Source organism: Myzus persicae, unplaced genomic scaffold (assembly GCF_001856785.1).
Source record: "Myzus persicae strain clone G006 unplaced genomic scaffold, MPER_G0061.0, whole genome shotgun sequence".
Lineage (NCBI taxonomy): Eukaryota > Metazoa > Arthropoda > Insecta > Hemiptera > Aphididae > Myzus > Myzus persicae.
The window spans coordinates 232,002-304,090 of NW_019102330.1; the positions used below are offsets into that span (position 1 = coordinate 232,002).

At 30.7% G+C, this 72,089-nt stretch overlaps 4 protein-coding genes, 2 long non-coding RNA genes and 1 pseudogene across 8 annotated transcripts; 5 read left to right on the forward strand and 2 right to left on the reverse strand.

Moving 5' to 3' along the window:
- Positions 1 to 4,752: 4,752 nt before the first annotated feature.
- Positions 4,753 to 7,394, reverse strand: LOC111031888. The gene is made up of 3 exons (XR_002604258.1): positions 7,116 to 7,394; positions 6,959 to 7,017; positions 4,753 to 6,793 (listed from the first exon to the last, which is right to left on the reverse strand). It is a non-coding gene; the product is annotated as an uncharacterized LOC111031888 (long non-coding RNA).
- A 306-nt stretch (positions 7,395 to 7,700) lies between these two features.
- On the forward strand, positions 7,701 to 11,637 carry LOC111031889. Its single transcript, XR_002604259.1, has 3 exons — positions 7,701 to 8,554; positions 11,014 to 11,164; positions 11,267 to 11,637. It is a non-coding gene; the product is annotated as an uncharacterized LOC111031889 (long non-coding RNA).
- Positions 11,638 to 11,968: 331 nt separating this feature from the next.
- LOC111031891 lies at positions 11,969 to 15,784 on the forward strand. 2 transcript variants are annotated; one of them, XM_022312005.1, is made up of 2 exons: positions 11,969 to 12,806; positions 15,005 to 15,784. In XM_022312005.1, the coding sequence occupies exon 2, from the start codon at positions 15,041 to 15,043 to the stop codon at positions 15,521 to 15,523; it is 483 nt and encodes a 160-aa protein (XP_022167697.1). In that variant the 5' UTR covers positions 11,969 to 12,806; positions 15,005 to 15,040; the 3' UTR covers positions 15,524 to 15,784. Both variants share the same exon structure in this region, with proteins under 2 accessions (XP_022167697.1, XP_022167698.1).
- Positions 15,785 to 31,181: 15,397 nt separating this feature from the next.
- On the reverse strand, positions 31,182 to 36,376 carry LOC111031878 (xenotropic and polytropic retrovirus receptor 1-like). The gene is made up of 10 exons (XM_022311991.1): positions 36,059 to 36,376; positions 35,821 to 35,974; positions 35,501 to 35,748; positions 32,921 to 33,182; positions 32,481 to 32,845; positions 32,260 to 32,407; positions 31,964 to 32,158; positions 31,716 to 31,885; positions 31,517 to 31,650; positions 31,182 to 31,443 (listed from the first exon to the last, which is right to left on the reverse strand). The coding sequence occupies exons 1-10, from the start codon at positions 36,125 to 36,127 to the stop codon at positions 31,188 to 31,190; spliced, it is 2,001 nt and encodes a 666-aa protein (XP_022167683.1). The 5' UTR covers positions 36,128 to 36,376; the 3' UTR covers positions 31,182 to 31,187.
- A 365-nt stretch (positions 36,377 to 36,741) lies between these two features.
- LOC111031879 lies at positions 36,742 to 46,619 on the forward strand. Of its 2 annotated transcripts, none has more exons than XM_022311993.1 (6): positions 36,742 to 37,452; positions 42,490 to 42,579; positions 44,910 to 45,035; positions 45,147 to 45,265; positions 45,409 to 45,574; positions 45,660 to 46,619. In XM_022311993.1, exons 1-6 carry the CDS (start codon positions 37,249 to 37,251, stop codon positions 46,017 to 46,019), a joined length of 1,065 nt encoding a protein of 354 aa, XP_022167685.1. In that variant the 5' UTR covers positions 36,742 to 37,248; the 3' UTR covers positions 46,020 to 46,619. The 2 variants fall into 2 exon arrangements, with proteins under 2 accessions (XP_022167685.1, XP_022167684.1); XM_022311992.1 differs by having other exon boundaries at positions 36,748 to 37,452; positions 45,406 to 45,574.
- Positions 46,620 to 47,742: 1,123 nt separating this feature from the next.
- LOC111031876 lies at positions 47,743 to 54,991 on the forward strand (annotated as a pseudogene).
- A 2,337-nt stretch (positions 54,992 to 57,328) lies between these two features.
- Positions 57,329 to 60,267, forward strand: LOC111031896. The gene is made up of 2 exons (XM_022312011.1): positions 57,329 to 58,618; positions 58,709 to 60,267. The coding sequence occupies exon 2, from the start codon at positions 58,762 to 58,764 to the stop codon at positions 60,061 to 60,063; it is 1,302 nt and encodes a 433-aa protein (XP_022167703.1). The 5' UTR covers positions 57,329 to 58,618; positions 58,709 to 58,761; the 3' UTR covers positions 60,064 to 60,267.
- The last annotated feature ends 11,822 nt before the right edge of the window (positions 60,268 to 72,089 follow it).

Consider the following 72,089-nt stretch of genomic DNA (forward strand, 5'->3'; position numbering starts at 1 on the left):
AAAAAAAAATTATATTCATTTATTTAAACTTTTTACAGAGAAAAAATTGATATGAATTATATTTTAAAAAAAGATTTAAATTCAGATATTTATCACACATGTTTATTTGTTATTATTTTTTTATTCCTCTGCAACATAGGCCATTGGGTGTAGGGGCGGTACGGTCGAGATTTTTATGCATAGATTTAGTAGGTCTTATGTTGATAGGATGTAACACGTGTTCGTGTATGTGTAGCAAGGATGTGTTGCTAAAAACCCGGGTGGTCACCCATCCGTGAGCTAGCAGCGTTAACGTCGTTAAGGAGACTCTGAGGGTCTTGAGCAGCGCTTCACCAAGTCACCATATATTTTATTATATAATATATACCTACAAATAGTTGTTCATTATAAGCTATGCAATACCTATATACAAAACCGAATAGACTTTAACGCTAGGCCATGTGTATGATATTGATATGTGGACAAAAATAAATAACTAATTAGGTATCGAAATTATGAAGTGTGTACCCACTAATACAGTGAATTCACTTATCAATTAATTAAATCTCAAAATGTTGGACACTCTCTGTCGCTAATACTATGTCCGCTATTCGGACATACATCTGATATACATCTGCCGGTCCGATGTGTAGGAAGTCCAGTAGTTTGTTCCCAAAAAATCGTTTACCGTTCAGAAGTGTCCGTCAGGGGTCGTTTTACTGTACCATATATACTTAATATTTTATTTTCCAACAGTCTTCAAACACATTATTTATAATAATTGACAATAGTAATATTCTATTAGGTCGTCTAATTTACTTCACATATTTTTTTTTTAAAGTATGGTACAGATTGCCTTGGTATAAATAAACATGTTTATCTGCTATTAATATATCGACTTAATTGTTTTATATTATGCTATAAATTATAATTGAATACAATTTGACATCTAATATGCTCTTAAATTCAAATACCTAATTTGTGGTTTGTATTGTGTTGCTTTCGACTAGGTATACAAGGAAAACTAACAATAATTAATAAGCGCTAGGTACCGACAGCCGTACAGGTTGAGTCCAAAAAGTTTGAAGTATAGCAGATACGACCCCACTCCGTCCACTGACCCTCCAAGAAATCGAGGAAACACATTGTGGCGGTGCTTAGTAATAATAAAAAAACAAATCGATTATATCAAACGCGGAAAACAATAAATACTCTCTAAAAACTAGATAATTATAACATGTGAATCTTATAAAAATAATAAACACTACCTATATATTATTATTATTACGCAATGCCTACAGATAAGTATATAGGAACTGCAAGTAGGTACCTACCTGATGTTTTTGTCGTTTCAATATGTTAATTTAAAAGTTATCAGCTTTGAATCTGTGACTATGCGTAAATACATAACACGTGTAGGTATCTAGTACATATAATGCCAATGGTCAGTCAGTATGCTAAGTGGAAACTGTTTACGTGCGATTATAGCCTTTGAGATGTATTATATTATACGGAATATGAGCTTATCAAAATCGAAATTTGTTAGGTATAGGTATATTCTCGAAATTCGCACGTCGTATTTTCAGCTGTATAGTTCGGTCCTATATCTATATACTATGTATAATAGAGTTAACACATATTTTGCAAACATTTTGCAGTGTTTGCTTGATGTATATGCTTGTTGACTTTCTAAATGAAATTAAAAACCTATATGCAGCTTGAAGGCATTCTATTCATTATATTGTGATTATATACACTACGCTGATTATTATTATAATAATGTAACGAAATTAAATTATTAACTGCAAAAAAAAAACAAGTTTAAGAAAGTAACCTAAATTAATAATCAATTTTTCGAATTTATTTAGTGCAGAATTGACTATTCCCGATTCCGGCTTTATATAATATATATAAATATATATAAATGTGAATTAATTTTTTAAAAATTTTGCTTGGTATAATGGATTCGGCAACAATACGATGGCAAAAAAATAGGAAGAATCAGATTTGTTTGTAAAGATACAAATCTAAGACGAAAACATGTTTATTCAAAACAAAAAAATACGACTTGGAAAAGATGGATGCTGTTTTATGCCTCCGTGGAGTTTAGATATGAGATGTCTAAAGTTATTATTTTTTGCCAAATAAGTGTAAGAATACCTAAATAGGTGTTGAAACGTAGGAATTAAATACACAGATTATAATTACGTATATATACATATATGCGTACATACAAACATACATACATACATACATACATACATACATACATACATATATACATACATACATACATACATACATACATACATACATACATACATACATACATACATACATACATACATACATACATACATACATACAAACATACATACACACATACATACATATATATTTACACACGTAACGAAAAGCCGGAAGAGATAATTCTGATCAATGTTTCTCCCCTCTGCGACAGTGTTAAAAATTGTATAGAATTGCGTGCATTGGATTTTATTTAAATCATGTGATTTAATTAAACTGCGTGTAGATATATCATAAAAAAAACTGTTTAAGCAAGACCACAATCTTAACTTATAAGTTATAGCTTGATAAATATAATATGAACATGACTGTCGACTTTGAACTCACATGTGTCCGGCATATTTTATGTAAATATATGATACATGCATATAATATTATGAATATTATCCCTGAATTGTAATGGGTATATTTTATAAGCTACGTTTAACGTCAAAACTTTAGCCACATATAAATACTAAACAGGTAGGTATATGTAGGTATGATAAATCATAATATATAAATACAATGATATATCGTAATATATTATTACGATTTCCTTTTGACTTTTAAATTTTAATTACAATAAATTATAATAGATATCGGTGTCTGCAGTTGAATTATATTATTATCAAATGATCCACTGAAATTGTATTTCTAAACATGAGAATTTGAATTTCTGTATACTTCGTACAACAATAAAAAGACTTCATCTCAAATTCACATGTCTCTCGCTTCTTAATTTAATTTTTACGTACCTATAGGTAGATATAATTTCTGTTAATGTCCATTATTAAATTGACCACAATGCTTGAATTGAGGAGGAATGCGTTAGGGGGGGGGGGGAGTCTCTATTATCTTTAAATAATAATATAATATTTATGCATACTCCTTATATAATTATATCCTAATCAATATGACACGTACATATTCTGATAAGCACGTTCATTTTTTTCACTTTGCATCCCTTGTTTAATTTGTTCCCAATACACACACTGATTGACCCTCCTATAAAATTTGATCCATATTCATCTAGCGATTTCTATTTTTTATAGTACCACTTTAAAGTCTATACACATTCTTCCTTCAATATTGATCCAAACACATTTTCTTTTTTTTTAAAGAGTTTATTACGTGCAAATATATCATTGAGTGAACAATGTCCAGTTGTAGACTTTAGTCATCGATTTTTTCTATGGGTTCCGACGAAGTCCACCAAGTTTTCCAACTAATGTTTTATTAGACTCTGATTTTGGGGAACCAATTCTTTTTTTGTTCTCGTCCTATTTAAATGATCTCAAACTATGGAGAAGTGCATGGAGGCACTTTTTACATTATTACCTCTGAATTCGGTACTCCTCGGGGTGCCAATCTTGTACAAATCTTGCATCATCTACTATTTTTCCTTCTCCTTAAGACGTATTGCTCCTTCTATTTTGAATCATGCATTTTGGTTTAACAACTCTTTGAATTAAATTAATATTGCTTAAGTGTGTGTACTGTGTAGTGATAGAAAAACGACAGCACATTATAAATTACAATGGATTTGACTAGTTAAAAATTAAATTCACTAAGTACATGTTTAATCACACCCAATAAATTATATTATACATGTAGATTGTAGATAGGTACCTACATCACAATACACTTATGCATTGTTGAATTTAAACTTAATTAGATACGTTTCCAAAGCAAATAATGATAAATTAACTTCATACAGTTCGCAGTTTGTGTTTCAATTAAAGTTCTTTATTAAAATTATTTCAATTGTATTTTTTTCCTTTACAAATTAAATTTTTTTTTATTTCTATTCATATTGTTGTTTATTTTATTTTCAAATGAATAAAACTACAAAACAAAATATGTACTATTTATAACGTTATTCAAATTCTAAAAGTCATGCTCACTGGAACTAGCTAAGGCATAGTTACGCCTATCTCAACCTTAAAAAAAACTATCATTACATTTTAACAATCTTTAATTCATTTTTGGGTTTTTCCTAATTTCAGTGAAAATGTTGAGGTTCCTAAAAATACATAAATTGTATTATTATATTGTTTTTTTTTATCGATCTTATAATAGATTATTAACTAAACATTTTTTTTACAAAAATTACTACGAAATTGTCAAATGATAACTTGTATTATAAATCTTATAATATTAAAATGTATCATATCATATATTATACAGATTTATATTATGTACTACGTCACTAAGTCGATTGATTTGTTTATATATTTAGTTTGGTATTATGCCTAAGTGGCTACGTTTATATAATATTATAATGTATATGAAAATGAATCGTCTTGTTTTTCACAATTCATTCAATATTGGTGATAACTATCGTTTAAAATTGTCCCTTTAGGTCACAGGTTCTCAAACTTATTTCATTCACCACCCACTGTGAGGACGAATGAAGAGTAAGGAGTACTTAATTTTTCGATTTTTGAAATCAGCTCTATCGCCCCTCTAGTTCCGCTTCATCGGCCCCCAAATTTCTTCGGGCCTTATACCACTCCCCCCTCTCCGCCCGAAGGCTACCGACGCTCCCGGGGAAGGGTTAGGGGCGTTATCGCCAACTTTGAGAAGGACTGAAAGTTTACATTGTGATATGATATGGTTTGTGTGACGCGTGTACAATATGGTGCATGTTTGTTTACAATGATATCGATATCAGTTCATTAATCAATAACAAATAATAATAACATTATAATGTGTAACGTTCAGCGAATGCGAGCCCGAACGTAAACATCACCGATCGAGACTTGAGAACAACCTTATATCTAAGGTGTACGAGGACGCTTTTAAGGGCAATATCATACACTGGCGATGTAGGTATATGCGTCGGAAGTGTATAGGTAGGTATACCTTCATTTTTTTACTCCTAAGAAATAATACATAATATCATGTTTTTCTGCGTACTCACGAAACGGTTGACGACTCGAGGACGAATTTTTCACTCATCGGGATTTGTCAAGGTCACTCGCGGATCTGACTCCCGATCCCATTAGAACGACACACACACACACACACGCAGGGTCGAATTATTGAAAACGAGGCGTTAAATTTGCATGTAAAACGTCGTTTCCTCGAATGACGGTCAAGGTCGACGGATAGGTACGCAGCAAACTAATTTACTGGCATTTTGTCAAATATTGCGTATTAAGTAGTTCAATCGAAATCCTTGAACGTCTAATGAAATACCCCGCATTGGTATAGGCACACCGCTTATAACGGGCATATATGGTCGTAAATTAATTTTTCCCTTTGGGCGTCGTCGGACCTGCACTTGAAAACCACGCACGGGACGCTTTCGGCGTTTTTTTCTCGTACCTATGTAAACACAAATGATAATTAATCATCGCGAGACGATTGTCACTCGTGCTGTGTGTAATATTATTGTATCAATACAGTGATTAGACAAATAGAAGTACCTACTAGGTTTATTATAGTTACCTGTATATAATATTATGGGCGACGAAGAACGGAAATATAAATATATATTTCTCGTCGGTTGTAATCGCTCGCCCATGACGATATAATATAATATTTTTCTTTTTAGATCTTCTGGTATAGTGGTATAGTGCCTATAACAGTTCGACGATTTAAACGTTAAATTTATGCAGTTAATATGGAAACACAAAAAGTAAAAGTTACAGTAGATTAAAGATAATATAATATTATAATAATAATATATCAGCGCTAATTCGTCGAATAAAATCTGCATAATATGTCTTGTTATTGTTCTGTTGCACTCGACGAGCGATGACTATGGCAAATTATTTGATGGTTGAAAATATTATTGTAAACAAAACGGGTGCGACGATCATTAGCGGGTTTATTAACAGGTATGTAGACATTGTTTTGTGGGCTGATCCCTAGCCCGGGAACTCAGGTGCATTACAATTTTTTTTAACCATACTAAATGCAGAACAGTAAATTATTAGATCTAACAATTCCAGAAATGATGTGGCACAAAATGTGTGTTGACTTATGTTATAACTAGTAACCAGGAACACGCCAAACACGAACTCGCTTATTTACAGTACAGACAATATATATTTATTTGTATACATGTGTACGATTGAGAATATTACAAATTACAGATGATTTACAACAATAACAGAAAGGAAGGAAATAATGCTTCAGAACCAAGTACTTTTTACACATTTTTTCGTAGTATTTGTCTGTGCATATGGTTTCCTTAAATTGATATTTTGATGTGTAATTATAAGTATTTTTTAAAAAAACGGAAATTTTGCCCTACCCGGATAATAATTTTTTTACGAGACCCTTTCGCATTTTGTGGAATGTTTGCTGGCGGACTTTTTTCCATATCAAATCCGTTATTGGCGACGACGACGCAGCCACAGGGCCAGAACTCTGCTTTGTACCGGTCGATGCAAATAGCTACTTTTACTGACTCGTTTTTTTCTTCGAAATCTGATTCTCGTACAGATTGTTGGGTGATCATTTAAAAAAAAAACTGTGCAGTTACTTACACTCTGTATTTTATCTGCAAAACCGATCGCTATAACATTTTTTAGGGCTATTAAAAAAAAAAGTTAAACATATAATATTATAACAGTGGTTATAATAGGCGAACCGACCGTAGTGTTACTTAAAATAATATTATATTATATTATTATGTATAGACGGCGCGTTAATTATAATACATTAATTAATAGGTACGTACCGAGCGCGAACAGAAGCCGAAATCCAAACCAGTGATGTTTATAACTATCTCATCTGTACCTATATAATATAATGAATACGCATTATAGGTGCCCGCATAAATATAATAATATTGTTACTAGCGAGAAGAAAAAATACAAATGTGTGTATATTATTACCCGTGTGAAAACCGCTAGCGAAAAAAAAACGACAGTAACATTTATAATACGTGTATAAATATATATTTGCAGACATCGAAGGCGTATGTTTCATATAATATAATATATTAAATATGAATACACTCGCAGTTGTCGAAGGTACAGATATTAGGTAAATGTATACTAATTGCGTTTTAACGTGATTGCGCGAATTCGATTTTTTGCAGACCCGTCTTGCGTGCGAGCGCATGTTACACGACAGATAGCCGTTTTAGAGGTACCTATCTATAGACATATCTCATGTACGAAGGTACACCTGTACGATGTATGCGAATGATGATGATGTGTGTGTGTGTGTGTGTGTGTGTGTGTGTGTGTGCGCACATATATAACATCAGGGCACCGCCTCTCTGGTCAAGGTGAATGATCTCTCGGCATAACAATAATAATAATAATAATAATAATAATAATAATAATAACGATATACGATAATAATAATAATATAATAATAATAATAATAATAATAATAAATACGAGATCTAACAGTTTCGCAATGTCAATCAGAATCTCTTATTAAATATAAAATATATAATGATAATATTATGACTTATATATTATTATAGGTACGTGCGCACATGTGTGCGGAGTGCGTCTGCTCGGGCGCATGATGGAGATAATAAAATACGATGTCTTACGAACGCACCTCTACGTATGCGTATATGCACGACGTATCAAGCTTGTCGATGGCCCGCAAATTTATAGCAACATATAATATATATATGTTTATACTTGTATTGAAGTTAAGTGGGTCGAGCTCTAACGCGCGCCGTCTTGTCGTCTCCGCTGGCGACGTATATGAATTTCGCGCCACTCTTCTTTAAAAAGTTCGAGTCGGCCCGAAATCTAGGTCGACCGGTACCGTTTCGCACTTGTGCAGCGCCGAAACGACGACGACGCATTATTTGCTGAATGTCAATAATAATAATAATAATAATAGGTTATTATTGTTATTGAATGACGTGTGGCCGCCGAATATATATATATATATTGTTAATAATTATTGTACAACACATTCGGCGGCCTTTCGCAGTTCGCGAAATGCACCTAATACTTATATTAAGAAGGGTTCGATTATCAATTATGACTCGTAATATTCATAATATTATGTTTCTAGGGCTACTGCAGTAGACCACGTTCGGTCGAGATCTCGAAGATTTACCAGCGACCGCCGACCCGAACACGATCCCGAAGGCACACATTGATCATAACACTCATACATCCACGTCAAACATAAAAATATCGCAGGTCAATTTTCGTGATTTTTGAGAACACCTCCCTATGGTATTCGAACAGAGTTTCATAGAAAAGAACATTATTATTTAAAGTTTCGCTCAAAGTCTAAAACACGAGAAAACCGATTACACATACCTATCTGCAGTTGCTATAGACTGTTTCTAAAAGTAAGCAATTACTAATTATTTTAATTTAGACAGTATTTTATCATGTTTTTATTATTGTTCTAATAATATTGGCGTTTTTATGTTGTTTTTTTCAACGTTCAATAATAACTAACAAGTGTCTGCTTTTAAACATTATTTCAGTTTTTTTTTCAACTTCAAAATGTAAATTTATTGTTATGATAAAGGCTAAACGTTTCAGTAAAGAAATTTATTTTAAAAAAAACTCTAATAGCATCAACTATTGATATTCTTTATATAATACTATAACGATATCAAATAACAAAAAAAAAATATAGAATAACATATATAATGGCAATATATATTCAATAAATTGCAAACAATTTAAAAAGGATAAACTACTATACCTATCCTCCTATTATAGGTACCTAATATATAATACTATGGTGTTTTAGGCTTAAGGATATATATGTTAGGCAACACAACGTACGTCATTCGTTTCTTTTCACAAATATTAAAAACTTTTCACTTCGTAGGTCAGTATACCGACTTGTCGTCATTTCCGGTCACCATATAAACTGTATAGCTCTATAACAACAACTTCCTATCCAATAATATATTAATCTATCAATATAGATCACTTTCAAAACATATACATACATAGGTACAATGTACATACGTATTGGCGTACTATATATTATATATCATGTGAATATATTAGCAACATAAAACTAGATAACCAGTATCTTTTTGAACCGGTTGTTCCTGATTCAAGATCAATATAGGTACACATAATATGATTAGAAAACTGATAAATTATTATTTTATGCGGTTAAAATCGAGTCAATAAAAAATTGGTCTAAATATGAAGAAAGTGTTACCAATAAAGTACAAAAAATGTTAATAGATTTTCTGAATAAGTATTCGGTTATAAATTTTAAAAATAATTAATGGATATGTGACTGATTACGTAATTTAGTAATTATGAATTACACACAAAATAAAATAGAAAAATATTTTAAGAATGTTAACATTTCAGTATATTTTTTGAAATTATATTCAACCATAACAGTTTGAAATTAAACAAATTCTGGTAGTAATACACCGTATCATATTAAGTAGGTATACTAGCCATTAGGTAACTATTCATGTCAAATTAGCTTATCAAAGTAAAAGTTTGTTTTACACGATAATTTAAAGTTTGTGTTATCGTTTTTCACAACATGTATAATTAAAACTGATTGAACCCATAAAATGAAAGTTAAAGAACAAATAAGTTTGTCATATTACTTTAGGTAAAACAAAAAAATTGCAATGAAATAATAATAATTTAATAAATAATAATATTAATATATATTATAGAATAATATAATATGATTTTTAAACGCTGGTCCTCTGTAAGTTTTGATTCCGACTTTCTTTCTTTCGACATCTCTATAAACAAAAACTTACGATAGTTGTTGTTCACATTTAGCTTAGTCTAGACTTGAAGGTGGGTAGCCATGATCTTTTAAGGGAGGGTGATTTAATATTTTTAATTAAATATAAATCGTGGGGGGTTTACACACTTTCCATTGTATAGTAAGCAATTATATTTATTTTAACAGGTAATATCAAAATATAATTGTAGAACTATAGTCAACGCCCAAAACATCCCCCCCCCCTACCCGGAGTACACCTATGGACAAGTATTATGTTATTATGTGTGTATGTTATTAGTAACAGTGTTACTAATAGTAACCTGTTGTTATAACTTATAAGTAATACTGCGATGTTCGATCTATTTTAATTTTCATAGGTACCGGTTTGATTGCTATCGCTTCGATGTGGACTGTTATAAAGTATTGAGTATTAATAATATTATTTAATAATTAAAAATAAAAGTATTTAGTTAATATCCAATGTAATAATTTGTTTTTTAAAATATAATATGTGTAGGTTATACAGTGAGGTACTCCTAGTACTTTCGTCTATACTTAGGCACTCAGCTCAAGAAAACCTAGGTTACAAAATCGTATAATAGAAATAAACGATATATTAGTATTGAGTATTGCATAATATAGAGTATAGGGTGCCTCCAGATACTTAGAAAATAATTAAGGGTGCTGTGAGCAAAAAAAAAGTTGGGAATCTCTGCGGCCTAGGGATCTTAAAAGTATAAAAATTATAATATTAGTTTGAATAGTAATCGTAGAATAACGTCATATTTTCTCGATCAAAATATCAAACAAACGAAATAATAAATGGATTCCAAAACCATCTCTTGTTAAAAAAAAAATTGATAAGATAATAGGTAATATTCTTTCGATTGACTTCCTTATTATTGACTAACAAACTAAACTATATAAATATTGAAATGTATAGGTACATAATAATATGATGTGTTCAAGGATTTCGTATACCTAACTGCGCAGTATATCATCCGAGTCATAAATTTATTATGAAATTACACTATAGCAGCTGCTAACGGTTTTTATTTTAATTTAATTTTTTTTTTTTAGTCTATGCTTTTATCTCGTTTTGTGTACTCCGAAGAGGGGCAGAATTTTATGTACTTTAATCCATTATAGTTGACCCAAATAATATCGTTGCCATATACTACAGCAGACAAGAGCACTTCTGGCGTTTTGCGATTGACAGCAAATGTGATAGGTAGGTACAATCATAATAATAATAATATTGTAATACCCGTAGCCATATTTTTAAAAGAATTTGAAAGTCACAATCAATAATAACATGTAATATATGTTTCAGACTTCAGAGTGTATATATTATATATTATACAGGTAAATAAAAAGGAGTATTGTTTACGTTAAGACGTCAAGTTATTTAAACAATCAAACACGACGTGATTCCAAAACCGTCACAGTTCAAAAATATCAGAACCAGAAAATAACGTGCGTGAAGTTGACCCACCCACTTTGGCTTAGCGGTTCAAAATCTTCGCACGTCAGAAAATAAGTGGTCGACGGGGATTTACTAGCTGCACGGAGAGACCACTATAAATAATTATAATGATACACTATATGCAGAGCGCAGTAGCTGCAGAAAGACCTGACAAATTAAATAACTTTTGTTTTGATCTATATTTAAATTTTTATTTTTATTTTAAATAATGTATAATTGCTCGCACTACAAGTACAGTACACAATTTTTTTGGTGTCGGAAGTAAGCTACGTTTTTAAAACAATCATACTAATTGTAAATATATGTTTACAGCAGAAACCATTTCATACTTTATCGGTTAACTGCAAGTGATAACTATTTTTTTGGTTTGTTATGTATTAAAAAAAATAATAACTCGCAAGTGTTAATAAGTCAATATTGTAAGTTTCCATATAACTTTTAACTTTACTGAGTTTAAAAAAATTAGGATAACTTTACAATAATAGGGTATGATTAAAATGTTTTATACTTGGTCTTGTTATCTTGATATTTACATATGATTGTATCGTAGTTGATTTTATTAAAGATAACTTTTTTATTGTCTGTCATTCGTAATACGATTTCCAACAAGGCAACAACTGACGTTTGATGCGATTAGGCCGCCGGATTGGCGCGCGACGCGCAAAGATCGAACCAAAAAAATATGATACACGCCAATCCTACGCTCTTTCGTTTTATGAAGGATTGGCAAGAAAGAACGTCCGTTTAAAGGCTAAAAATGTCAACATTCCCACGCGATTGACGTGGCGTCTGGCATTTCGGAAATATCAACAGTTTTGTCCACGTTCCAGTTGTTTTCGAACTTTAGTAGAGTGTAGTCGTGGTGTTTCGCGCGCTTGCTTAAACTTTTTGTTTCCTTTTATATTTAATTTAAATTTGTTCAGTTTACAATTTACATTTTGTACAATGCACAAATTTAAACAAAAGAAAATTGCAATTGCAAGTGCCGCTATTTATGTCTTAACAAAAGATAATAAAAAAAAACGTTCAAAATGGGTTAAGGATTGGAAATTGAATCGCCAAAAATTGAGTGATATCACGCTTCTCCGTGGACTCGAAGAAAACAATCCAGATGACTATAAAAATTATCTTAGAATGGATTTAAAAGATTTTCAGTTTTTACTTGAGCTTATAGAATATAGGACCAAAGTTAAAAAAACAAGATACTGTAATGAGGGCTGCAATAAGTGCAGAAGAAAGACTTATTGCAACTCTCAGATTTCTCGCCACTGGAAGATCTTATGAAGACTTGAAGTTTAGTACGTGCATATCAGCTCCCAGCTTATCATTAATTATTCCCGAGACGTGTAAAGCGATATTTGAAGCCTTAAAAATGGATTACTTGAAGGTAATTATTAATATATTTATATTTATAACATTTATTAGTACGAGTTTAGTTTTAAAAAACGGGAAAGTGGTTGTCAACTTTGAACTAAAAATAACTATAAAAAAAACCTATGTTTATCAACATTTTTGATTTTTTGGTGACAGTAGAAATACTTACGCAGAACCTTGTTTTTAATTTTTAATTCTTATAAAAAAAAATCTTGCATAAGTATTTTAAATATTTTTTAACTGCTATAATAATTTTTGTAATATATCAGGAGCCTTATACATATTGTATCATATTGTATCAGTAAATTCATTGCTTCGCTCAGAATCTAAAAAATAAGTTGTTAAAAAATATTGTGATGTTGCTGGTAAAGTGCCTTTTGTTTTAAAGAATTACAAAAAAAAAAACCAAGTATAACAAAAAAAATTAAATATATATTTTATATTTTCCATAAATAACAAAATAAAATAGTTTACTAGGAACTTCCTTTAAAAAAAAAATGGTGTAAATTTAGTCAAAAAAATTATTTATATTATAAAATAAATAATAAAACAATGAATCCTTTTTTAGATTATTATAAATATAATATACCTGAGCTATAGTATATTTTTGGTCGAAACAAATAAAATAAAACCTTCTTGGTAAAATTACGAAATGAAAACATAAAAATTAAACTTCTACTTTAAATGAAATATAAAACAAATTGTTGTTACCTTTGCATAAAAAAATTATATATATTTATTTATTATAGTTACGCGCGTAATTAAAAACATTGTATTGGTAAATAGATTTTTAATTTTGCATATTTTGATCAATATTATTGTATGTACTTGGATATAATGTTGCCATTGGTGTATCATTAATGTCATCTGCTTGAATGGATGGTGATGGCCTTGATACATTTATGGAGTTTAATGTATAAGAGTTTGGTCGAAGATAGTTATACGAATAGTTTGGAAAATGTTCATCATTTTGTGGGACCGGGACCGTGGACTTAGCACAAATATCCAATTCTGGTGTTAAGTTTCCTAATAATCCTTGTGTTAGTACTTTATTGATAAGTGCATCTGCATATATGGATTGTGTCGGATCCATCCGTTTCAGTTTCGAAGAAACATTTATCCCAATAGAGTCATATACGTTAATATCTTCTTTAGATAACGCTTCTGAACATTTTTTTAAAAATTCATTTTGAAGATCATTGGCTTTTCGTTTCTTTTTTGTAGGGACATGAGGAACGGCAGTAAAAAATTTGGTCGCTGTTGGATCAACTTGAGTACCATCATCATTAAAATCATTGTTTATATTATGAGTTTGTATATTTGAACAGCCCTAAACAAATAATATAAATTCATTTTACGATAATTTAAAAAGTTTAAATTTAAATTCAATTTATACATTTTAGATTCTGAGCGGAGCGATGAATGTATTGATTTTACCATATGATGTGTTTTTTTTCTGTCTGTCAGCAACATTTAGAATTGTCAAATCTCAAAAATGCTCAGATTTTTGAGATTAGCACCTTTTCTGACAGAAAAGAAAATGTAGTAGGTACTTTTGGGGGGGTCAAAATCTAAAACTCCAAGTAGTTTTAGAAAGCGTCGAGAAAAACAAAAAAAAAGTGATAAAAATGTAGTTATTTTTACGGAAAACCCATTTTTGAAAAAATCTGTTTTTTTTTTTGTTGTATTTCCAAAACGAATAACCGTAGACTCATGAAATGTCATCATTTTCCATACATGGTAAAATGTTAGAACAATTTCGACTCTTTTGAGCTATTTATAATTTATATCCATGATAATTTTTTCAAATTTTGTAAATTATTTTTCAGTTATAGAAATTCATAAAAGTTTTTTTTTTATAGCTAAGATAAGAAATTTTAATAGAAGGTTCCCAACAAGTTTTTCTCTTTTTATTAAAAAGAAAATGTTCGCCGGAAAGTTAGCCATTAGATATTTACGATTTTTATAATTTTTTTTTGTTTTAGCTCAGAATCGTTTTTCTTGTACATTGTTAATATTTCATTGAATTTAAATTTAAAATAATCCAATACAGTGACCAACTTGTAACTTACTGTACATCAGAGCGACACCCACCTGCCCGCCTTTTTTATTTATTTAAATACAAATAAATAAATAATATATGTAATTGAACTATAATTGATTTTAATATACACCAGTATAAATACATTTTTACAAACAATTTTATTTTAGTTCCCTACAACGAAAGATGAATAGAAAACTGTAACAATGGGATTTTGTGATCGATGGCAATTTATAAACTGTGGTGGTTCAATCGATGGAAAGCACATACGAACTTTGCAACCCCCCGGGACTGGCGCTCAATTCTACTATTATAAAGGATTTTATAGTATTGTTTTGATGGCGATTGTAAATAGCAATTATGAATTCATACACGTCGATGTAGGAAAAAATGGAAGATTATCCGATGGAGGTGTAATAGAATTCACTAAGTTTTACGAGGACTTAAAAAAGGGAAAATTACAACTTCCAGATAATGATGAAACCGTAAATAATTTAAATTTTGTTTTCCTTGGTGATGAAGCTTTTGCTCTGCATAATAATATTTTAAAACCGTATGCGCAACGTGAATTGACAGAAGAAAAAAGAATATTTAATCATATAGACTGTCTAGGGCAAGGAATTGTGTTGAAAACACCTTTGGACTTATCGCATCAAGATTTAGGTTATTACAAGGAGCTATTCACTTAAGCCCAGAAAAGGCATCATATGCCGTGTTGGCGATATGCACACTTCATAACTTCTTAAGAAAACGAGGAAGTTCTTACGTCACCACAAAAATGTTTGATAGACTAGATGGCAACAACATATTAAATAATGGAGATTGGAGAGAAAATGGTAATAATGAACTTCCTGGACTACAAAATACACGTACCAAAAATATTTCCGATGATGCCAAAATAAACAGAGATAAATATATGCACTTTTATAATAATGAAGGATCAGTTGAATTTCAAGGAAATATGATAAAAGCTGGAAGAGCTTAATACAATTTACACAACCTACTTATATTTATTATTTATACCATAAAACTGTATTATAATAAAATAATGTATATAGGTATGTTTTAAGTATAGATACCTATATTATCCTTCTTTTTTTTATATGAAAAGTGTACCTAATAATATTAATAATAATCATGTAATACCTATATATTTTAATTATTTGTACTTATACTGTTAAACAAATGACATACTTAATATACATATATAATATACAAAATATCAGAAACATAATTCAAATTATAGATTTATATATACAATTTTTTAGGAATTTCTAACTGTAAATAATTTGCACATTTTCGTGATTTTTACGTATTTTTAACAATTTGAACTTTGAATGCATATAAAACAAATTGTGACTATATATTTTAAATATTTTTCAACTGCCATTGTGCTGAGAAAAAAAAAAAAAAACATTGGAAACTGAAAAGTTTCAACTCATAGTAAACAGCTCAAAACAAGTCAATATTTTTTGTGTATAGCAAATTCTAATATATGATATATAAATATTCAGTGAAAATTGCGCGTATCTATGATCATTTGTTTTAGAGTTACACCAAAAAGTTACACCAAAAACCGATTTTGCGTAAAAATTTCCGTTTCTACTTAATTTTTTTTTTATCTCCCCAATGCACCAACTACATTTAATTTCCCATCGAACGGAAGTTGAAAATTGAAGCATTATTTCGACTATATTTATTGTGTACATACATATAGATATATATCGTGTTCATAGAAACAAATAAAAATTTGTAAAAATTAAAAATAAAACTAAACAAAAACACATAGATGTCATTATAAAATCAAACATTCATCGTTGCGCTATGAATCTAACACTTATAAAAAAAATTCCAGTGTTTATATGATTACATAAACTAAAATGTTCAGAATTTTCACCCAGGAAAAATATTTGATCAATAGGTAAATGAACTTAATTAAAATTAATAAGCGAAAGTTGCTAGTATAATATATTAATGCAATTATAATATTATAAAATAATTAAATGTAAATCATATTTTTGTCTTACCTCATCTGTAATATCACCACCGTCCACCTGTAATATCTAAATCTTCTGCTTCGATATTATTAAAATTACTAATACTATCAGTGGGAAGTTCTTGATCAACCGTGAAATGTGAATTCCAACAAATGGTAATACCACAAGGTTGGAATATGGACATCATCTGCAGATCTTCCGTTTCTTTTTGAATCCTCAACTTTTTTCAATTCTTTTCGAAAAGATCCTCTAAAGCTTTGGATTTTTTTAACAACAAAATCCCGATTGGCTTCTTGGTTAATACTTTTACACACTTTTAGTAACTCGTCGTAGGCTCTATTTTTTAAATTTATATTTGTGTAATCTTTTGATTTAATTTTCCATAAGCATGGGAACTCACGATATTTTTCTAAAAATTCGGAAATAAATTCCTTTGATAAATATCTTGAGTCACTCATTTTGTCAGAGTAGAAAAATATAAAAAAATTGTAATTAATAAAAAATAGGCCTATATATCGTAAACGCACCAAACCAGTAACTTTTTACAACCTAATATACTTAATAATTACTTGTAATCGTACAAAACTTTTAACTATAATACAAATTCAACTTTTTACTATTTAAATGTTGTTTCTGTTAAAAATCGTTTCTGGTACACCTTACGCGGGCTACGCATCAGTTCAGTATACGCGCAAATCGTGAACGATAAACGTTTCCGTGTAAAGACAACTATCGCGCGGGCAGAAACATGTTCAAATCCTGCAGGCTTTCGTCCTTAATGCCAATTTTATATTTATACGCACACTCTTTCGTGTACGAATGGAACGCCGCGTTCCAATCTCGCGAGAAAACGCGTACGTCTAAAGCGGCCTATTATTATACTGCGCATAGGCCTCCACGCAGCTATAAATGGTTATAAAACATTAGCGAAAATGAGTTGAAAATACGTCGCGACCCTTCAACCGAAATATATATATATAACCTCCCTCCCCCCCCCCACAAATAAGTCCCCGCACTCCCCTTAACCGTCTCCGACTAGACGAAATACGCATTCCGTGTCTGCTGCAGTTTATTTTCGCCGATTGCCTCGATGGGGTGAATCATAGATTTGCTGCGACCATATATACCCACCGTCCCCTGCACCCACCGCGGCCAACATCGAAATTCCATTCCAAACTTAAATTCAGCTTTTCGTTTGAGCGCTTTGTTTGCAGTTCTCGTTGTATCTGTGATATCAAACTTTTGCCGAGTGGTTGGTATACGTATACATAATTATTTCTGCATATTATGGATTTCGTTGACGGATTTCATTTATTAGTTTTGATGAATTTTCGTCGTAAGTTTTGATGAAATTATATTTTAATAAAAAAATTTAAAAAATGGATACCCATATACTAATAATTAGAGCTAGGATTTTGGTGACTTTTGCATTTTTTTTCTCTCCAAGTGTTATACAATTCTAACCAAAAACTAAATTTCTTTCGTAATATAACAATTTAAAATGTGTAATTTTTATTTGCATTTTTAAGGTCATTTTTACGTAATATTACGAATATTACCTTCATTTTGTGTATTTAAACTAATTGTTGTTTATTTTAGGCTTTTTTAATATGTGTTGTAAAGGTAATCCCAGTTAGTACCTATAGGCAATTACCTGCTCTAGTCCATTGATATTGAAAAAGTAACATAATTAATTATCGATTCATCCGATAAAATTAAACATCGAACGAACCCATAACTATATTTAGGTATACAATAGTAGCTTTAGTAGTGAATTCGACACGTACCTATGTGGTTCTACCGATCTTAACTGTACAAAATGCCAAAAATTAAGTCAACAGTAGGAAGCCGTTAACGCAGTTTTATGAGCGAGTTTGGTGCCGATATGTTTTCTACGGACGGTATGGTGCTTTTTTGTAAAGTTTGTAATGTTGCAGTTGCCTCCGAAAAGAAATTTACAATTCAACAACACATCAGTCGAGATAAGCTCGTGGAATTCAACGAAAACTATATGAAGTGAAACAAAATAATAAAGTACTTTTATCTAATTTAACAAATAATAGTGATCAATCGTCATTTAATTTAGAGCTTTGTGAAACATTAATAGCAGCTAATTTAAACTTGCTAAATTAAATAACACAAATTTTAGACATTTTTTAGAAAAAAATATAAAATCCCAGACGAGTCTACTTGCTAGTGTCTATTGCGTAAAAATTATGTTGAAAAATGTTATTTAAATACAGTACGAAATATTAGACACTATATATAGGCGATAAAAAAATTTGAGTTGGTGTATAGATGAAAGGAAAAATATTTTTGTTATATTCTGATGTCTTGGAAAAACAAATCATTCAACCTTTGCGAAAGCGTTCGATAAAGCCATGTTTACATTATGACCTGAAGGAATAAAACACGATAATGTCCTCATTCTTGTATCTGATGCTGCCCCATATATGGTGAAAGCAGGAAGAGCCATTTGCACTCAGTATGCAAAAATGGTGCATGTTACCTGTGTGGCGCATGCAATTCATATAGTGTTGCGAAAGAAATAAGATCAAATTTTCAAGATGTCAATAAACTTATAAGTTGAAAAATATTTTTAAAAAATCACCATATCGTACACAAATGTTTTAAACTCTTGCTCCGGGAATTCCATTGCCACCCGAACCCGTAATCAAGAGATGGGGAACTTAGCTTGATTAAAAATTATCACTAACTTTTGACGTCGTCTGTGCGGGTATCGTATAAAACTACTATAAAATATAAGTCTTAGCTCAGACTGAACATGCCTACCCTAACATATAAGATACTATCTATTATAAGTATTATATTTATTGGTATAGCTGGTATGTTACCTATATACATATTATTATACTTGCGACCTACCAGGAGTTTTAACTCGATCCGCTTCAACGGGTCATCGAGACGTAAACATGTAATAATTTTCACATGCAATATAATTTTTTATTAATTGGACCCGACCAAATTATATGTTGTGTGTCCGATGCGAATAAAAACGTTTCATACTTTTGCATTATTGAGAACTCAAGTAGGTAGGTATTATATATATATTATTATTATTATTATATTATATATTAGCTCTGTCTCAGTAGCGGTTAGCACATAACATAATAGGAGGTACTGGTATGTTGTATATGTAGTAGGTACCTATGACTGTCTTACAGGTGTTCGTTGTTTCCAAACACAGCGAATTCATCATAATACTGTATAGAATATTTTTTCTATTTTTTTTTTACCAATATTCTCGAGTATTTACATAATAATAATAAAATACCTACTGCAGCATATTATACTATATTATAATATTAACGCGTTTGATAAAACGATTGTAATAATATAATTTAATATAATTATGTTTATGTTTTTATATGATTGTTTGTGTATGATATTTAAATACACACATACATGTTTATTTATACATACTCGAGGACGTTTACATAAACTGATTAAAAAGATACAAATCGCAACTACACACCCTCGATGGTTTTTTTTATTTTAATGAACTTTTTGACGAAATAACGCTTTCCGAAATGTCGAGGTTACTTTGTGATGACATAGGCACCTTTACAATAAAACAATTATTAGAACATTTATGCGGACGCCTCCGGACGTATTATAAATAATAGTTGTTGTTTTTTTTTTCTAGTCTGTTGTGTAATTATACGACCAATTACAACGCGTGCGATGGGATCTGAGTTTTTGCATAGCTAATAATATTATTATTACTATTTTGTCGAGGCGCCAATATGGTAGGGTCATCTCAGAATTCAAAACAGATTATCTTATTCAGCCTTGATTTTTGGTATTCAGCGGAAAACCTACGCGCTTCCGATACAAAACATTATACAACATGCAAATATTGCCCGGTTGAAAATTAAATCCATACTCAAAACCGGACTGCAGGATATCACGAGTTCGCTCACCTCGGCGTGGGACACTTGAACAGCTATAGGTGCGTGTTATTTATTATATGATCTAAAATGTTGAAGACGGCGATAAACGATCTCACGCAATGCAAAACACTGTTCAGTGGCTCAGGGGTGTGTGTCTGGCCCAACATAAACTGAAGATAAAATCGACAAATTTCCAGTTGAATGCTCCGATTCAGCTGGTTTTGCGGGTTGGATAATTTTGAACCCATAGCTTTTGCAGGGGACGGCGTAGAAATAATAACGGGGTTGTTGGTGAAACGAATTGAAACCGCGAAAATGATGCTGTCCTATTGAATAAATAATAACTATTGAACCGGAATCGATAATAGATACCCAAAATATTATTATAGGTTATTATATAATAGGTATACATGGTGTAACAAAAAGACCTGACAAGAGAAAAAAAATTGATGCTAGTCAAAAGTATGACAACAATTGTGAAAATTATATGGATAGTAAATAATTTAAGAAAATATGTACTCACTCATGACCAAAAAGAATATCATGAAAAAATTTATTATGTTTTAAAATAATCTAGTTCAAAAAAATATTGATATTCCAAAAGAAATAAAAATGAGATTTACATAATAATAGTATTTTTAATTTAGCCAAAAAAAATGTAATTAAATTTAAAGTTTTTTATTTTCAGTATTAAAACAAAAAATTGTATAACACTGTACTTTTACCGAAAGGGACTACACGTTTTTTTTTTTTTTTTTAATATTTAAATATTGATTAGAACAAAAGTCATTTCACCGGTCAGGTCTTTCTGCAGTTACGCCCTCTGTTATATGTGTTAAGATATAATGTAATTTCAGAGAGCACAGCGCATATTTTATTAAGATCCACATAAAATCGTCTTTTATGTCTTAAGTCTTCGTTTTTTTTCCCGCGTGTATAATAATATACTTAATAATACTCAAATAACAAATAGGTTATAATAGGACATATCATGTCATATTATTTAAAAACAATTTTTTTAAGTCAAAATACGTACACGTATCCGATAGGTATATATAATATGTAATATTAAATCAAACGGCATCTATATATATATTGGGTAGATATATATTATTATTATTATTATTATTATACACCTAAATTATACTACTACTTCGTGTAGATATACCTATAATTATTATACCTATGTATGATTATATAATATTTGAAGTGCTTTAACTTTATACTATTATTCGTGTTGTGTGTAAACGTATATATGTATCAGCTTAGTTAATTTATTATACATAATATTATGCAGTAGGTATATAAGGTACTTACATATTATTATGTTCGAACCTTGAAATGAGAAAAAAAGAAATTAAATTTCAATTCTGCACCGCAAACGTTGACGCGTGTGTTTATTTTTACACTTTAATTGTGAATATTCATAACATATAATATATAATAATAATAATTTTTTTAGGTACGCGACACGGCTTTGTTCATATTTTTTTAAATGACACACTATTCGCGAAACCGAGTCTAACGTTTTATTTTCACACATCTAAACTATAATAATATATTAATATCATAATTATAATAATATGCCCAAACGGCTTAAGTATACTGGTACCCATAATATCGTTTATTCTACATATAAACAGAAGGTACAAGTCAGTACTTACATGATAATAATACTTCTTTTTTGGAATTAAATATGTATCTATATGAGTATTGTAAATTATGATGTATAATGTATATATACAGTGAAACCTGTCTTATCCTAACCCTTGAGAAGACGGAATCCTTCTCTGTGCGGAAATTTATTATGGTCCCGGCAGATTTCTATAATTTAACATAAGATTAAACCCTTGATAAAACGGAACCTGTCTAACGTAAAACGGAAAGATATTTATTTGTCCCGCAAATCGTATGTGATTTATCATTAATCGAACAATTTAATTTTCATACTATAAAAGTATTCCGAATAGTTTCAAAAGTATTCAGAATACATCATAAAATACTTTTGGAAATAATATTTTAAAAGTATTCGGAATACTTAAAAAAATATTCTTAATATGTACTACCCAAAACTGAAAAATGATATAATAAACAAATACCTAAATACTTATTATCTGATCAGATAACTGATTTGTATACGTTGTGCATTAAACGACTTTGATTTATAATTTTAAAAAGTCTATTTAAACAACAATTTTTTTTGTTATTCAAAACTTAAAATAGTTTTGTTATTTTTTCAAACACATCCAATATATAATATTTGTTGCCTGTTGGTTAAGAATATGTGTGCCGTGTGCATGTTGATATTGTTTGCTATATTTCAGTTTTACGTGCAATTACAGTGAAACCTGTCTTATCCGAACCCTTGATAAGACGGGATCCTTTTCTGTGCAGAAATTTATTATGGTCCCGGCAGATTTCTATAATTTGACATAGGATTAAACATTTGATAAAACGGAACCTGTCCAACGTAAAACGGAAAGCTATTTATTGGTCCTCCAAATCATATATATACACGGAAAAACACATCATAAAATGAACAAAAATATTTTTGATACCCACATTTATTTTGCTACTAAACAATTATTAAGGTCAGCGATTAATACATATCGACAGATAAGTACATTTTTTATCTTGAATCTACACATCAGTGCTTATTATTGTCACCACCGAAAAAATTGGCTTATGATTGGTGGCCTGGTATTGACTTTAAATGGCCTGCGGAAATGTTGTCACCAACAATAAAAAAAATTGAAATGAAACCCCTGTTTCGGAAACGTTTTGTACGTCTAGAACATATTTGTATGGATATCCAATTTAAATTTAGCCTGCACAGGCCACAGACTGCTATAATAATATCGTTATGAATATCGATTAATTTATCGATATAATATATTGACTATAGAGTTACTGGTTTTCAATAAAATGAGTTAGTTATCAGCTGACAAAATTGACAGCATACTTCATTATATTATAATATTATTATATTGTATTAGACATGCGTATAATTATTTAGATAATTATACCAATTTAATTACATGCATAGCGGCGTAAACCTACCCACATTGTATAATGAAACGCCGTAAAGGATAATTGATAATCGTAATGCACTTAATAAATTCATAATTCAACATGCCCGTTGTATAATATTTTTTAACAAATCAATTTTTCAATTATAATGTGCTGTTGCTCTTCGAGTTCTATCACGCAATTCATGAATTTAAATTTTTAAACACAAGTTAATATTAGGTATACACGTTCATTATATGGTCGTCACACTTAAGGTACCTGTCGTCGCCTGAAGTGAACAATATTTTATATTACAATCAGTTGGAAATGGACAGATCTTAAAATATCAAACATCAAACATAAAGAAATATAGTGGATTACAAAAAAAAATCAGTAAAAACATTGTATTTATTGTACCTACCTACCAAATAAAAAAATAAAAATCTAAATTTAAATTGTGATTTTTACGACATTTTAAATTTTTTTTCATTGAATTCATCAATATTGATCACATTAATTCATGAATATTTTCATATTATCATGTAAAAATATAAAGTTGTAGATATCTATATGTTAACTATATACTCACATGGTCATTAACATCATTTTTTTTTAAATATATCATCTCATTATCACGTGTTGCTTACCTATTTGTTCTCTAGTCGCTAGTCATTACAAATATTTTATACGCACTAGGTATCTTAACCTTAGAAAGAGTTGTTTCCAAGTAATTAAACTTATCAATGCATAAGTTTGTATTGACATTGGATATACTTCTTAAATAGTTAACAAATCTAGGTATTTTAAAACATGATCCTTGAGTATCTTTGCTTGAGAATTAAAAAAAAATTAATTCAGAAAAATGGGGGTGAGCAATGACTAATGAGCATGTTTGCAGGTGAATAACCAGTTACTTAGTAGCCTTTCCTACGCAGATACCGTTGTCACGGATCTTGATGAAGTTTTTATTTTTCCGTTTAGCTGTTTACCCAAGTATACGATATTAATTCTATATAATCACCCGTCCTGTATTAAATAAGTATAACTTATCTTCGAGTTTATAACAATAAGTCCGATTTTAATAATTTATTCAATCAATAAAATATAAATGTAAAGGTAGGTACCTAACAGAACAACTGCGACGATTAGTAATCGATTAGTAATAGATGATTTGTAATCGATATGTGACATATTATTAATTTACCTAGTATTATGTAATAGTAATTATTACGATGGTCATTCTTTATTTTATATAATGAATGTTATACTGAAGAAATATATTATATGCCTTTATGTAGTACGATTAGTGAGGTTTGTTAATTTAATTTACTTAAATATAACTATTACGGCACGATATAATAATATAATATGATTATAATACTGTACTATAGTACCTAGGTGCCAACCTATTAATATTGTACAATAAGTATTGGTATAAAATATGTCATCATTCGTAATTCGTTGCATAAATTAATTAATAATGTTATATTATAGTCTTGAGTGTTATAACACCGAACATATATATACTTAGTTTTACTTACATAATGCTTATTATTATGTTGGAAAAATCTAAATCGACTGCAATAACATTATTGTTAAGGCAATATTTAGATTTTAGATACAGGTACTTGAATTATATTTACACGTATTTTGAGCTGGACAAATTATGTCGAATTCGTAACGGCCGATGAGTTTTTTTTTAAAGATAATTTTTTTTTTCTTAAAATTTTCCTTCGCAGTTTGAGCAGCGGCGGTGACCTTGATGTTCACCGATTATTAAATTCTAAGAACAAATAAAGCTACTGTAGCCCAGCTTAGAATACAATACTACAATAGTAATATAATATAATATGTATTATGTTCATATGGATGTCGCATGATGGGGAAAAAAAGTAATATTATACCTTTGCCTGTCAATTTATGAGGATAAATCGTAAGTCATAACCAAGCCTATAATTGTTTTTATAGGAATGGTTTGTACTTTACCAAGTTCAATCATTTTTTTTTTAATTAGCTTCTATTTATACTTATAGCTCAACAATCACATTACATTAAAATATTTAAAAATACAATACAAAGATCAAACAGAATGATAATAGAAATAGTAAGTTATATAAGACTCCGGATGTAAAATAAATAAACCAAAAACACTCAGATGAAGAAATCAGCCTCCCGAGTAAAAGAAATAATAATATTAACAATCTGTTCAGAGTTGGGGTTTAAAATGGAGGAGAGATTGAACGGAATGTCCGAGGAGTTAAGAGAAGTAATCAAGTTATGACGTTTTGTAAAGAATGGAGAATAATCAAAAAGGATATGCGATAAATCGCAGATTGCCATGAGTATAATGTTGTTTTATAATATTATGTAACATAAGATTACAGAATCAAATGAATTTATTTACTGGTAAAATATTAATCATTCAAATTTTCGCATACACACTACACCTAATAATAGCAATAATACCTACAACAGTTTAATACGAGTCAAGGTCGACCAAATTGTATAATACATAACATGTTTATTAGGTATTACAGTCTACAGAGTTCGTTAAACGTATAAAATACATCGAAAATATTAATATGTTCTATAATCGAAATGAATCAATTTCTGTAGGTAGGCAAGGACGCAAGGTTATATAAAATAAATAAATTACAATTTAAGAAATTAACGAATGAGATACCTATCTATTATTATACGAGAAAACTCTCCTGCTATTATTTAAATAAATTACTTCGATTTGCATATAATCACATAACTATAATCACATGGATATAGATATTATAGCTGCTAACAGGTAGGACTATAGATGATATGTGTATAGGTATATTTTTAACTTCAGTAAATTGAGCTGAATTATCTTTTGACTAGGTACCTGTAATAAACTAAAAAATGTTTTTCTTAAAATACGTTTCCTAAAGCGTTACTTATTAGTAATTACGTACCTAATATTTATGTTTAGCCGTATAGAATACAGACGTAATTAAAATATTATATTATACACCGAAACGAATCAATACTGATGTATCATGTACCTCCCAGAGGCCAGAATGTTATCATTTATAATATATTTCTTTATGTGTATAAATAGTTATAACTTATAACTCATATGGAGGCACCTCCTGCCTACTACCTATGTATATTTTGTCCGCGTATTTTAAAAATGAATAATGTATAGCATATTCCCGAGTAACAATTCAAGTTCAGACAATGTTCAGTGATATCTATTTTGAGCGTCGGACACAGTGCTATAATGGTATATAATTATACCTCTGTGTCTCAAGAAAATCCAAAAAGATCGCTAAAAATGAAAAAAAATCACAAAATACTTTAAAAAAGCAAAATAAAATTTTCAATTTGAGTTCTCTGTATCATGAAACACATTTTAAGCTTATTTTGCTATTTTTTAAGCATCTCATAAGAAATATACAAATTCTATAAAATCTCAACCCTTGTCATATGTGGTATACATACCGGCAGGGCCCCCACATACAATTTCGGGCCCCTATACTAAAGGTCCATCAGACCCCCCCCTTGTGAGGGCCCTGTATACCGATAGGAAAATTGGCAACAACGCTTAAAACATCGTACGCAATCGTGTAGTTAAAAATCAGGTAAAATCGTATGAAATCGTGTAGCTTAAAAAGGTATCGCCGAATTCGCCGATACCAAACGTATCGTCTTTTACCCTTGTAGTACATTTCCGGAAGAGATAAGGGGGATGTATTTCAACTCCAAGATTCATACTTGCATTTGCATGCAAAACCATTATACGGAAGCTATGGTTCAAATTTAAAGTTTATATAGTCACGGTAAGAGCACAAAACAACATTGAGTTTTTTTGGTTAAACAGATAATGAATTATGTTTGCCAACAACTCTCTAGGCATTTATCACAAAACAATTTTAGGGGAGTCTCACTAGATTACCAATTTCAGAATATAGGTAAAAAGTTAGTTGAAAGAAAGAATCATTTGGCTCTTGTAAATTACATTTATAACAAGTATTTCAATTCAAAGTATTAATGCATTCACTAAACTTTAGAGTACTTAAAATAGTCCATAAACTAGTGAACCAAAATTAATGGTTTGACTATTACAATTTTCAGAAAAAAAAACTTTACCGGAATTCATTAAAAAATATAGTTTGGTCTTGTTGGTTCTGCTATTGGTACCACTGCGTGTTCGAAAATTTTGAAATGGTTATAAAACAAATTGGCCGTTAAAAATGATAAAAACACGTACTTTTTGTTTTTTACATGCTTTTCTTTAACTCACAATGTTTCATTCATTCATTCATTTCTGTTGTCATCAAATCTTGCGAGTTTAATTTAAATCACTTCTACATGACCTAGGAGGCTCAAATTTTGTATGGAAGTTTAGGGTCGGTGACAATACATGACCCCGTTGTCAATTCTTGACTTGGACAACCAGGTCGCCGATGACGGGTGTACCTGGAGTTTCAAATCCCGAGTTTCCCCTCTGACTGGTTGCTTCTAGTGGCCTCCCGAACCTAAATCCAGCAAAAAAACAAAATCCAAAATGGGGGGAGGAGGTGCCCCAGGAGAACACCATGCAATATTGACGCCCTCGAAGAAATGGAAAGAATGAGAAAAAATGAAATAATTTTAATATACTCTTACATATTTACTTACTATGAAAAAAAAAAATTAATAAGCTAATTTAAAAAATCCTTTGTTTCTAATTTATTGTTATCACTAAAAAGTAGAAATTAAAAATTTTTTTTTAAAACATGCTTTTCTTAAGTCAACTTAATACATGAACTAAAAAGTTGAAAATAAACTTACTTTTAAAACAATTTCTTAATGAAACTTCAAGGTTATCAAGATATTACCAAAAGTGTACCTATCTAAAATGTATTTGTTGCAAAATTTTTAAAACTTGTGAATTACAAAAAACGAAAAGCATGAGGCTCCTATGAGTCAAGAATATTTCTTACAAAATTGGAAGTATGATCAATAATCTTTAAAATACTTATCATAAAGTTTATCTGATAATTCAGTTGTAGAGTGACTTTACATAGGAGTTATCTTAAGTGTCCCATGCTTTTCGTTTTTTGTAATTCACAAGTTTTAAAAATTTTGCAACAAATACCTACATTTTAGATACACTTTTGGTAATATCTTGATAACCTTGAAGTTTCACTAAGAAATTGTTTTAAAAGTAAGTTTATTTTTATAAGTTAACTTTTTAGTTCATGTATTAAGTAGAATTAAGAAAAGCATGTTTAAAAAAAAAAAATTTTATTTTTTTTTATTTTCTACTTTTTAGTGATAACAATAAATTATTTCGAAATCCCATTTCATCGATTCGTAATCGTTAAAAAAAACCCGCATACAGTGACATATAAGATACACACGGTATAATAATATATACATACCCAATATGCAAGATGTAAGTATGTAACGGATGACAATTAATCATTGTGAGGGCCAACGAGGGTTTTTTTTAGTTTCGGTTGTTATAATTGTTACCTTAGACCTGTAATGTTACCTACCTATACATCTGCGCATGACGTGTTGTATATTATGTATAATGTATATATTACCTACCTATGTGAAGTACTGAAATGGTGGACCTTCTCCTGTCAGAGGTTCGAATACTATAACCATGGAACAATTTTATGCAAAAATTTCATTCGAGCATTAAATTGGCAAAAAAAAATATTAAATCGATGAAATATCTATATCATTACCGTGTAAAATTGTTCTACAAAAACGTACATCGTGTATGTTGTTTTTTTAAATTTTTATTAAACCATAAAATTGTATTATGGCAGACATAAAAAAATTAATTACCTACGTTCACCTAAATCTACCTATATTCGTGATATTGTATTGTTATTAAAAGTAATTAAAAAAATGTCAATAGGAACATAAATTATATTTCCCATGTGACTTAGGTACATCGTACAAAATTATTTTCGATGGTCATTAGACCAAAAATGTTTAAACATACGAGGGGTGGAGGGAGACCCCCGGGAGGGTTGACAGTTTTCAGTACCTACCCACTTTTCAAAATAATCAGTAGAAACAAAATTGATGGAGGAAACTAGAATTTTTACCGGTATTTCACATAAGTATAGTCAATAGATACTTGATGTCTTGATATTTTCTGCAAATAATACATATATAATAATCATATATATCTTAGAATTTTATATACATGATATAATTTTCGTAATATTTTGTATTTTTTTTTTTCATTTATGTATTAGAAAGTATTTGTTTGTGGCTACAAAGCTTTAAGAACAAACAAAAGGTTCCTCATAAGTTATTCTTCCTGCAGAAATTAAAATAAATATAATTTTTTACCCATTGAAAACAATTAGTCATAATTTTTTTTATTGGAAATTTAAAAAAAAAAGGGTAGCAATAAAACAATTACATGATTTCAGTTCAATATTGTAGAAATATTAGGATTTTCACAAATAAAATAATAGTTTATCCTAAAGACTTACGACATAACGCAACAATGTATGTTATTTTTTTATATTCTAAAAATATAGGTAAATTGTAGAAACTTGAAAGTTGAAACATTCCACTATTACTCCAAAATTATCTTTTGATAATTCTATTTAAATCTATTGATCCTTATCATTAAATATAATATATATGGTTGTTTAAGTAGATTTTATAATGTATTATAAAAAGGTTTACAAAAAATATTTAATTATTGACATAATTTTTAAATATTTTATTAACCATTTTAACAAATATAAATTGTTTATAAATATATATAATATATGAATAGTTAAAATATAACAGATTTTAATTACACAACTATATTTAATATTATAATAATATTACACAATGACAATTAAGTGACATTCATACCAAAGGTTTTACAAACAAAATCATAATTATTAAAAATATATATTTATTATAAATGTGTACACCTATAATTAAATTCCTTAATTATAACTAATTTGGCTTTCGTGGAAAACACATTTAAAAGGAACATTAACAAATAATAATAGAGGAATTAATAGATTAGTTAAGTTGAAAACATGTTTTCATTATGTTGAATTGACTATTATTAATTTTCTAAATCACAAGAAAAAATAAAGTAAGGGAGGCACCAATTTCAAGTGTATCTATAATAAAATCTTAGCTAATACTAATCCAAGGTTAATTTAAAATATAATTTACTACTTAACTAAACTAGAGATCACAATATGTAAGTGTATAAAATCAATTCAGTACCCTTTTTTATTTCTTTTTAAGTAATACATTAAGCAATTTTCATTAATTAAAAATACGTTCTAAATATTAAATTAAATTCGATTGTTTTCGACTATATATATAAATATACTTGAGCTTACAAAGTCTATTATCAAGAATAAAATTTATTTCTATACAAAACGTAATGGAATAATAAAGTAGAAATATTTTATGTTAGTTGTTTATTTGATTTATTCAGTTAAATCCAAGGAATATGAATTTTGGTCAGTAACTAACTGCAATTTATCTTCTTTTGTAGTCTTCTTTGTTGGAAGAAGCTTACGTTTCCGTCTGTTTGTCACACCCAAATCCTCATCCATCATGCGAACTATTTGAGCAGAGTCGGAGAAATCAATTGGTGCTATTGATATGTCTCGTACTGCTCGGAACTTACCACAATTGTTTAGATGTTCATTTTCTAAACGAAAGAAGTTCCATACAAATCGCCTGTAACAATAATAAAAATACTTTGATACACAATGCAAATCATTAGATTGAATTGGATATTTGGATTTCTTACCTAAAGACTTCAAGTGGTGATACTAAAGAATTAGCCATTTCAGTACTTAAAATACCATGACTTGTAAGTAAGTATTGCGGAACCCATAATAATCTAATCACGAGGTCTTCAACAATTGCGAAATAATAATAACCCTAAAAAAATAGGCAATTGTAGTATTTTATACAATAAAATTTAAATTAAATAAAAACTAGCTCACTGTATTATCATATACAATCTCTTCTCTTAAGAATGTATATTCTCCAGAATTGTTATTAAATAAACCCCAGTCCATTTTTACATCCCAAGTGTATGTATAAATCGAACTTATCACAGAACATATGATCCAAAAAAAAAAGAATGGATTGTCATAACTACTTGTATAGTTATCTATAACACAATAACAATATTCTTACTCATTTGAGCACATTTATAAATACTAAACATACAGTTTAAAAGGTTTATTACTTTTTGTTTGTTTCAACAATGTTCTTGCAAACACAACAAAAAATGTTGTTGAATACTTTCCGGCATTAGCTAAATGTGGAAATGTTTCACCAGTATCCCTGTAACGTCTTATACATTGAGCAAACCGAATCCAAGCAGGAATACAATTGACTATCATTTTTGAAATAAAATATTCTTCAACATTAAATTTAACCTCTAAAATTATTGAAATACACAATTAACATAGACCAAAAGGTGTAAATATTGTTCAATCCAAGAACAATATTTTAAAGGTTTAAACACAGATTTTGCCTAACCTGAAGTTTGATACCAATTGTTATTGTAAATGTAAAAGCAAACCAAATAGTGAGCATCGAGCAGAACAGTTACCAGACTGTTCAATTGATCTGCAAGCCAAAAGTCTGCAAATCCAACATAATAAAATGGAGCACAAGCCATTCGCCACTAAAATCAAATTTTTATACTTTCTAAGTAATTTATAAAATGAAACAACTTTTAAAAATGCAAATTAACTTACTACTATACGTAACAGCCAAAATCTTGCTTCAAAGTAAAATATCTTAATTGGGTTAATCATGAGCAATGTAAATAAAATTACTAATGACAAGGGATTAATATATGCAGGTATACTCAGGGCATCAGAGTATAAATAACCTAAAATACTAAGAGCACACACAACACCAAGGATTCCTGCAATTTCAAACAAATGTTGTTCAGTGACATGCTTTCTTGGATCCAGTTCGAATATCAAAACATGATTAACACCAGAAGATCGCCATCCGTAAACATTAATGCCCATCAGAAAAAGGAACTCTATTATAAGGAATGGTCCACGATATAAACGGAATGCTTGTTTAATGTTGGTTTTTTTTTCAAAAGTAGCTAAAACAAAAATTCAAATAATTTTTTTAGTAATTTATAAGATTTTTTATACTAATAGGTACAATGTACACTTACCAGAAATGAAAATTGCAACTAGCAGAACAATAAGGCATCCTAAGTATAATCCCACTTTAAATGTGGTCCAAGGACTTTGTGTTTCACCAAGGGGTGGAACTCTAAGTCTTTTCATAGCTTTTTGACGATCACCAAATTCCAGATCGTGAGTAACAGTATGTTCAGTTTCATTAATTAAACGTAATATGTCTTTATTGGTATAAAAATGAGATATTTCTACTTGCTCTTGACGCCACTTTGCACCACTTTCTTTATTCATCAACTAAAATATATAATTTTTTTAAATTTGACAATTTAGTAAAAAAATTTAAATGTCTATAGAAATAATAATAGACCTTAGGCACAGTAGTGTATCTGAAGCTTGATAAAGATAGGAATAGGAGTTAAATTATTCAATATAACTCTTAATATTCTATAGATAACATATGTTTATCAAATTTTAATTTACAGTAATATTTATTTTTGATTGTATTCAAAGCTAATTGGTAATTATATTATTATAAATACAACAATGGAACTTTATCAATTTGTCCTACATCAATATGGTATTGCTTAACCATTATTATAAATCTATATTGAAAGAAAATTATACTTTTTATACATTTCATAATACTTTCCAAATTTGTATTGTAGCTAATAGACAAAGCTGATAGAGTTAAAAAGAAACATTCAAAGAAAGAAAAAATGCATATTTTTTTTACTGTCAAATTTCAGGTGTTTTGATATAAAATACCTTTTACTTATAGACCGGCCCACTCTAAACCAAATATATTGATAGAAGCTTGGGGATATGACATAGTGATGGAGTATAATATATATATTGTAGTATTGTACCATATCAGAGTAACTCAATAACCAAAAAGCACCAACTATCTTGACATGGTGGAAACGTGAAGAGAGCCAGTCTATTAGTATAAAAGGTATATGATTGTCTATGGTCTATAATCTATGATCAGCTGGTTAGGTTAGGTTCTAATTAGAAGATAGTAGTTACTCGTCTATAGCTATATAATACCCAACTTAAAATTTGTGTATTTAACTAAATAAATTATAAGTTGTATAGCTTAAACATTATGTAGATTATACATGGGCACCGGAACAATGTAGGCAACGGCTCCTATGGCGAAAATTCCATGAGGGCATAGCCCCCACAGACAATTTCCTTACTTTAAGCTCCCGTGACTAAAACTCAAATGTATTTAATAAACTGTCTGTTTTAAAGCATGTTAATACACATACAATGTACACAACAATATTATTATATAAGCCTAAAAGATTTTTTTTCCCTATACAATCATGGAGCTTTTATTTAGTTAAAATATAACTAAAAAAAAAAACAAAAAAGTTATTAAATTAGAAGAGGGTATTTAAATCAATGGATATTGTTCCACATTATTATTCATAACACAGAAACCTATTGGTTATGATAGTATCTACTAAGAATGTTATGTTTGTAAATATTTCACTTAGTATTAATAGTTAATAATAATGAAACATGACACAAGACAAATAAACCAATAGAAGTTAAACAAAAGAAGACATTCATATTGAGCTGTAAAATTTAAAATGAGTGATGAAAGTATTTAAACATAATTGTTTACTCCATATAATAAAAACTAATGTTAAGTTATTAAAATTGTAGTATTTTAATTTATAAATGTATTTTTGTATACAAATCAATAAGCAACAAACGCAATAACAATTAATTTACTATTAAAATATGCGTTTTTTTAGATAAAATTAAATAACTCAATTTGGTATTAAGGTGTATGTAGTTTAAAATTTGATTGAGATAAGTACACAAAGCTGTGTAGATGGTATAACTATGAAAATATTTGTGAATTATGAAAATCTTCTTTAGGAAATAAGTGTATTACGTTTTAACTGATAGCCTGTCAGCATAATTTAAAAATGCAAAAGTATTTATTCTCTTTAAGAAGCTTAAATATTACATTTTTTGTGTAACCTAACCTAAAAAACTAAAAATGAGTCATAATACTTTGATTCTAGTAATTTCATCATAAAACTGACATTATCATACATAATACAATACACTATTAGTATTGACAAAAAATTAGGTAATTGAAATTGTATAAATACTATCAAGTATTAGATTAATTTACTATTGACATAAAAATTAGATTTGTGTACAAATCAAAGATTGGAAAATAGCTAGTAATTATGAAAATGTAAAACAAATGTCTACAAATTACTTTGTTTAAAAAATACTGATAAGGCAGAATTCCAATAAAACTTATTCAACATTTGTTAATCAAATAAAGAAAAGTAAATAAAAAAATAATTAATGGATTAGAATTTAGATTATAAGAAAGTAATTAGAAGCTAAATGATATGGTATAATTGGGTACATACAAATTGATGGCACTAAAAGTATTGGAGATCACAGTTTATCAATTTGGTAGGCAATAACAAATTAATATTAGATTCTACAGGATGATATTACATTGAAGCACAAGAAATGAAAAATATTTTTTTCATAGAAATTCAACTCAATAGTATTATATATCATGAATTTAAAAATTAGGTGAAATTTAAGATATTATTTATAAAAATACAAACCTTATCATGTTTTTTCAAAATCTTTTTAAAACCTGTATAGTTTAGATTTTGATAATTTTGCAAGAGTATTAAGCTCAAATAAAACTCGCTGAAAGCTAATTTAAGCTCTTGCACTTTTCGTTGAGGTAAATTCAGTTTATTGGAATCAGACTTTTTACCATAATCTTTCATTTTTATTGCAGTGTTGGAAAGTAAATCAAGCTCATTCTTTAATGTTTGAAACTTACGCATTGCTTCGGCAAGTTTTTCTGAAAAATCATCACATAGGTAATAACAATATCAAAAAGTATTTATATTATACACTATTCAGCATTACAAACCAGAGTAGAAAACATTGATTTTAGCCAATTCCTTTTCGCAATACTGCAAAAAATGTTCGTCGAATTGAATGAAACGGCGGTGCAGGTTTTCTGGATCTGTGGACTCTATTGACGGAGCTTCTTCTACGATTTTGTAAAGCATCTCTTTCATGTCCTAGATAATAACAATATGATGATGATGAAAGCTACAGTCGGAGTCGTGCGTACAGACCGATGGGTCCTCCGTGTGGGTACATACCTCGTAGTTGATGTACTGTTTCCGCCATTCTGGCGTGATGTGAGCCTGGAGATGTTCTGCGAACTTCATTTCGGTGGAGACCAGATGATGAGTGGAGCTTGGGCGGGGCGGGAACCGGTGACGACGTGAAGCGAACGAAAAATAAAGACAAATAAAAGAGGAAGAAAAAGTGAACGAGGAAAAAAGAGGAGTAAAGACGTTAAGTACCTAAGATCACAGCGTGTTCAAGTCATGTGTATAAGTATATCGGAAGTACTAACCGTCGTAGTACGACCGATCGTGTGCAATACTGCGGTGCTTTATGTTTGGCGGCCGCGGCTGTCGCGCCAGTCGATGACGGAGAACGAAGATAAGGAAACGATTTTGAAGTGGTATTTAATTTTTCTGTTCGTACCGTCCGCGATAACCACCGCCGAGCTGATTACAGCAATATTGTTCTGCATACAGTGATAACCGTATATTGTGTCGTTCGCACGCGGACGGAGCGCTCGAGCGGACGAGACCGCAACCGCGGTAACCGTCCGCACCGCCCACGGCGCAACCGAAAGCATTACTCTATGGTCCGGCTACGGTTGTTGTGCGTACTTTTCGTCAGCGCGCGCGCTATCGTCAGCCGTCCGTCGTTCAGCGTCGTCGTTTTCCGCCGGCCGTCGTTGCCGCCGTTGCTGTGCGTCCGTCGGGTTTCGCGTCCGTGGCCCGTGCGATTATTGTGGTCGGCACGAGTCGCGACGGTTTTGTCATTTGTCGCGCGCGCGTGCGCAGTGGGGGGCCCACGTGACGTTTTGAATTTTCGTCCGTTTTTATTTTCGTTTGCGCCGCTGATTTTTGCGGAAGTGTAAGCCGCCGCCGTCCGCGCACGGGACCGGCAGATCTATATTTACTCACATTCCAGCCGGGCACTGGACGCGTCTTTTCACTGGACCGTTTGGCTTTGGCCTAGTTTCAAGAAAAAATAACATCGCATATAGGTATACAGTTGTAGGTAGGTGGCAGCTACAATACCGCACGAGGTGTAATAATAAATCGTGAAAGGTCGACGACTTGGGCCCGAGCGTGTGTGTGTGTGTGCCGCGAGCGTTTATATGCACCGCTGCAATCGTCGCCCCTCGTTTGTTTATTGCCCGTGAAACGACGACGACGACGACAACCGTGGTTCCAGTCCCGGAAGGAGCACGCCACCGCCACCGGAAATGGAAAGAAATCATTATCTGTCCGGTTCGTTCGACGGTCTGTCCGACGGCGACCGCGACCAACACCACGTCCTCAACCAACGGCAGTACTTCAAGAGCTCGTTCGCCAAATCCATGGCGCTCGAGACGACCAAGTCGCTGAACTTTGCCGATCTGGACTTGACCGGCAACGAACGGTATAACACCGTCGGATCGCATCGACAGGTAATTTCGAAAAACAAACCGGTCCTCCCTTTTCCCGATCGAAGTCTTGTTACAATCATAATATTTTCGTGCGTGTCGAATACCTATATCGATGTATCACCGCCGCCGCCGTAGTGTCTAGGCGTATCTTTCCACGATATCGATTGACTTCCCCGACTGGGTAAATACTAGCTACGCGGTAATAATATTATTATTATTATCCACTTCGTCTTCGTACGTGACGGATTATCGAGATGGGTTTTGCCGGAGGCGCGGTGCGATGTTTACCTGCATTGACCGGTTACTAGGGGGGATGGTGTGTTAATTGGAGCTCGGTAAAAAAAATTCGTTATTTTTGTAGGAGGTGCCCAACGTTCCGTTTGTTGAATCGAGAGAAAAATTTAATTATTCATGTGGATAGATGAGCTTGTTAGAAACGTGGTTAGGTAGGACGTGTGTGCATGTTGGGTAGGTTTGGCACTTTGTTGATATTAAATTTTTCTCAAGAAGTCACCTATTAACAAAAAAATTCAATTTCCGGTAACCCGCTTACCGGCATAATATTTATTACAATTTTTCCTCGAGTCCCACCTGTTGGGCGGAAGGGGAAGTTGCTTTGCTCGTGTTACTTACAATATCCGTGCGCTGTACAATTCTCATATTATTTCGTATTATTTTCACCTTGATTAGTATTATTACGATATTATACAGTTATACCTGTGTGGATGTGTTATTGAATTATTGGTTAAGCTATTATAGTATGTTTATGATTTACTAAAAATAATTTGCACTTAATTTATTCTGTAGATGTATAGTTGAGTCCCAAGTATTTACCATTGAGACATTAAGTACAACGATTTTCGTCGTAATAAATTGTAATCTTAAATAGTTAGAAACTCCCAATTCTATTATTATCAACGCATTACGTAATGTTTTGTTCAATTTGATATACCGAAATATTATTTTAATTATATTCTACACCATTTCTCAATTATTAAAATAATATTTAGGAAAATGTGATTTAGGTAGTATGTAATCTGAATTCTGAACTATTCATTGTGAACAATTTTCCATGACAACTTTATCAATTTAAACGACGTTAAATTTATATTATGAATAAAAATGGGTGTTGTTGTTAGTTTATTTATTTGGTTGTGTATTTAGAAATGAATAAATAAACAAATTCACAAAATATCTACATCACATATTAAGTACTTATATAAGTCGTATAAATTAATGCGATACTCGTGACTTTAAAAATTGATAAATCATAAACAGGATGAGTAATCTATTATTACTAGATACGGTTAAAAACTTCGGTACTAGGTACCACTTGAGGTACCACCTTTATGTCAATTTACTATATCTAAAATGTAATCAAAAAAGAAACTTTAAAATAGTTTTAGTGAAGCCTCGCCGTCTCTTGTGTCCGCTTTTGTATTTATTTACTTTACTCGACTTTACTATAATAGTGATGCAAGGGGTTGAAACTTAAAATATTGTCGAAGAACCATAAAAGGCTTGATTTGCTTTGACCATGAATCAAATAGAACCGGTTTAATTCACCACTTTTTTCTATACATAATCAGAAATTCATATAAAGACTTCAAATATTATGGTTAAGTTGTTGATATATCTACCTATATTTGTAAAACGTTGAAGGTGTATGCAAATGTACAGGTTATGTTATTTACGTAACAATTGTTCATAACCGGTAAATATATATGGAGTTTTTATTTTTGGTCTCTATGATAAACATAAGTCTACTTCATAAAAAAAAATAACAAACGACAGATTTGAGATTTCTTCTTGGATTTCTTTGATTTTTTTCCGTTTAACGGACGAAATTTCTTGGATTTAGATAGTATAGTTCAGTCGTTTAAGATAGCACTGTTGGTTTGTAGTGTGATTCCTGTTGAAAATATGAGTCAGTTATATTATTTTACACAGTTGTAGTTTATAAGTACCATACAATATAACATACTGACACAAAGTACTCATTTAAAAATGCATACTTTATGAACACTAATGTTTGTACTGTTTTATAGTGAATACTGAGTACGTATAGTATAATATAATTGTATAATATGAGCCATGAGATCTTGAATTAGAAAGTCCATGGAGTGTAACGGTTTAAAGGTCAATTTTGCATTCAGTTATTGTATCAAAAAAGTTAACAACGATATGGACACTTAAGTACAATTATATATTAAAAAAAATATATTGCTTGGTAGTAGGTAGGTGGTATTTACTACTTACTATATAGTTATATTATTTGGTACCTATTATTTATAATATTATAGGTGGTTGTGTCTTATGTGATTATGTATGTTTATATATACTATGTACTTATTGTAGTAGTTACCAGTTTTTTCCCTTATTTTTTGAACATGTTTGCCCAGACCCCCCTTACCTTCGATAATATTTCGCTATTCATTCCGTACTTTTTTATAAATTGATTATGTTTTCAATTAGGTAGGTACATACAATAAACAATAAACATATAATAATTAATAAAACAATTAAAGATTTCCGAAATACTTTTAGTTATCGATAGAATATTGTCATGGCTGTAAAATAAAATCATAATATTATAAAATTATTGTGCTTATAAAATTGTTCTTATATTTTTATATTAAAAAAACGCATTAGCTGCAATTTATTACAAATGTAAATAATACTGACACAAATTAGTCGTTAGACATTTAATAATTTCGTATAATATACAGTGTGGAGTACTAAACATAGAAATAGGAACCGATTAACATGTACCAAATATTAATATTTTAGCATACGTAACTACCGAAGTATATAGTATTTATAATATAATAATTTAAAGTTTTATTTTAAATTTTTGATCACAAAAACTAGAAATTTTGCATGATTTCAACAATTGAATCTAAGCAAGTATGAAGTAAACAATATCAACAAAATTGATCTAAATTTTAAATGTATTTATTATAAATTAAATACAATGTTGTTACTTCCTAGTTAGTCGACTAAAAAAAAATAACACTTTAAATTCCCCATTTTGCCGATTTGTATTTATTATTAATAATATTATTTATTATAGTATTAATTATAGTATGTTTACATTTTAATATTATTTTAATTTTTAACTAAATATTACAACGTTGTATAATATAGATTAAGCACATCCAGTTTTGAATAAAATATGAATATTAGAGAACTAAAAATGGTGGTTTTTCTTAGTCACTTGTAAGTTATGTTATAGAAATTTAGACGTGTTCTAACTTACCGATTGATCTAGTAAAGCGCTAAGTATTCTGAATAACACATTTAAATTTGTCGTTAAGTCTACTCAAGATCAAATTCCCACTTTTTTTATTTATCCTCCTACATTGTCTTAATGGTTTTTGTCTGGGGTCGTTTATATTAGTTGCGTGAAGAATCGTGAAATAATCGAACATTATTGCCAAAATTACAACATAAAGTCCATTGGTGGAAGTAGCTGTAAAATAAAACGGGACACAAAAAAAAAAATGTATCAGCACCACGACAGTTTGTGGGTTTTGCCTTTTTAAATTGAATTTATCTTGCCATTGTTTCCGGCGAATGGCTATCCACATATATTGACGCTACTCCGGATATCTACATTCTACAACTGTATTAGAACGGTGTTATAAACTTATAATAATCATATTCGTATTCCATGGGAATTTTCGAGCAAGAATACCGTTGTAATAAAATTCAATTTGAATTAATAAATGGTTTAAAATTGTTATTAACCTCAGAGGAAACCACGATGAGTCAAAACTCAAAAGTATTTAGTTAGGTTCCTTACATATTATGTTATAATTATTGTTTCGTTGTTTCATAGAGGTTATCTCGTTCTCACGAGCCACGATACCTTATTCAATATTTTGTTTGCTGTGGTACATAAGACTTAAAATATACAGATAGATTCGCCAAAAAAATATTTTTAATTGAATTAGTAAATGTGGTTTAAGTGCAATAACTAACAAGTACCCCAAAATATGTACGATAATTGATATGATCATAGCACGATCACGATGTGTTCGAGGTCTATAATTGATTACAGGTAATATGCCGTTATCTTGAAGTGTTATAGGAGGAACCTAAGTAGTATGCAAATATAATAGAGTACATTACAATACTTGTAGTTTTCCATGTTAATAACGTTTACACAGTGAACAGTAATCCTATAGTGTTATATTGTGTTATACATATTATGTACAAAAAAAGCACAATGACGACAATAGTCATATGAGGCCAATGAGTAACTGAATGAATTAAAACTTTTATTTAAAATTGTGTTTTTATGTAGTTTTTACAGCCTATATTTATTGATAACTGTTCAATACTTAAATTGTTTTCTTTTTTTTAATTCCCATAAAATGTATTAAATAAACTTTCGTTCCCGTTTAATTAATGCGATGAATAATTAGACCATAAAATTATCACGGTTTTATTTTATTATTATTTTTAACGCGTTTTATGTATGTGTTTGGCCCGCAAAAATTACTGACGCGTCTTCTAGTCTAAATTGTATGAACAGTATATTCTGCGACCTGCGTGTATTCATTTCCACGCTAATTTCCTATATAATGCCCGTATGGTGTGTACTGTGTATAATATTATACAATTTTCTTCAGTAAAAGCATATATATATAAGAGCAATAATTCAAATACCTATGCCATACGAATGAATAGTTGATGAAATGTGATTATTACATCAGACTAAAAAATTGTTAATACTCGAATCGTCTTTACCATTGTAGGTTATTATTACTGGTATTGAAATTGTTTTGTAATAATTTAGATAACTTTCTCCATAAAAAACTGTCAAGTATTCTCGGTGCTATTCATATTTCTGGCGCTACTATTAAAATTCCATTGTATTGACGGTATATGATATTTTGTGGACCATGAGTGTACCTACATAATATCTTATATTGTTTGATATATTATGTTAGTGTATTGTAGATATTAAATATGTATTATGTGTTCACTATTAAATTTTTTTTTTAAGTTAATTATTATTTTTATATGAAAATATATTATTATGATTTCTAGGCAAATAGAAGACTTTCTCAAAGGTTTGAAACAAATGAAAACAGTGAATCCTTCGAATTTATCAGAAAAGAATACAAACATTTGCAAAATGTAAGTACCTTCATACATTGTTTATAGTGACTTAAAATTATTTTATTACATATAGCTATCTAATGGATATCAGTGATTTAATGTTATTACCTAAAAAATACCTATTTTTTTTCATTCAAAATAATGATGTTAAGTGCAAATTGGAAATCCAGTAATCATAGGCACTCGAATGACATTTATAAATAAATAGGTTGAATTTTTTTTCTAAATAAATCCACTGAAACAAAATTATTTTAAAATGATCTTCAAGAGATCATTTTTTCATTCAATTGTTATGCAAAAAATCTAGATTAGTTACAAAAAAAATCGTTGGTAAAATCGCTAGCTTTCCAATTGTACAACATATATTTGTTCAATTATATTGTGATTTATATACTAAAAAATAAGTACACCTATGTATTGATTCAGTATAACGTTTTTTATTTCTTCGGTGTATAATAAAATAATAACTGAAAGAAAAGAGGTGATATTATACTAATAATTGTGCAATCTGGCCGGTTTGTGGTAGGGAGACCCGGGAGGTCTGTTGTCGCCCGTCGGTGTACGGAATTTCACAGAATTCGCCATAGTAGTAAAATATATTTTCTTATCGTCTATAATCAAAACAAAAAAAAACCACCTCGAACAATATGACCATTGTAAAAATTGGATTTTTAACCTTCGACAATTTTAAATATTACATTAAACCGAAAAATATGTGTATTTGTTACATGAAACTATACTCGGCAAATTAAATCAATATGTATATATAATTTTCATTGAAAACTAGAACACATTGAACAATCACCAACTATTTCCCATTATTTATCACTAAAGTATAACTTTTTCTACTTCTGCATTGTACTTAGGTACTAGTCTATATTAGCAAGGTCTGTTGCATCAGATCGTATTATGTTTATCTGGCTGAAAGTGAGATTGTTATAAAATTAATAATAATCAGATAATATTATAATAATGGCACATTAGTGAAAAATAGCTTTTCTAAAGAAATATACTTTCACTGAATATTATTGGCTCTTTGTCAATTGTTATAAAAAATGTTATAAGATATAGCCTACTTTTGATGTTGTTATTGTTATTGCGGAATACAACTTGATCAATATTTCTGATTTAAAAGCGTGAGAAATTAATTGATCATAAAACAAAACAATTTTGAATAATACTTCAGAATACACCTGCCGTGGTGTGGCGATGGTTTATTACTATTATTTTAATTATTTTTGTTTAAGTAAAAAAAAAAATGCTTTCTCTCTAGCGTTCGATCAATTGCCTGACTTGCATGGTTTTGTTACTCATGATGTCAGTCTGTCAAATATTTCGTGTTCATGCATATAGAGTGTATATAATTACACGTATAATACAGCCAGAGCATAATTCCTTTAAATGTTGTTTGGCCATTGTTATTTCATAATAGTACGCCTCAGTACATGGTAAACTATATATTATTATTATTATTCTGATTCATTATCCGTCAAATTCTTTGTGGTTGTTTTTGTATACGTTTTGCTGCAATGTCAACCGTGTTTCAACATTTTTATTAATGGTGGTGGTTAGGTTAGTTTTCGTCGGGCTCGTTTATCTAACTGTTTATGAAACTTAAAAATGGGCATTTTATCATTTAAATTAATTCAAACGGATCAAGACGGATCACAAGACATTAGTCTTGTCTGAACTAATCTGAAATTTTATTGGTCTAAAAGTATTACATTTATTTTAATATTAATTTTTATCTGAGCTACTGGGATAAAATACTTTATTTGTTTAGCCAATAGGTGCTTAACCGACAAATAAGTGCATTTTTTTTATTTACGCTCTTAAATAAAATATTGTGCACTCACGTGACAATCGTATTATCACAATATTATTATACTGCGTACTCGTTTTAGTTAATTAATATTAATTATACCTACCTATATTTTAAATTAATATTATGAAGAGAAAGTCACATCTATTATATCATAGATCACGTGCTCTATATTAGGTCAAGATTTTTCAAACTTATATACCATTTCGTTATTTATCCTTCGCACTATAGCATTAACTTAAATTTGGATATTTTGCGTTTTGAAAATTGAGTAATCTATTTAACATTTTGTGCGTACAAGTAGTAAACCCAGTTTCGGGACGGTACAGGATTCACACATGGTTTATCAACCATGACTGCCCGATGATTTTTGTTTTTTTTTCTACATTAAACAAAAACTAAATATGTAAATAATTCGTCGTCCTGCTGTATAATCGCCCCACGATAACCTTTATTGCTAGGTACTTATTGTATTTCCCTGTGTTGATTAATAATAAATTACCATTTGGCGTTTTATTCTTGCTAGCTTTACGACGACTTGCGTTCCAAACACGAGAAACTGATGCACAAAGATGCCAATGACCAGGCGCCTTGCATCGAGTTGACATTGGCAAAATCCCAAGTAGACACTCTTCAGTGGCAGCTGAAGCAGGTGCGTGTTATATACGTGTATTATATTATATAATTATACATATTTTTTTTTTTTTACCATGATCGCAGATATTTTTGCTTGGCACAAATAACTTTTGAAATTTGTTAACAGGTTGAGGCTAGTAATCAAATGTATAAAGCAGTGTTAGAGCAAGTGTCTAAATTCTTGGAAAAAGCGCACACTTCTTTAAACACCAACCATGACAAACCTAATCTTCCCATTAAGAATAGGTAAACTAATATAACAAAAAATATGAAATTCTTTGACAAGATAAAATGTCTTCATAATATCTTGAATAAATAATGCTTGCATTTTATTCTTAATTTTGAAATTAATGATTTTTTTTGTATTTATTATTATCTTTGTCTAGAAGACCATCACTGAAAAGTAACAGAGGGGAGTATACAGAAAAGCTCTCACTAGAAGCATATAGATTGTATCGCACCGTTCAGTCTATAATTCATACCAAAGAACCAGATCTAGTCCAACACTTAACACCATGCTATAGTACATTGTTTGAAAAGAACAGCAACTCCTCAGTAAGTGTTTGTTTGTCACTTGAATGTAATCTTATTTTATTTTTCTCATGTTCATATAATTATAATTGTCACCCAATCCCCACAGCTTTGCAGTTGTGATTCTTTACCGGCCGTTTGTAACGGTGTGAAATGCTTGGAAGTTTCTAGTAGCAGTTCAAATCATAGTGAAACATCTATTAAGGGATCAGACTTTTTCAAAAAAGAAACTAAGCAAAAAAATAATGTTATAGAAGATGAGAGTGGTTTTTCATCAATCAGTTCACACGATAACAGTAATTCTCCTACTTACCCAGAATTAGGATTGCCACCAACCGGACATTTTCCAATTGATAAAGTTTCAAGAAGGTGGAGTTCTGTGTCCAGTACGCCTATTAATCAATCATTTAATTACCATACGACTGGAAGTTCAAATACTTCGCCACCTATTAAAGTTTGTTGGGTATAAATGTAATATTTAGTGTACAATATAGCATATTGTACATATGAAAGACTTATGTATTCAGTAATTTATTTTTATTTATTGTTTTCATTAATTTGTTTGAAAGTATTAGCTGTAATTGGCATGCTTAAATTTTTTATATATCATGTTTTTCATAATCTTAGTAGTTAAATTCTAATGACTGTCACATTTTTTATTTAAATATTTTTATTTTGCCGTTCTAATTTACATATTATTATAGTTTTATCCTTCACTGCGTTTGCTTCATAATTTATTAACGGTTAACTCAATGTTATTTTTTATTTTATTTTCATTATATATTTTATTCTTTTTGTTGTACGCAGGATTTGTACATTAGTCAATAATTATTTTTAATTTGAAGTATAATAATATAATAATATTAAGACTTGTAAATGTACAAATGTAATGAATATATGTACATGTTTGATATATATTCATTTATGAAGTGTATAATTTTTATTTTATTTTTTATTTTTCCACAACAGTTTTATATATAATATGTATTCTGATTATCTGTACCTACTTTTTCGGATTAAGCATTGATCCGATAAACATTATTCAAAACAATAAATTAATAAATGTAAATTGCTTGCTTTTGTCATTTGACTCAGGATTAAATTTCCCGCTCACAGTATTGGTGAGAATTAGTAGTCCTGATGAATTCTTAACATTTCTAGCAATGTTCTGAAAACATTGTACTACCTATACTAGGTTAGGTACCTATACTTCCATTGATTGTACTTATTATTATTCGTATTATGCTTGAGTTCTACACTTAAGTGTTAAAATCAATCTCTGTTAAAGTAAACACTAAATTCTACACTCAATAGTGTTATAATAATATGTCTAATATAGGTAACAAACTACAGTAGTGCCTATAAAGAACAAAAAAAAAAAAAACGAAAAAATGTTGGACGTTGTTTGGTTTATCATATTTCCTGTTATTTCGAAGAGTTCAATTCGATGAATATCGGTGTTAGTGTTCTCGCCGACTTCGATCTTTTAAGTAAGTATCTGTACACATTTATCATGATGCGATGATTCGTTCGTCTCCACGATTTACACAGTGTAATGGCTGTTGTATATTATATTATTTTCCTCCTACGCACCGTGATATTATTATTTCGGGTTAAAGCGTTCTCCGTTACATATTTTATACGCCGATGATAAAGTGTGAAAACTATATTTTACGTTCGATTTCTCCCCCCTCCATTTTTGCGACCGCAAACAAACAAAAAAAATCGCGTTAAAAATATATCATCACGCCGAGCCTTATGCGCGTAGTTTTCCTTCTTCCGCTCTCTCCGTTTCTGACGATCAATCGCGTCCGTTTGACCACTGTTTTCGTATTACATGCGACTATTCAAATCTCTATCATCAACAATATACTGAAACAACTACTTGCTTGCTCTCCACGGCCCACATCCACTCGTGTCCATCGACGACCGTGACCAAACGTAAACGAAAATACCGCGTAATAACCGATATAAAAAAAATGTAATATTTAGGTACGCAGTGAATTATATCGAGAAAAAATGGCATTATTTGAGTTCCATAGGTTTTTCTTATGTTATTATTCTGTTGCATGCATACAATAATAATAATGAAATATATATTAGTCATAATATTGTATTACCTCTGTATTATGTACTATACCTATGTATAAAATATATACGAAACTTGATGTATACATGTTTTTGTTCCGTCGTTAGGCGACACTCGAACTGTTTGTTAAAAACCCGTTTTCGAAATTTTTGTTGTGGTCGTCAAGTGGAAGATTTAAATTGGATGACTGTTATAACTTGGTGCTGGGAGAAGATACGGTGTGCTTATGCGGCGTGTGAGTCCGTCATATGTTGCACCGGCGGAAGTGTCGAAATGGATTACCAGGACCACGTTTACCATGTAGATTTACCCGCAAGAGGTACCTATATATACTTACGATTTTGCATTTTTGTCCAGCTATTAACCGTTAAGGGTGTCGGCGCCGGTCTTAGCTTCTATACTCTATATTTATAATAGTAAAAATCAGGCTTCGATCCAACATAGAAAATGTTCTCTTCCCTTAAATAAAAAAAAAATGTAACGAAATCCGATTACTTTTCTTTCTACTGGGAATGAGCGTTTTATTTGTAAGACGTGGTTTTGTACTAAAAAATGCATCGGCTCCGACGCCCTTTACACAAAATTGGAGCTGCTGGGGGAAGAATTTTGAAGTATTACGCGTTTATAAGACTGAGGTGACATGCGGAACCGCGTCCTCTTAACACGGTTGGTTTAACATCAGCGAGTTAGTCATTACTCATTATTGGAATTATAACTGGCCGCACTATTTTTCTAAATGAATTTTGAAAAAAAAATATTTGAAGTACTTACAGTTTGAAAACATTATTATTTTCACGAATAATTAATGTAATAATAATGTTTAGATTGTTATTATTAAAATTGCTTGACAATGATTAAAGATAAAAATCAAATTTCTTTTGATTGTTACCTTGAAAGTTTCATACCTACTGTCAAAGAACAATACTTTAAATAATGAAATTACATTTATGAAAAAAAAGAACAAACATATTCTTGACAGGTTTTTTTTAAATATATTTAATTTTCCTTATTTTAAAAATTGTATCGTCCCTACTCGGTTTTGCATTCTTAACTTTTTCTGGTGAATTAATTTTATAGTGCTCATAATACATTTATAAAATAATAACAATACATCATAAATAGCTACTAACAAAGTGTGTACAACTGATTAAAACGACTGTCTTTAAAATTGTAATTACATTGTATGAAGTAGATCCATATTTTAACGATATCCATTAAATTATATAACTATATCATTATAATATATATTGTATATTTGTATATTATCATATATCGCTTGTACGGTCTATAAAATCCCCCCACCCCGAAAAAAATGATGTCACGACAACAGAACGAATCCGGTGGCTTATGAAATATTTTTCGTTAAATTATGATTTTTGACGTGTAGTTTAAATAATGTATGGTTATTATTATTATTACCGTTGAAATAACGATAAATCAAAGTAATATTCAACTGAACAACATCAATTTTAACGGTTTTCTTTTGTACACTCTTGAAACAAGTTACGGATTTTTGAACGTTTATTATTAGCTTTGTTATTCAATCAAATCTCAATTGTTGCTTCATCTCGTCAAATATTAATTATGACACACCCATTTCATTTTTCTATTTATAACTGGACAATCTGGCAGCAAATATAGTTTTGTTTTAAATGTCGCATAAAAGTCAATTCGGTTCTAGACGTAGGTATATTATAATAGTATAAGCCGATTCTACTTATGAACCGCTACGCAGGATTAACATTAATGTAACCGTTCGACGAGCTCAATTAATATAATTAAGTTTAGTAAGTACCTATAGTCTATACGCATTTTATTATATTATGCGTCTAAGCGGCTGTTAATCAATAATATTATAATAGGTATACAGTCGTGCTGACCAACCTTGTGAGCGTTATAAACAATTAAAACCGATTGGTCGATTAAACTATTAGCGGTTAAGACGTGTCTATAACATTTTTAAATGTAGTCATGTTAAAAAATAAAAGATTAAAATTGGTCGGAAACTCTTGGTATAAGTGTACCTACGGGTCAGGTCAAACGATGTAAAAAAAAAAAATGCGCAATGCGCATTATATCGGCTGATCGATGTTTTTGGTCACGCGGTGGTGGTTTATGCTCGCATAATTGGTAATAATAATATGGTCGTCTTCGCTCGTTTGGTAAAAATTGTATATTAATAATGTCTCTTCGAACTTGAATAAGAAAATATACATATTCTGTCGTACGTCGTAGGCAGGTACCTTTACTACAAACAATAAATATAAGGTATACACAGTGCTCATAGAATATATTATTATTACGTATTAAGTCACTGGCTGTAAAGTCTTTGAACAATGCAACAAGTGCGACCTATGCATACTCATCGGATCAAAACGGAGCAATTATAATCGCACGCATAAATCACACATATTTTAGCGTATAGAATGTTATACGATAGTTATTACAATAGTTACCTATACCTATTATGTATTATGATGTACCTACGACTAGGATTCGACTCGTGAGCGGTAGACTCGAAGACGAAAACCCTTGAAAGTCGAAGGCCGTGTGCTAATTAATTCCGGTTTATTGATATATGGGATATTTTATTTTATTTTGTAGCCTCAGGTGTACACGCGAATTTGAATTTATTCACTGCAGATGCCGTTACATCTGTGGTTCAATCTAGCACGATAATATTGCAGGTTGATTTTCTTTGCAAATTCGTGATGTATAACTTAACCACGCTCGTTTTTTAAATTATCGATGTATGGTGTACCTATATAAAATTATGTTAATCGATTATATCATATTATTATTTATTTATTATTATAAAAACGGTATGGCTTATTGGCTTTACCCATATTAGGTATGCATGATAGGTATTCGATATTCATTTCGTCTTATAAACCATACAATTTAAACCAAGTACCTTATTATAGCAGAGGTTTTCAAACTTTTCAAGGTACGACCCATTTGGGAAAATTTTTGTATTTTTCACAACCTTCTAATATGACAGGTTTTTTGTCGTTATATCAATGATCGATATCCTTGAGATAACTATTAATTATTTTAAATAAATATATTTAATTATTATTTAATCCTCGAGGATAATTGATAAAAATAACTTCTATAATCAGATATGGGAACTTACTAAGCTGCATTTATACCAAAGTAATAAATATAATATATTATTGTTATATACAGAGAATACTGTATCATTTACTAGAACTTTTTACCTAAAATATATATTTTCTTTTTATATGTATTATGTTTAAACAGTAGTTTAAATAGTAAATAGTAATCTAATAAATATGTTATATTATAAAAAATAAATGTATATTCCCAAACTTACCATAGTTTGGGAATCTCTGCTCTTTAGACTATATAATATAATCTAATAATATAATATTTTAAAAGGTTGGTACTTAAGGGGACATACGCGATTTTCTACTTTTCCAGCTTGAATACATGAGCCATCACACAAAATGATAATAATTTGAGTTTAGAGTATAGTTTGAGAGAAAAAAACTCCCGTTATAAAAACGAAAGACTACAGTTTATAAAACCACTTGTATGATTTATAAACCTTTCAGTTTTATATTTTATTATATTATTTTTATTATTTCCTTCTCAGTTATACCGGAAACGAGTATATGCCGTACGGTTCCATAACTATATAAGTAATAATTAATAACTAATGACATTTCGTACGTGCTTACATAATATGTAGGTAGGTGTACATAATGTTATTGTAGAGCAGGTACATGAGGTACCTTAGTTGATGTAATCATATGGAAAAATCATACACTACATTTTTAATTTATGTTCGATTGGGTAACTTGAATGTTGTATTGAATTTTTAACTAAATTTATGTGAAGGCAAAACCGTTTTCATTTTAAATGTTTAACATGTAATTGAAATGATCAAAACATAATGATAATAAAATCTTTATAACAATATAATATAATATTTCAATATGTACCTATCATAAACGATAAACAAATTAATTGGGCTGGTCATTGCATTTCGATTTGTAATATGTATACTGTTTGTATAGTATTGTTAGGTTAGGTTATTTAGGTATTTGTATAGTTTGTGTAGTATTTGTAATGTGTATACACGTATGTACGTGCATCATAGTATTACGATTAGTGATTTAAGTGACTATTTTATTGGTTTAGTTGTAAACACATAAAAATTATTTTATGTACCTTCATAATATATATTATATTTAACTAAATGGGCAAAAACTATAAAACAATACAAAATAGTAATTTTCAGGATTAAATTAATGTTAAGTGTTCTTTTTATATACAGCCATATTGGTATATTTAAAGTCACCGTATTAGTCATAACTCAAAAGTAACTTTAAAAAAAGTTCTAGCTTAGGTAATAGAGTAAAACATTTGATTTTTTTCGGTTGAGTATGTAGATGTATAAAACAATGCCTTATGAATTAAGAAATTGTCTAAATATATTATAGGTAAATTGCTGTATAATATTATGGTTGTGCACAGACAGTACTTTTTTTAATGGATGGTTTTTCTTTTCATTTTTTTTTTTATGTGAGATTAACGTAGGTAGGTTATTATAGTTCTTATTACTTATGGAATCATTGAAATCCTATTGGCAATGTCATACATACAACATACATCATAATGTCATAATACCGTATTAATTATAAGTAGAGTAGGTACTACTAAACTATTTTACTACCTATAACGTGTAAAATATTATAAATTTTTTTTATCGTGTAACTTATTAAAAATAATACAAAAGATAGTTTAGGTAGTTAGGGTTTAAAAAAAAATTATAAAATTAAATTTTTCATTGGAATAATGATGCCTATTACATGTCGTATGACATATAGGTACAACACGTGTACAACGTAATAAAAAAACATAAGCTTTATTTTTTTTTTAAGTTAAACATTATACGTTCATCATAAAATATATTACTCGTATTAATGTCTTAAATTATGTTTCTTGAGTTATTTCGTTAAACGGTATTAGAATATCGTTTTTTTCGTTTAAATTTTTTAAAATAATTTTGCTTTTAAAGCTTATAACGTTCTAAAAAAAACGCTTTAAAGTCCTACTTATTCTATCATGTATATTAAGCTCCTATTTAGAGCAAACATAACAAATATTCAAAACTACTAGTTCTTGCTATTTTTTAAATAAGAGAATTAAACTAAGTATATTACTTGTTTTCGACGGATATGATAATTATTATTTTGTTTTAGACGTTCTAGTGAAATTGAAAACGCATTCACTGGAAATAATTTCCTTGTACCTACCTACCGATGCGTATATTTAAATTAAAATATAAACAAATAGCATATTATTTTAAATATAATATATATTTTTAATAAAAAAAATAACACAGGAATGTTATTTTAATTTAATCCTGAAAAAGGCTATTTTGCATTATTTCATCTTACCGCGGAATTTCACTGTTTCAAGTTAGTGACAGTGTCTTACGACTCGTTTATCGTTCGTCTTGCGGGTACCCATAAGATACCCATATAGGTAATAATATTCGTTTTACAACATCGAATGAACACGGTTTATACGGGACGACTCTTTCAACAGTAATCTCGACCGATTTTAGGTAAACCGAAAATGTTTCTGGATTTGACATCCCAGCTCAACGTTAGGTTACCTGTCCTTTCGACGCCGCTGCTCCCATGTAGCTATCCTTAACATTACCTCGTCAATTTTTCTTTTCAACCATAAAATATTACTATCACTGTTTTATGTCGGACGACGGACGTGCGATACGCCTGCTTGCAGCTATTATTGCCACAGTATGCCACTACTATGGACCATATATTGTGTCGTGTACGCGAGAGTAGGTATACAATGGCTGCAGTTAGTCACCGTGACCAAAACCTTAACAGACTATGCGCAGCAATATAAACTAGTATAATACATCTGCACAGAATTGAAATCGTATTGTTTTACATTATTATAACCTACGAGTCTACGCAGTGTCATTTATTTATAAATCGTTTCTGTACAACAGTGCTCGATCTAGTAACAACAATAATAATTTATGCAGGCGCTATTACAGGCATTGGGCAGGTCGCAAGTGTACACATCATAGATCTATAGATGGCTTAACAAATTTAATGTCTTTCTATACGCAAAACGCACACCTAAATCTATTGAATTATAATATAAAGCTGAATTTTCACGAATCGCGTACTTGACCGATAAACTTGTTGGTACTGGTGGTTACTATATACTTACTTGACTCGTTGCCGCGGCCGTCGGGTCGGTGTACACTTGCACATTAATATCGGTCAATGCTGGTGCCCTTCTCGATGGTTGTTTGCAAATGTGACACTAGTCAAAAGAACGACCAATATTTTACTAATGAATATAATATTATACTTGACAAATGAACTAGTTTTGGAACACTATATTATATGATACTATAATATTGGATATTATAGTATGCAGATTATTGTAATTTTATTACTTTCTGTTTGGCCATTTGATTAACGGGTGTACTTGGCATTTAGACACATCGTGGGAAACCGGTTCAATACTATACAATACTAAGTATATATTATATGGGGACTCTGTCACCTACTCGTTTCGCTCTCACCAACCCTCTTGGGATCATCGCCACCCCCCGAGCAGATCGTATGCACTTTAAAATTTAGAAATATGTACTTAAAAATTAAATATGTGTAAGATAAAAATGTATACAAAACTTTTTATACAACAGAGATAATAAGATTTCAATAAAGAATAAAAAATGTAGTAATTTATTTAAAAACCAGTATCAATACCAACGTCTATCTGCACCAGTCAACATTTAATAAGACCTTTGAAACAATAAATTAAAATCATATATATAATCATACTCATTCCTTTTTAGACGGATACCCTTAAACCTCTTTGGAGTTTTTAAGATCGGCTGCTTTTTTTATTACAGACATACCTTTTATTATTATGTAATAAAAAAAGGAGCCGATCTTAAAAACTCCAAAGAGGGTTAAGGGTATCCGTCTAAAAAAGGAATGAGTATGATTACATTTCCATAATAATAAATGATGCGTTTGTAAACAGCGGGAGAGCAAACGCCGTCGGTCCAGATGCAGGCCGTCGGTCAGTTGTCGCAACAGCGGCGCCGGCCGGACGTCCAGCCGATGGGCATGCGACGATTCGCCGACCCGGAAAAAGTGGCGGCCGTGTTCAAAGCCTGCAAGGAGCTACAGGTGCCGATCGGGGAAAACCACTTCGAAGACGGCTACAACGATGGCGGTGGTCCTGCGTCGGAGCCCCGCCAGAAAACGGTGCAGACCGAACCGAAAAAATAAAATATTGACAATACGGACCCTCAGTGGCGATAATAATATCGGCAGTGTTCAGCATAAATTACCAAATTTGCAAGGCACCTATCAATTTATTGTAACAATACATTATAAATAATGTGACATGTGATAATGTCGTTTTTTTATCTCCCCTGAACTGGCTTAACGACTTTATATGGGACTCGGGGTAGTGGCGGGTATACGAGGGGAGCTATATGGCGATCGCTCCCCAACCCTAGAGTCACGTTTATATTACGTAATTCTAATAATTTATGATCGCTTGTACGTGTGGATCTTCTTTTGACCACTTTCCTCAAGTATTCCACATCCATGTCCAACTTAACGGCTCCGTAGGATTGTGTCCACCAGTTTAAAGGTCTAAATAATTTTGTTAATTGTTTGTTTCTTGTAGCTGAAACTAGGCAATATCGTTTTACATTTTAATTTCTCTGTTTTCACAAATCAGGGCCTACTTTATGAACAGAATGTAAAGAGATTTATAACTATTAAAATATAAAAAGTACAATATACTAAAATTGTATACCACACGACACTTAACTTATAAATATACAGTGTTTATACCCTGCAGATAATAATGAGATCTAACAATTATTTTTATAAATAATACAAATTACCGCCCTCATAATTAACTAACTAACTGATTATTTTATCAATGATATAAGATATAATAACGTGCAACTTAAAAATTATTTATTAAAAACAACAATTCTAGCATGTGGTTGTTTGTTGGTAACCCGATAGTTTATAACGCTTGTCTCTTCTTACTACATAATTTTTATACGACGGTTAAAAATTAAACTAAATTTAAATTAAGTTAATACATTGAAATATATATCTGTAAGCGCCCAACAAAGGGGGCCTCCCGAAGGACCACTTGAACGACTTTCGGGACCAAAGTTAATTGTTCATTTCAAATCAAATAATATACGCCTTGGTTTGATGAAGGTAGGCAACCTAACCGACTACGTCGTTATAACTTTGGGTAGGCAACCAGACGCACACGACGATGACGATCAGGATGGGGAGTACACTGAGTACAGAACACGGGAATTAGGAAAATGCAAGTTAGGTAACGGGGAGGGTCTGGTGCAATGACCGCAGAGCTCACATTAAATCGGGACTAATGCTCAAAAACTAACTTATTAAATACGAATGTCTCGACGTGTTGAACACAGTAGGTTGAGGTGGTGAGGGAACGCTGACCTGCGGCTTCTCGCACAACGCAAGTTGCTGGCCGACTTATGCGCTGGACCAACGTTGAGGTGTGGAGAACAAAACGACTTATTTAAACAAACGACTTACGTGTTGTAAATAGAGTTTATTTAATAATGGCTGCACGCGGAGCATAAGCAATGTTAACAGCTAGGTTCGTTGTCGGATAATAATCATACTGATCATAGCGATCACAATAATAAGAGTATACGACATAATAATTTAGTCGCTTTAATATCGTACAAAAAACATAGGCGTACGACACGTAGACACACCGACGCCAATAATAATAATAATAAATACGGCCGTTGGCCGCGGAGAGATAGACGAGAAAAAAAAAGAAAATAATGATAATAAGTTGAGGTAAAAGACCGACCAATAATTTACATACATAAAACAAAAAAAAAACAAAGAGAATAAATATGGACATATTAAATTAACGAGACAGTTAAAGATATATATATATATTTATATATATATATATATGTATGGACTGTATACGATGGAGGAGGAGAATGGAACGATAAGAGCGCGTCGTCGTGTTCATTGGCATATCACTTGATGCGGCGGTAATCGGCAGGTTTTATGGCACGAACAATGTCTAAGTATTGATTCTTTCGTTCAATCAAATATAAATATTTCAAGTCTTTGTAGTAGGCGCGTTTGTATTTTTGTCAAACGGTTATAATCGTCGGAAATGTTTGTATTTGCTTTAAATTGACATCAGAAGAAGTAATTTCGATAATTTGGTGCATTCATCTATTTACACTTAAAAAGTTCTTTATACATTTTCTTGTTTGGATCATAGAAAAATTAAGTTTATGACCATCGTTAGTTAACATTTTAGAATATGAATAGTTTAATTATTTATCATTATGTAAAAGCCATCAATGCCATATTTGAATAATGTTAAGTTAACAGTTTTCCTAACCCAAGACAGATATCTAGAACTTTATATTGATTAACATAGCGTTGCTGCAATACACCTAATGTGGCAAATCACTTAAACGCGCTCAAAATGTTCGGTTTGTGTAGCTAAAATTAAATGTATTTTGTCACTACCTTTAACCTATTTGGTGATAGTCATAACTTAAAATAGTATGATAACTATTATATTTATTTATTTATATTATAATAATGATGAATTTTTCGGGTTTTATAGACGATTTCGATCAAATGTCGAATTTGTCAGTGTTTAGAGAGAGAATCAAAAGTTATCACACCAAGTTATACGAATAAACTTATTCATGACATTATTAGGAGTACTGTACAGTACTAATAAAAGATATTAAATAGAAAATCTTGGCATCGTATGCAAAGAGGAGAGCCCGGCATAAATTTGTTATTTTTTTTCGTATGGCGCTATGTTCGGGAGTAGGGACGAAGGCCTAGTTTGGAAGCCTATTTGGTAGGATTTCTAATTGGGCACCCGTTATTGGTTAGTGAAAAATACTGTATATTTATTAAAATGTTGAAAATTAAAGAACCTAAGTGGCCACCTTGCTTCGGAACGCCAAAAGACACAGGATATCATGAGGATGTTACACCAAACAGATAAATAATCTGGCAGTGATAAATGATAACACAAGTTTAATGAAAGTCAGAATTTGTATAAATTACATCAACTTGTCGTTGATCTTCGAAAGACATAAGATGTGAAATCAAAAGCACTAGTAATAACAAGTATTATTTGTCCTAAATTATATTAAAATATTTCTAAGTAGTTTTCTTTAAAAAAAAACATATACATGACAAATTGTAGGTCGTTGTTAAAAATTCAGAGGGGAGCGAGAAATGTGTTTTATTACATGACTGTTTATTAATTTATTATTATTGCTATTATTTTTCTTGTTTGGGAGTGTATCCCAAATACATCGGGAAAATATCTAAACGGAACTGTAATTTTAAACAAAATGTTTTGGAATATAAATCTATTTAGGAATGATAGTTTGAAAAAATTATATAATAAAGGAATGGCATTTTTACTTAATAATATTTTTTACAGGTTGGGCACCACTGGGATAAGTGAACAATGATTTGAGTGGTAATACGGCGGTCACCTTGTGGCCTACTTGAGGTGGTGTTGCATAGGCGGCCACGGGCAAAACCGGTTTTTTATGTAAATCTGGTATATTCTCTTTTGAAACAGTGTATAGTCGAGATATTATATTTTTTTTTTTTGCCCGACCGTAGAGCAGAGCGCTAGTGTCTACGAGTACATCACTGTAAATAATTAACGATGTTTTTTTACGTTGGTGTCACTGCTGGATCACTGATATGAACCTAACCTATCATTTTTCGGAGAACTTAATGTCACATACTCATTCAGTCCTGAGTAATATTTTCTTCATTTTTACCATTCCTAAAAACTGTTTCGAAAAATATCACCGTCGTCTCTACCCACCATCATAAACAACACTGCAGAGGTAATTGGTAAGTACTCAACCACTCCAGATATGTAATTATTATTTTTCACGTCGTTTCTCAGTAAGATATAATATCGTGTTCTGAATGTTCGTTTAGAGTACACGCACGGGCCGCCATTTTCTTTCGGCTGTCGATAACGCCGCCACACGATGTCAGTAGACAAAACCGACGAGAGGATTACGTACACCTTGCCCAGTTTGTTCAAGTTGGCGTGCCTCGCATGTACACCGGCCCAGTATTCCGAGTACAGCACGAAATACAGAAGACTACATATGGACGTGCAGCCTTGTTGCGACCAGCTGAACCGTATCATCAAATTGAATGCAGGAATATTCAACCCGCTCGGCGATAGGAGAAATATGTTCACAAAGGTGATTGAGCACAGCGACTTTTTAGCCGGCAGGCCAATGTCATTGAATTCGGCCCTCAAACACGGACACATCGAATGCCTGAAGATGGCTAATGAGTTCGGTTACCGGTTAACAGTGGAATGTGAAGACTTTGATGCCAAAGCTTTCTTATGTTTCCAGACATTCCAAATGAGATGTTACCCGGATACGTGTTCAGTAGCCGCGATCCATGGACAGTTGGCATGTCTAGAGTACGCCCACCAACAAGGGGTTCCATGGAATGAGTTTACGTGCGTTTCGGCCGTTTATGGCGATAACCTTGACTGTCTTAAATACGCTGTCGAAAACGGGTGTGACTTGAGTTCAACGACTATCGAAGTGGCGGCTTACTGTGGCAACCTAACAATATTAAAATACCTTCATGGACGGGGATGCCAGTGGTCCATAAGAACTTGTATCGTCGCGGCCCAGGAAAGACAACTGGAATGTCTAAAGTATGCGTGGGCCAACGGATGTCCTTGGGATGAGTCAATTTGCACTGAGGCTGTCATAGCCGATGACCTTGAATGTCTTAAATACGCGGTTGAGAATGGTTGCCCGTTGTCAGATGAGCAAATCATTTACGCGGGATTGTATGGTGACCTAACAATTTTCAAATACCTCCACGAAAATGGTAGTCCGTGGTCCGCATTTGCGTGTTCCTTCGCCGCCAAGGCTGGAAACATCGAGTGTTTGAAATACGCACATGCCAACGGATGTCCCTGGGACGTGTTAACCACAGCCAGTGCAGCGTATCACGGGCAATTGGAATGCCTGAAATTTGCACATCGAAATAACTGTCCATGGAACAAAAGGACATGCATCGCAGCATTGCAGGGTGGTAGCGAAAAGTGTTTAAGTTATGCGTGGAGAAATGGCTGTCCGTGGAAGAAAGGGACGTGCCTCAAGGGATCAGGAGATGGGCGCATGGACTGTCTGCTGTCCCAGCCCGACCACGATTGTAAATGGGACAGTGAACAATTTGGTGGTTTAGCAGCCATTCTACGCATAACGAGACCAATCACCACAGAACACATTGAGTTACTGCTCTACAGGTGTTAGATGATAACTCATAACTGTTGTTGTACTATACCTTATATTTATGTTAAGTATAAAATGTCAAAAAGCAGTCCGATTAAGTGTTTGTGTAAATGTATTTAAATACTTTTTAAAATAATTATTTGGAGATTTTTTTAAAATATCGTCTTGGACGATAATGCATTATCGATGTTAATAATTTTCAAAATTCAAAAATAATATTATTCATCTCACATCATTTGTTTTTTGATAATCATTAATCTATTTTATTTTTAATTAAAGTAAAACAAAAATGTTATTTGTTAACATTTTTTAGTAGGAATAAAATTAAGTAATGATGAAGTAACAAAGTTCTAAATTCTAATGATGCTTACTTAAATTGTACATGATAATTTTAAATAGTTAACTAAGTCAACTATATTTTTTTATCTACTAGTACTTTAAATTAGTAAAAATAAATATTTACTTAAGTACTTGCTAAGTATTTTTATTTGTACTTAAATTCTTTTTCATAAATTTGTTTTAAATACCTACTTTTTCAATGAATGTATTTAAATGTATAAGTATGTATGAATTATTCAAATATAATTAAAAAAAAAAAATGTTGAAAAATAAAATTAATAAACAAAAAGTTGACGTATAAAGCTACTTTTTCCACAAAATTGTTATTTTTCACTTTCATTTAATAAGTAATACTAACGTTGACACCTCTATATGCTTGACCTACACACAATGCTGTTGATTGTTATTATTATAGAATTTGCATTTAATGTTAACTCAATTATGTGGTTTATTGATACAAAAATCAATATAAATAAGGCAATTTATTATAAAATAGTGAACAAATTATAAGAAATAAAACATATTATATTAATTTATATTCAAAACTTGTTACTTGAAATTTGGACCATCTGCTTGCTTAACAAATTTGCAAACGTTTGCAAATACTACAAACGCCATGATCCAGCGTTTGGCCTGTCCAGGTACTTTAGAAACCATAACTTTAAAATAAAAATAATAATAGGAACAAAAAGAAATATTTTGAAAAAAAAAATTTAAATAAGAAACAAATGGAAAAAAATATTGTAACTAAAAAGAAAAAATTGAAAATAAAATAAAATAAAAAAATAATTTGAAAAAAAAAATTGAAAAAAAGCAAAAAATTGAAAAAAAAATAATTGAAAAAAGAAAAAGTTGAAAAGAAAAACAAATTGAAAAGAAAAAAGCAAAACTAATTTAAATAAAGACGAAATTGAAAAAAAAATTCTTTTAAAAATAATTATCTATTTTTCAAAATCATTTTTTGTTTTTCCAAAATTTGTTTTTATTTTTCAAAATCATATTATTTTTTCAAATTTTGAATTTTTTCTCCAAAATATTTTGTGAAATTTTAAAATTTTTTTTTCAATTTTTTTTTCAAATCACTTTTTTCAAATATTTTCTTTTTAAATTTTTTGTTTCAAAAAACATTTCATAGTTTGTTATTGTTTTTCAAAATTTTTCGAATTCGAATTTCATTTCCAATTTTTATTTTTCAAAATCATTTTTTTGGTTTTCAAAATATGTTATTGTTTTCATATTTTTTTCAAATTTTTTTCAAATTTTTTGCAAAATAATTTTTATTTCAAAACCATTTTCTCTTTTCAATGTTTGTTTTTTGAACAATGATTTTCAGTTTTTTTTCAAATTTTGTTTTTGATTTTCAACCTTTTTTCCCAGAAATATTTTTTGAAATTTTGAAATTTTGAATTTTTTTTCTAAAAAATATTTTTTGAATTTCTGAACAAAATATTTTGTGAAATTTTGAAATTTTTTTTCAAAAAACTTTCTTTTTTTCAAATTTTTTTGTTTTTCAAATGTTTTTTATACAATTTCTTTTTTCAAAATTAAATACATATATATATATGTAAATATTTTTTAATTTTGAATACAAACATATCCGCACCCTAGTTACATTACAGCACAATAATGCCGCACCATTACAAATGTACAATTGCAATTACAATTACTAATAATTTAAATTTTAAATATAATATATGTAATAAGACATTAAATATAAGTTAGGTGCATATAATAAAAAGTCATCTTAGGTAATTTTAACCGATTTTATGTGCTTAAACATACCTTTAATAATTTCTATTTCTATTGTTGTTAATAATAGTTTGTGACACAAAAATTTCAATAATAAAACAACCAACTTACTTCCATATGGACTTTCTATACAGACTGGCTACAGACTTACATGAAATATGCTTGCGATTGAGTAATATGTTTGATGACTTGATGTGGGTGGTTGGTGAGAAGTATATACATCATGATAATGATCATTTAGGTACTACGCACAAAGACGAGCAATGAGCGCAAGGAACGAAATAGTTGCCTGAACACTATTCCTCAAAAATAAAATGTTTAGAGGCCTTTACGTATAAACAATCACCTATGATATCATATGACATAAATGTATTACTATTATTATTATTATTATTATGAAAATGGTGTCTTTTTTATAAGTCTATCATAATGCCTATGATATAACATGATAAAGAATAAAAATTTGGTTGTGCTGAGCAACCTCCAAGCACCTCCGAATTGCACCTATCGGGATCTAGATGGATCACTGTAACGGATTATAGTTAATACTGTTTTTATAAATTAATATTTCAATCGTTGATAATCTATAGTATGGAGTGGGTAATAAATACTAATAGTGTGGTATTGAACCTAAGGTAAGTATTTGAATAAATTCTGCAATAGTTAATACCTACTTAGGTTTAGATTTTTTCAAAGACGAGAGGTAAACCATTAACTTTTAAGAAATCCCGAACGTTATGATGCAAGACGATCAACGGTTTACAACTGTGATAAAATAAACTGTTCAAAGAATATTGTACCTTTTTTTATTTAAAAATAATTTCTAAAACAAAAATCGTTGACGACGTTGCAGTCTATCCGCGAAAGTAAACAGCAGTCGTCGGCCACGTAGAATAATTTTAAACTACGACTGTAGATGGCGCTGACGTTATGGTCCGAACGCATTGACCGGGTAACTGAAAATTGGAATAGTATTTGCCACCAAAAATCGCCGTTCCGAAACACTTAAATGGCGGTCATCAGAAAGACAGAAACTTACTGAGAAACGACCAACGAGTAATGACTTTCTACAAGTCACAGACGTTTGTCGTATAAGGTGCACTTATCATGAATTTCCATATTGGGAATTAAAAAAAATCGGTAGTATTACTGAACATTTACCTACCCATTAGCTGATTACAGGTCTTATAATTAAAAAAAAATATTTTCCAGGTATTTTTGATATCAATTTCAGATCAATCGTCTTAACAATCAATCGGAATGAATTAATAACATGTATTTAAAAAATGTTACCATTTTACGACAGTACATCATTCAGTTAAATTATAAATAGTTCAACTTCAACTTAATCACTACTAGTCTATTCATATATTAACTATTATAATATCTCATAACTAAGACGAAAGTATAAGGTCTGATTTTTTCTTTTTTAATTGATTCCAACGACACAATAAAATATTTTGAATATGGTAAAACGGCGTAGGGGATAGGCTATTTAGGGGCACCACTGCATTTGTTGTGAGCATATTAATTTTCAGGAACTTTGTCGGTTATCGCAGCCACGACTACATCAGTGCTCAAACAGTTATTTATTAAATTATGTTAAATTGTATTCGTTAACACGAAATTGTTATCTAAGCATATTTTTCATATCTTAATGATTTATATTTTTTAAACTATTATTATTATTATTACTTTTTTTTATAACCTGGACATTTTTTGTTTAGCCCGAGGCTTGCCACTTTTTTTGAAAGATCGATAATAGTTTAATTTTTATCGGCTTAAGTAGAATTATTTACAGATTATTATTGTTATTGAAGCTATAGAGTGAACCATCATTATCATGTGACGTTTACCGACCCAAAGCATACACTTTTGTGTTATTATTGAGAGCAGGGTTCGTCCGATGGACGTAGTGTAGTGTTCGTGGGTAAGTTTTAAAATTGAAAGTAAAACTATTTTTGGGAGATTAAAATAATGACTATTGTTTGTCCTAAATCATATCAAAACATTTCAAAGAAGTTTTCATTTAAAAAAAAAAGGTACACGAGATCGTTGTTAGAAATTCTGTGGGGAATGAGAAATGTGTTTGTCTTGCTATACATGAAGGATTATTATTATTATTATTATTGTTAAATCATTGTCGTTAAAAACTTTATATTTAATGGTACCTATGTATTTGAGATCCTGTAGAGTAATGGAACTTATAGTTAATTTTTCGTTATTATGCTTTGAATTTCAAAATATTACAAGCATGGAATCACGTCCCTGCGGCCTGCCTTCATTAAAAAATCTAGTCCCATTCAGTTTTTGAATTCAAATGTTGATCGTCGATAGCGATATTTATTACAAAAATTTGAAAAATCAAATAAATTAAATATGTATCAAGTTCAATTTATAATCGACTTAGTACTTACATAATAATAATTATATATTGTGAAAGAAACGTTTCGAAGTTTTTTACCGTTTTAAAAAATGTGTATTATGATAACCATAAACCATCAGCAATGTGCTCCGTCATTTTTATGTATACCGTATACGACCTACGATCGTACCTACATACCATGACCTAACCAAGCATACATAAGGTTTATACCTTTATGGGTCTATGATACATATCTACACGTCACACGGTACACTGCACGTCATGCCTATTTGAAATCTAAAAGTATTCGAATCTTATTACATCAAATTTAAAAATTTTAATACATTCATCGCTCCGCTCAGAATCTTGGAATGTTAAGTCATTTTTCAGGGCATCTAAGCATTTTTTTTCTTGAGCAATAAACAAAAACTAATGAGGTATTGAGACTTTATAGTTCTGAGTGAGATGGATTTTTTTTTTTTGAAATTCTTCCGGTTGCATTTATTCATAACCCTGCGACTTGTTGAATCGACTTCATCACCGTTTTGGACATAAATAGAAGGTACAGTGAACACGCACTTACAGAATATTAATGTAGAATTATATATTTGTGATATCGCAATAGTGGTTTTTTTTTTTGGTTTTTGCCGATTACTCAACGGTTTTTCTCCGTAACACCGACGACGCCGTCGTTAGGCAAAACAGCTTGTTGCGCCTCGAGGACTGCGCATATTACGGCCCTACTTCCTCGCGGGGTATTCCCTTTATGCTACATTCCTCGAGTAAATAGATTATGATATTCTAATAATATGTTTTTACTGCCTACCTGACGTACGCGCTCTGCACTGCTGCTGAGACACTTATACATGATTTGAACATCAATCTGCCTCCTTTCGAATAATAACCAGTTTTGACGAATTCAGAGCAACTGTACACAGCACTGTAGGCGACGTGCATTGCGTGGAACATATTTCGTTATATTGTAACATTGTTATTTCGATATCGCAAATCTCAGCGACCGCCGCGGTAGTTATCCGTAAATGAACAAACGCGCAATTAAAAACGTTACTTTTCATTGCTTGACCGCATTTACTGTACCCACACTTATTGTTGCAAAACGTTAATACATTATATCACCAATGCCTGAGCTGCGAAATCATCTGTTCGTGTACTGCAAGTCTTAGTCGTTAAAGGGCGTCTCATCACGGCGTGTCTGTCCCGGTCAATAACTCGGTTGGTGTAAAAAAAAAATCGAGCAATAGTACGCGTGAACGAAGTGAAGTGACTTCTTAACAGAGGGTATGAAAAAAAAGGTTCAACAGAGTCAGATATTGAGTTTGTAGGGGGAAAATAAAAAACGTTTCAATTTCAATTAATCTATTATTATTATTATTATTATTTTACAAAGATAAGACAAATTGACTATTATTATTTATTACCATAAAAACCTTAGGGTTCAAATAGACGGCTGCAAGATTTTGCCTACCGGCGTCTCTGGTTTTTTAAATTTATATTTAGAGTTAGATGTTGGCAGACAGACAAAGTAACATTTTTCGCCGGCCGGTCAGTTCGCCCAGTTCACCCAGTTCACCCAGTTCGCCGGCTCTGGAATATCGACTGCGCTAGGAGGAACCTAGGTGAGATCGGCTGGTAAAATCCGACAGTCTGACTGGACTATCAGTGTCAAGTAAACCACGCCCGTGACGCTTTTTGGTCTAAAATGATTAAGCCCAAGCCCACGAATCCGACTTATGCCACCGCTCCCGAAAAAGTTATTCACTTCGAATCAATATGCATTAGGTACCTCGTGAATCACTCCAGCACCTTATTGCGACCTTGCTGTCTAGTAGTCATTGGCCGAAATCGGGTAGAGGAGACTTGACGGAGGCAAGTCCGTCAAGCCCCCCCCCCCCCCAAAAAAAGTTGAAAGTTATTGTGAATGGGCAAAGCCTCCCACGGTTTATGATCATTTTAAAAATAATAGCCCCCCCACCCCCAATACTTTCAATGGATTTCTGCCTATGCGCGTAGTTAGTTAAGTTATTATATTAATAATTATTTCTTTATTCGTCTAAACTCGTTATAAGATAACACATTTTTTTTAAATTCACGTTTCTCAAAAGTAAGCACCTATATGAGATATTATTCGTTGTACTCAAATATTTAAAATATACCTACATGAATTATGGCATTTGCCAACAACGACCTGTTGCTGAAATAAATTAATACGTAACTACAAAACTAAACAAATATATTATGTATAGTATACTTTTATGTACTCGTATATAAATATATCTAAAGAATGCACCGGCATCTTGCAGAATAAATTTTCAAAATATTATTATACTAATTAGTGTTTTTAAATGGTTTACTTTATTTTTCGCATAATGGTTGATCAAAACACGTTTGGTGGTTGCGCCAGATCTACTTGGGAGTTTATAATAGTCATCGCAAATCGAAATTGAATGCAAAAAACACAAATATAATAATTTATTCGTCGAGTACAAATTTACCAATAATTTATAGAAATCCGAAAGAAAAATCAATGTTAATATAATAAATTATTCATTCAATTATCAGAATTTTTTTTCCAAGTATACTCTTTTCTATCCATACCCCACCCACTACGAACTGATGTGGGTTAATTATCAGAAAAAATGGTTTTCGATTTTCATCCAAGTCTGGGTCAAATTCGATGTCGGCGGGTATATATATAAATATAATATACTACCTATATCAGGTTTGGTTATGGTTTTAGGTCCGTTTCTCAACTTTATTTTTTAAAGTTTCCCTTTCAAGTCGTCCGGACTTGGTGTTGATTTCACAACTCAATTTTTTAACGTCACGCGCGAAGGATGTCAAGCGTTTCGCCGACGCTAATCATCGCCATTGTATATACATGAGTATATTTACGTGAGTATAAATATCGTAAAACGCACCTACCGACCTTGTTAAGTACACATGTGTGTAATATATTATAGTATATTTGCACGTGGATACGTGACCGCATAAGCATCAGCCATCGTACACAACATAGTTTTATAGTCGACTTCACAAAGACCTTCGGATCCTTTACATTTGAAATCAGGTCTACAATATACGCGTTGGCATGTAAACCTATACAAAAAACACTGTATAGGTACCGATCGAATTACTCAAATTTCGATTGAATGTCTTATACTTATAAACGAGCTATATATAAGTTTCTCTCGTGCGGTAAATTTCCGTGGACAATCCACGTGCCATGCTATACACGGGTACCTCAGTGAAGTTATAATAATATATAAGCTATATATTGAGCATAAAACATATATATAGTAGATATTCGGGTTTTTGCGAAAAATATTATGGACATCGATTTTAGAATATCTGTTGACAAGAGACTGCTGAAAGTAATAACGTATAATATATGAGTGGTACATACGATATGACCTACAGTCACGTGAGCTATTTTTATTTAATAGCTTAGATTAGGCATAGATTAAACGCAGAGCTAATATAACATTAAATAGGGACCTTTTTAATATGGTGTCTATATAATAGCTGTGTAAGATAATATGTTTCCATACGAAAGATATGGCGCTCTATAAAAGTGTTTTAATAATAACGAATATGCAGTGCAGACTGCGATGCTTGTACTTGCATAGAAATGTGGTTTTTCTGCCGATAGATGTGTATGCCGCAAAGAGAAGCTTTCTTAATACGCACTATGAAGGTTTTCATTAAAAGAGCCAAAAAAACCACGTCAGCTTATTTTAGAAATTTTGAAATAATCGGTACCAAATTATATAACGAAATACATCATATGTAATCAACATTCCAATTAGTTTATTTAAAAAAAGCATTCTGCAATAATGGCTATTGGAGTCCTCTGGCGAATTAATTTTATAATAACGTCACTGCACTTATTTGATTGTAATTATTGTAACCTAATTTTCGTTTAAACATTTTGGATCATCATATTATGCTAGTGTATTTTAAAATGTCAACTTTTACTATGTACCTATACCTGTTTTTTATGTAACTATATTTTTAACTCCTCCCGGCTCCCACACGAGTTCCCTCTGAAGTGGGGCTCATTACTTATTAGAGTACATGAAATTAAATGAAATGAAATGAATGAATAAATAATATGTACTCACGCTGTACAGTATATTATAATATTAATAATATTTTCTATAAATTAATACATGCATGATGTACCTATAACAGATACGTTTGAACTTCGACCCGCATCACAAAGTATTCAAATTTCAAACTTTCGTCTGAAATGTGTGCTTAAATTTCCACGAGTGAATATATTTTTTAGGTAGCTTAACATTTTCAATACCAATTTAATATTTTAGATTAAATAACTTTAAATATTTTACCTATTATACTTAATACTTCAATACACAATATTTAAACCATAATTAATCAATTTTTTTGTTAAATATTATAGATACTTTTATTAGATAACTACCTTTTTTTTATGGAATAAAATTCTGATTTTCAATTTCTCAACAAATATCAATTACTTAATACACCATTGCATGTTTCGGTTGGTCAATATCATTCGTAATTGCGATGTCGTTTCCGTAAATGATACGATGAGTAGATACTGACGGTATTATAGACATTTTCATTTTCATTGGTATTTTCAGTTCAACAATAATTTGTACATACCTTACATTCTGAAGCCATGCCCACCGGCTCAGTTTACATTATTATAATTTATAATAATTTAGTATATTATATGGGCTCCTATATAGTGCAATAACACTGCAGTTTTAATGAGGTATTAGTCATGGTGATTAGTTTGCATTAAATTCGTAAACTTCAATCAATAATTATACAAAAAAAAAAAGTCCGAGGAACTAGCTCTGCTGTGCAGTACATTTTGAGTGTACCTACCTCGTCGGCTCTTCATTGAGTTGTCTACTGCAGTAATGAATCAATTAGGTTAAATTCATTACCAGTAATAACCCTCCTCAGAGTTGAAGATTGAAGCAAAATGTCTGCCCCAAACGTTTGGAAACTGGACCGGACTAAATAAAATAAAAAAAAACAAAAAATAAAAAATATCATTGTAAACTAAGATATTTTCCTCGCCTCGTTTTGTATATTGTGCAATAAAAAATGAGAAATATTATTTTCTACAATTGCAATAAAACATACAGCTGTCATAATAACGCACGTTAATATTTTTTCCGAATTTCGGCCGTTAATATTTATGGCCAACAGGCAATGAGTACAACAACCGGTGCTTTGTAAAACCTAAAAAAAAATATAAAACGAAACAGAAAAAAAGTTAAAATGGTTTGAAAATATTAGATTTAGGTACTGCCGGCCAGATGCGAGTTCAAATCATAATTTATAGGTATATAACTCATGTAGGTTAGTTTACTTAACCTAACCTAACCTATATCTACAGGTACTGATATTTAGGAATATTAATACTGCAGTACTATTTATTACGCATATTATTAAATTGAGTCACAAACAACGACTAAATATATTTTATGATTTCCATACAGTGATCTAATAATCCCCTCGAAAAAGATTTAGTAGCCCACGATTGGTCCATTAAATTTTAGTGAATTGCTTGGTAATTAATAATTTTTTTTCAACACGTCATTACCATGCGAATGTCCTATAATATGATGGTGGTCCAAATAAAATATTTTTCTCAAAAGTCTAAACTCTCATATCGGAAACGCGTCAATGGATTCAAATTGATTATATAAGTACGTTACTTAATAATTACATTAAAAATATTTGTATTTTCTTACGATCAATACAATATTCATGGATAGGTACACAGTTAAGAAGTATAAAAGACATAATTTATTGTCACACAATAGGTGTTTTGTAGTTTATTGCTGTTTGTTGACCACGCGCCGTATAACTTTCATAGTGACATGCGAATTATTATTTACAATATTTATATTTACGCGCATGGTATTGTTGGAAATCGACAAAAAATCAAATTTATTACCGTACTTATTTATTACAATATAATATTATCACTAGATATAGGATGTCTATGACCTAAATAACACACAAAATGGCATAAAAAATCCAAAAATTAACGAGAAAATTTACTTACCAAATTAAATTAAATGATTTAATTTTAATTTAATTTAAAAATAATAATTTTAGTTGAAGAGATGGGTGTGTCAGAGTAATTTGAAATATGAATTGTAAAATTAGTAGACAATAGTATAAACATTCAATTTTTAAGTTAAATTTATTACAGTAAAATGATAGTGAAATTATCAAAAATAAATTTAAAAAAAATTATACAAATACGAGTATAGAAAAATCTACAAACCTAAAATCTGAGAAAAACGCCTCATATTGTTCAAAAATAAATTATGAAAAATATCCTATTTTATGAAAAACAAATTCAAAATATAAAAATGCAAAATAAAATTAGTATAAACTGAATTAAAGGAATATGTAACGAATTTTCTAGGATCGCACATTATTGGATTAAAGGAAAAAATGCAAGTCATCGACATCCTATCTCTAATCATCACACACGTATTTCAAGAATAGAAGTAATTCAAGAATAGATCTCCGAGTTTGAAGTATTTTCTGTATGCTCAAACTCAAAAAGTTAAAACGTCGGCTGCAAGTGGTCCATACCAGTGGTTTTCAACCTTTGAGGGTTACCATCTTCATTTATTTATATTTACTCGTGTATTGTACTATTATATTAACAACAATTATAAGTCGTCATATCAATTACGCACATTGTTTTGGAATTCATTCGAAATTGGGTCACGACCCTATATGATTGAGAATGGCCGGTCTATATGTAGGTCACCACGTACGTTGTGTGTACACTGTACACGCAACGGGATCGGAAATATCGCAGGGTCGATTTCGGCGTCCCTTTGCCCTAAAATTTACTATACAATATCAAATAAAAATAAAGTGTTTCGACCCGACGGGCATTTGAAAAACGGAAAAAACGGCAATTGCTTCTGAATAAATGCGTGTATTATGATGTAGGAACAACCAGCTATATCGGTACCAAAATTGTCCATAAACTCGCGTTTTGACTGCGAATCGATAATATTGTGTTCGATTCCATAATATAGAGACTATACATGTGAACATGTATTGCGGGCCACCGTATTAATATAATATGGTTTGTGACTCGGTCGGACGAACCGTTGACAAATCGTAAAAATAATCGTCGAACGACCCCGGGGAGACACATATATTTTTATTCCGGTTGCCTAAGCCGTAAAAGACTTACGCATATAATTTCCGTTTGCCACGCCGATCGAATACTCGACTGTGATCCGACAGTAATCGAAAATATTAAGACATTTTTACATACATTTCAGCCCTTAACTGAGCCCACATGTTTTGAGTGTCTCGGAATCTATTTTTTTTTCTATCTAAGACTAAGTGAACCGAAAAAGATATCTAATTTTTGTCATTCATAATGTTATTTTAAAAATATCAGTTCGAAAATTATTTTGAGTTGACAGTACCAATCGATGAATGAATATGCTCTATAAATGTATAAAAGACGCGTATAATATACTGGATGGTTATTCTACACCAGGAGCACTTATGGTTTAGAAAATAACTAACT

Coding starts and splice junctions, on each gene's coding strand:
- LOC111031891 (XM_022312005.1), top strand. CDS start 15,041: ATGGGATTTTGTGATCGATGGCAATTTATAAACTGTGGTGGTTCAATC.
- LOC111031878 (XM_022311991.1), bottom strand. CDS start 36,127: ATGAAGTTCGCAGAACATCTCCAGGCTCACATCACGCCAGAATGGCGG. Junction 35,749..35,820: donor AATCAATGTTTTCTACTCTG/GTTTGTAATGCT, acceptor ATGATTTTTCAG/AAAAACTTGCCGAAGCAATG. Junction 32,159..32,259: donor CAATTGGTATCAAACTTCAG/GTTAGGCAAAAT, acceptor CAATAATTTTAG/AGGTTAAATTTAATGTTGAA.
- LOC111031879 (XM_022311992.1), top strand. CDS start 37,249: ATGGAAAGAAATCATTATCTGTCCGGTTCGTTCGACGGTCTGTCCGAC. Junction 37,453..42,489: donor CCGTCGGATCGCATCGACAG/GTAATTTCGAAA, acceptor TATGATTTCTAG/GCAAATAGAAGACTTTCTCA. Junction 45,575..45,659: donor AAAAGAACAGCAACTCCTCA/GTAAGTGTTTGT, acceptor CAATCCCCACAG/CTTTGCAGTTGTGATTCTTT.
- LOC111031896 (XM_022312011.1), top strand. CDS start 58,762: ATGTCAGTAGACAAAACCGACGAGAGGATTACGTACACCTTGCCCAGT.